The sequence below is a fragment of the Ascidiella aspersa genome, chromosome 8, assembly GCF_963924565.1.
Source record: "Ascidiella aspersa chromosome 8, kaAscAspe10.2, whole genome shotgun sequence".
Classification (NCBI taxonomy): domain Eukaryota; kingdom Metazoa; phylum Chordata; class Ascidiacea; order Phlebobranchia; family Ascidiidae; genus Ascidiella; species Ascidiella aspersa.
In genome coordinates this window covers 11,729,759-11,801,413 of record NC_139454.1, presented here as the reverse complement: position 1 = coordinate 11,801,413, position 71,655 = coordinate 11,729,759, and the positions used below count along the sequence as shown (strand labels likewise).

General features: G+C 35.5%; 5 protein-coding genes across 7 annotated transcripts in view; all 5 read left to right on the top strand.

The window, feature by feature from the left end:
- LOC146136130 (acyl-CoA:lysophosphatidylglycerol acyltransferase 1-like) overlaps nt 1-3,472 on the top strand; it is a 5,670-nt gene extending 2,198 nt beyond the window's left edge. For both annotated transcript variants that reach the window (XM_083395515.1, XM_083395514.1), the window contains exons 6-8: nt 483-607; nt 1,475-1,592; nt 1,988-3,472. In XM_083395515.1, coding sequence (XP_083251641.1) covers nt 483-607; nt 1,475-1,592; nt 1,988-2,243 — 499 coding nt within the window. In that variant the 3' untranslated portion in view covers nt 2,244-3,472. The remainder of the gene's footprint in view (nt 1-482; nt 608-1,474; nt 1,593-1,987) is intronic.
- Nucleotides 3,473-6,928: 3,456 nt separating this feature from the next.
- LOC146136129 (dolichyl-diphosphooligosaccharide--protein glycosyltransferase subunit KCP2-like) lies at nt 6,929-7,833 on the top strand. The gene has a single exon (XM_083395567.1). It carries the CDS (start codon nt 6,966-6,968, stop codon nt 7,368-7,370), a length of 405 nt encoding a protein of 134 aa, XP_083251693.1. The 5' UTR covers nt 6,929-6,965; the 3' UTR covers nt 7,371-7,833.
- Nucleotides 7,834-16,112: 8,279 nt separating this feature from the next.
- Nucleotides 16,113-47,069, top strand: LOC146136128 (protein unc-13 homolog B-like). The gene is made up of 39 exons (XM_083395195.1): nt 16,113-16,247; nt 16,408-16,437; nt 16,904-17,003; nt 17,230-17,347; nt 17,616-17,733; nt 18,168-18,244; nt 18,377-18,428; nt 18,925-18,995; nt 19,241-19,341; nt 20,685-20,758; nt 20,846-20,940; nt 21,161-21,228; nt 21,310-21,394; nt 21,794-21,949; nt 22,601-22,745; nt 23,386-23,506; nt 23,742-23,871; nt 25,116-25,234; nt 26,176-26,345; nt 27,026-27,141; nt 28,285-28,445; nt 30,389-30,557; nt 31,326-31,394; nt 31,749-31,838; nt 32,861-32,998; nt 33,795-33,919; nt 34,547-34,759; nt 35,144-35,240; nt 36,260-36,403; nt 37,765-37,920; nt 38,558-38,701; nt 39,240-39,337; nt 39,788-39,911; nt 40,176-40,256; nt 40,525-40,672; nt 41,573-41,668; nt 43,915-44,074; nt 44,819-44,945; nt 45,594-47,069. Exons 1-39 carry the CDS (start codon nt 16,226-16,228, stop codon nt 45,762-45,764), a joined length of 4,479 nt encoding a protein of 1,492 aa, XP_083251321.1. The 5' UTR covers nt 16,113-16,225; the 3' UTR covers nt 45,765-47,069.
- Nucleotides 47,070-49,044: 1,975 nt separating this feature from the next.
- Nucleotides 49,045-52,764, top strand: LOC146136127 (uncharacterized). The gene is made up of 9 exons (XM_083395865.1): nt 49,045-49,192; nt 49,446-49,623; nt 49,808-49,947; nt 50,018-50,127; nt 50,294-50,432; nt 50,796-50,944; nt 52,153-52,216; nt 52,288-52,354; nt 52,510-52,764. Exons 1-9 carry the CDS (start codon nt 49,081-49,083, stop codon nt 52,658-52,660), a joined length of 1,110 nt encoding a protein of 369 aa, XP_083251991.1. The 5' UTR covers nt 49,045-49,080; the 3' UTR covers nt 52,661-52,764.
- A 3,446-nt stretch (nt 52,765-56,210) lies between these two features.
- Nucleotides 56,211-69,855, top strand: LOC146136126 (E3 ubiquitin-protein ligase SH3RF3-like). 2 transcript variants are annotated; one of them, XM_083395335.1, is made up of 17 exons: nt 56,211-56,641; nt 57,334-57,547; nt 58,188-58,318; nt 58,812-58,867; nt 59,626-59,740; nt 60,871-60,972; nt 61,450-61,545; nt 61,889-62,072; nt 62,425-62,690; nt 62,968-63,062; nt 64,207-64,386; nt 65,064-65,166; nt 65,854-65,976; nt 66,529-66,684; nt 66,937-67,025; nt 67,728-67,823; nt 68,577-69,855. In XM_083395335.1, exons 1-17 carry the CDS (start codon nt 56,570-56,572, stop codon nt 68,752-68,754), a joined length of 2,256 nt encoding a protein of 751 aa, XP_083251461.1. In that variant the 5' UTR covers nt 56,211-56,569; the 3' UTR covers nt 68,755-69,855. The 2 variants fall into 2 exon arrangements, with proteins under 2 accessions (XP_083251461.1, XP_083251462.1); XM_083395336.1 differs by lacking the exon at nt 65,854-65,976.
- The last annotated feature ends 1,800 nt before the right edge of the window (nt 69,856-71,655 follow it).

Sequence of the window (71,655 nt, the reverse complement as noted above, 5' to 3'; positions counted from 1 at the left end):
ACATTGTGTCGAAAATCCAGGTTTTTTATGTGCTATGTTATTTAAAGTTAATGTGAATGAAAATGTTGGCCTTGTCAGTTGTCACTTGGTTTAGGGCGACTTAAAGTAATATTGAAGGCATAATGCTGTTAATTAGCTCAAAGAGTCATAGTAATAGTAATTCAAGTTTTTGTTCATTTTTTTTTCTTTTGACAAAATGTAAGAATATAATTCTATTCCCTATGGATACAACATTTTTTATCAGTGTAAAATAGACCAACTTTTTGAAACAAAATTATAAAACCAAAAATGTGTGCATTACACACTCCTGTTACACTGAAATATTTGACATTGTTGAATAACTTTTATGTCCACTGATCTTCCTAATGTGTATGTACACAACAAAATATCTATATTAAAATATGTTTATATATCAATAGACAATGGAGAATTGTAGACAATTATATATATTTTATGAACAGTTATAATATCAGTATCCTTAGGTATGCTGAAAAACAAAAAATCCGCCGTTTGAATCATATCACATATCCAAGAACTGGAGCAATGGAATGCATCGTAAAAACATTAACGTCCCCTGAGCAATTTAAGTTCGGAAGCCAGCCAGAAGGTCAGTGGGGTGCAAATTAAGGCATCCGAGTCGGCCTCGGGACTCGTTTTGTTTGCTGGAGTTAGACTAGGGACTCGAGTAAGACTACATAAGTAATCCCTAAGTCCCAACTCCGATGTGCATAGTACAAAATTTCGAATTAATAACTTAATAAAGACCTGTACATACTGTCAATTGTTAAGGTGGAATAGAATATGGGGAATTTGCCAACCATGTATTGTGGTTGGATGAATTATATGGCACCCCTAGAGGATTCCTAAATATACACCTTATTTTAATTATGTAAATTGGTACAAGCTGTAGAATTGGAGCCAGATTCGGGAATCAACAAAATTGCACATTGAATCTGAAACTGAAAACTGTCTGCCTGCCCTTTTATTTCGATGAGTTAACATAATTTTCATATATTGCTAGCCCTAATTGTTTATCTTAAGATTGAATAGGACTTTTTATCACGTGCAATCATTTTTTTAAATTTGTGTTTGTAGTTATAATGGGCTTGCAGTCTTTGACGTTTTACATAATTTGTCGCACATGTTTAACAAAATTTGTCGCATCAAGTGAAGTTACCGTTAGCTGTAGGCTCTAAGCAAAGATGTGAAAAATTGTCTAGTTATCATGATTTATTATGTCAACCTATTAAAATAAATCGTGATCCCAAGTATGATTGGATACGCTTCATGCATTATAAGACAAATTTAATTTAATACAACACAAATATTTTAATGTTAGCATATTGTTTGTCTGAAAAAACAGCTTACCTGTCAGAATGCAAGCAAGTTTTATTAGTGTTTTGGGGTTAAACAAATATGTTCACTTTGTTCAGGTTTATCGCATAATCATAATGAGATATATTCTTGTAAACAGACAGCCATCCTCTTCAATGGATATTAGATGTTACAATTGCCTACAAAACACCAATGCAATCTTCTTTGCAATACTTTCTTGGTTTTAGTGGTAAACAGGAAGCAACATTATTTTTTAGGTTAGACTTACAACTATATGTTTTTTAATTTTATTTTTACTAGAAAAAATAATTATTATGATAGTCAAATGCTTCTGCTAGGATGATCGAAAATTAAGTTACATTTGCTGTATTTTTTTTTACATAACTTAAAACTTTATATTACTATTTAAATCAACTGCACAACATAAAACCCATGTGGCCCTGCATTACCGTTTGATGCCACTAGTATTTGGCCCACGATGTAAAGGTAGTCACTAGGCTAATGTTTACTAAACTATATTTCAAGTTTTACTCTTTAAATACAATTGTTCTTGGATTTTTTTTGTTTTTCAGTTTTAAGGAAATGTATTCAGTCCAAAAGTGGTGCATTGATCCTTTTATTTTAACTAATTTTTACACAATTTTGTTTTTAGAATTTTTCCAATCAACTCTGCCTGTGGATCTGCAGGCGATTCGAATGCATTACAAAAGGTTTCTTCAGAATGGTTGTACAAGCGATATCAAGAAAAAGAAGAACTTTTGGAGTATTTCAAAGATCATGGGTCATTTCCAACAAGTTTTATAAGGACTCTTTGTAAACCTGTAAATCATCTACAAGTTTATGGAATTCAGGTGTTTGCTGGTTTGACAATGTATGGGCTGTATTGTTTAACGTTATTAGTTTTGTGAAGTTTTGTTTTTCAAATTAAGGCCATAAACTTTTTTCAAGGTGTTTTTTTTGAAAGAACGACCTGCAATGAATGCCTATTTAATACTGACAAAAAACATAGCTAATTGTTGAAAAAATAAGACAACTAGCTGTTTAAAGTTGCACTGTTAGAAAGAAAAATCTTTTTGTAAAACCAATTTTTTCGTGTGTCTAACAAATTTACGTTAGATATTACATAAAGTGTTTGCTATTAAATCGTTAATAATAATAATAATTTCCATGAAAACAATGCCATACATAATTTTGCTTTAGGCTACTTATTACTACAGCCTGCAATCCATGGCGTTGCTCTAAAATTCAAACAAAAATGGCTCCGGTTCCAGATTAGACTCCACAAAAAATTTAAAATTGTTTTTGGCTTCAAAAAAATTATAAAAATGCCTTCGGCTCTGGCTCCAGAGCACATTCTTGGCTCCCGTTTCCTGGTAACAGTTTTAAAGTTCCACTGTGGGTCTCAATTTAGTGACCATCTATTATTATTATGCAAATTGTACTAGTTGACCAACATTTCTTTTCTTATATTTGTCTGATTACATGTTTTTAAGAACACAATTTTTTAAACTTTAAATTCACATTACAAAATCATACTTCTAAATTTATCTTATCGACCACTACTTGCATTATCTTCATTAGTACACTAACAGCTTGGTACTGAAGTGTTGCCATACTGTTGCCCTTTCCCAAGAATTCTACCCATTCGCTTTGTCGTGTTTTTGTACTATTTTAATATTTTGTTTTAGTTGCCTTACATGAGAGCCATGTGGATAAATGACTAAATATCTCAGTTTCTGTTCTTTGTTGTTAATATTTTTTTAAATTATTGGCCGTTGTAATCCACTGTTGAGCCTGTTGTTTGTCCACTACCTTCATTATAGTTGCCACTGGATTCAGCATCATTTTCCGTATCACTTTTACATGTTGCTATTTGATATGATTGAACTTTATTAATAGTATTTTTTTTAATGTTTTTATCGCCGATCGCTACTCTAGTTGTAGAACTAATTTGTTTTATTACGACAAAACGAAAAATCTTCGACCTAGATTTTCGACAAAATTTAGTTGTTCGTTTGTTTTTAAAGAATCTTGTGTTTGTCCTCTCAAAGAAAACTTCATTTTAAGTCAAATAAAACTTCATTTTAAGTAAATGCATTGAATTTTTAGAGAGATAAAGTATTAAAAGGTATGCTTGCGAGAGATTGTTGTGAGATTTGACTTGCTGCGCTAGTTTTATACAACTGTTTTGCCGCGAGTTTGCTGATATTGTAAAAAAACAAAAAGCACATTTTTAAACGCTATGGATCAGTGTTTCCCATTTTGTTTGTAGAAGCATAATGATTTAGTGTTATCAGTGATTTTCGACTTTTTTTGAGGGTGTGACTGAAGAAGCACAACTCTGATATGCAGGAACAACTGGTGGTAGCTTTTGTTTTTAAACAGAAGCCGACGTCCATTGTGTTAAACCAGTGATTTCGACAGGCGTTTCATTGAACATTAATCAAATAATATACTTCTATAGCAACATATCTGTAAATTTTTTACGGAACTCCGGTTGAAAATCACTGCCATAAGTAACTAGGGTGTTTTTTACCATCAGGCTGGCCCACTAGGGTGTCGCGGTCTAGACTTACTTAGACCCATCAAGCAGGCAACTTGGCAGTCCATAGCCTCTTTATCCTAAAAATGGTTTAGTCTGCAACTAATCAAAGGTTGGACAAGCCGGATGCAGGATTTTATTGAGGGGAGTCATAAAAAATATCTTACATATGACGTCACAACGTAAAATCACAAATCAAATAATGGGGCACTTGCCCCCCCCTGGAATTTCAAAATGCAATTATTAGTATTATTTGTAAGTGTAATATGTATTACTTATGAAGGTTAAAAATAATGCACACCATCCATTGCCCCCAGTGGCGTATCCACCCCCCTTTTTGTAAGTAATATTTTCGGTTTTGTCATGGTTTAGCAAACTGTTCGACGCGGCGTGCTTTTTAAGTAGTTGGGTCACACGTCTTGATATAATGCGAAGCCAAAATCGAGCGCAATACGCCGTTTTCGTCTTTAGTTTGGTCGACCGTAAACGGTGGATAGTTTTTCTCTTTCGTTATTTGTTTAGGTCAGTGGTTCTCAACCTTTCTTCTTTCGTGGCCCATTTACGTTGCAAAAAAATTGTGCTAGTTCCGTTCATGGAACTTAAAAACTGCGCTGCTAATAGTCGAATTATGTATGATTCTACCACAATTGAACACACATATTTTAAGGTCTTGGTTCATTTTTTGCCTAATGTTAACGATTGCACACTGTGGTTTCGCAGTTGGCGCCTGACAGGATTGTCGACGACGCACGTGCTCGCTTTTGCTGGACGTATTTGGCTGTTTCTGAGTTATTTCTATATCTTCTTGCAATCACCATTCTATGACGTCATACTGTCACTGTTTTAATGACGTAATTATTCATTAACGTCAGGCGAAAAATAGGGGAATTCCCTAAGTGGAAAATTCAGGACCCCTTTTTTGATTTTCTGGTTACGCCTCTGATTGCCCCCCCCCTGGAAAATTTTCTGCGGTCGTCTGGACTCTCCGTCTAATTTAGCACGTTCTGTAAGCATTATGGCTATTGTTTAATAACATGTAAAAACTTACTTGCACAGCTCACGAGACCTGTAAATGTTGAATAAAAAGTGCACACTTTTCACTAACATTGAAGTTAACGTAGAATGGTTTTGTAGGCTGTATTTTTCATTGAAACCTTTATGTTATTTTCTGTTTTATCTTGTATATTTATTTGTCTGCCACTTTGTTTTTGGCTACCCTGTTTGTAACTGTTGCGTCAAAATATATAGGCTAGTTATATTTGAGGGATATTATTAAACATTTGACTATAAGGCCTGCATCCGAACAACGCCTGGGCCGCGTGATTTACCAGGTTGATTTTTTTCTTTAAGCATGTATCCCCCAGCGTAGTTAATGATATATTGCTTTCTACGGAAAGCTACGAAAAAATTCGTAAAAAGACATGGTTGACATTTGTTAAAATTTGACATTTTGCAAGTGCCCCCCCTTGCCCCCCCGTGCGGGCGCCCATGCTGCGGTCTATGTTGCCCTTACCAAAAAAGTCGCCCCCCCCCCCCTTGCCCTGAAATCGCTCCGGCGTCCTTGAATATTGCGTTTATTGCAGTAGTTAACAGTAAGCATTTGTTTTTTCAATGAGGATTTTTCTCACGTTTGACGCAGTTTAGCACCGGGATTACGTATTTGCTTAAACATGACGCTATCAAGCAAGTCTAAGCAATTGTTGCTGCATCCTAAAGTTTTACGTTTGGGAGTTATTCTCAATTGACAAACGTCACGGGTTTTCGTTACTTAAAAGATGCATTGCATGCTTAGCCAAGTGTTGTGCGCTATAGTTAACCGACTTCACATCACATGATTTGAAATTTCTATTTAGTGTCACTTAGTTCAAACGTTTAGGCATAAGCAAATTTGTTATGACATTTACAAAAATATGTTTGTATTATTTATGTCATTTACGAAGACATTACGAATAATCGGTTAATATTCTATTTAACCTGGGCAACGCCGGGTATTTCGTTTAGTTAATAATAAACGCTTCAGGTCCCAATACCTCAATTTGTGACGTAACAATCGTATATGCTGTAGCGTAGCGCATCCTTTCATTACAATGGACGAGAAACTATCTTATGCCCACCCGAGTTTGAGCTTTTTTCCCAGCGTTCTAAGGTTAGGATTCGGGTTGGCGTTTGGGTTCAAGTGGGTCAAGTGTTAATAATTATATCTCACATTTTTGTTATCTTTTGTGAATTTTTAGCGAATGTTTTCAATTTATCTACGCTGGGAGTTTACCTAAAGGTCCAAATTAGTGCATTGCCACGATCTCATAGTCTAAAAGTCTTTTCTGCCTTTGGATGCCGAAATTGTCGTAAACCAGAGGCTACAAAGTGCCTGTGTTTTATCGTGTAAATTTCTAAAAACGCCTACTGCGGTAACAAAGAAAATAACGATAGCAGAACACACCACTTCAAATGAAGGCAATAGCCCTTCTAAAGTAAAGCGATTATCAACATCCCGACACCGGCAATTATTTTTTTTAACGCCTCAGGAAACACGCTGGCCACTCGAGTATGACAACCGGCGACGTTTGCTTGTTGGTGATGTGGCAAAGCTAAAAGCTGCAAAATGTCGCCGTCGGCTTTGGTTGTTCATTTATGTTACGTTAGGCCCTACGGTGAGCAAAGAGAATTAGTGTTGTTTAGTTAAAAGTTGTGTTTGACGTTTTTTAACGCCTTATACCTAATAACGTTGAGCAACGCACTTCTGGACTCCATCATTATAAAGTTTTACGTTTTTTTATTTTAGTTTACTCTAGCTGTTCGGATAAACTGCTAGATAAAACTGGATTTATTTTGTCAGTATATTACTATTTTGATGTCAAATACCGTATGGGTTAGGCCGCCACGACTGTCAACAAAACAAACAGTTATCAAGTAAGCTTTAAAAAAAGTAAACAGTGTTTTTTAGGAATAGTAATGCACTTGTGAATCTTAATACAGAAGATTTGTTTTAATTTATAAGAAGATTGTTGTGCTACAATTATTTCTTTAACCTTCTATTTACTTTTCAGCTAATAATTTTATCCTAATTCAAACCTAATATTGCAACAAAATGTCGCTGGGAGTAAAAACGTCTGCGATCGTGTCGCTGACACTTTCCCTAATGCTCTTTTCTGCTATGCAACTTTTCAAAGTTCAACTGGGATCTTCCGAAGGTTTTACTATCCTTGGCGGCTTTCTCGGCTCTGTACTGTTCATGCTTTTGCTGACCGGCATCAACAACTTTGAGTCGGTCTTGTTCGAGGACTATTTCCAGGCCAAGCTCTTCCCGGAGGTGTTTATAAGTGTCTTTCTTTCGTGTCTCGCTTCTGGATTAATCCACAGAGTTTGCGTCACAACCTGTTTTGTGTTTTCAATGGTCTGGCTTTTCTATATAAACAGGATCTCAGCATCAAAGTATCAAGCACCTGTTTCTGCTGCCGTTCAAAAGCCTAAAAACAAGAAGAGGAAGCATTAAGAAACTTTGTTTTATATTTCCCCTAATGAAGCACTTTTAGAAAATGCGAAGAGTAAATTTTTACTGACTTGGGGTTTTGTTTGGTGGTTAAAAATTGCTCCAATGCCAGAATTGTTACCTGGCATATTTTAAACTGACACCTAATTAAATTAAAAAAACTCATTCTTTTATGGAATTCTGTGTTGGCTTATTAAATAGTGTATGCCAACCAATTCTAATTTAATTGTTAATATGTCCTAAATTAATTGCTATGATTATTTTTTCTAAATTAATTGCTATTATGTAACTCTGTTATTTAGTTGTTCATATCAAACTATGTTCAAACATAAATCTCTTTTTTGTTTACAAATTGCTATAACAAATTATTTTTCAACAAAATAATTGCATTGCACCTTCATATTTTTAAAAGTTTAACAAATTTGGTTAATACATTGTTTTGTAAACAAACATTTTCTTAGTTGAATATTTTTTGCTTTTGTGTGTTCTGACCGAAATGTAGAAAGTATAGAGCAGTGTTTCTCAACCTTTTTGTTGTCGCAACATTCGCGACCCCCTTTACAGTTTTCAAAAGACTACAGAACCCCAATTTTAGTGTATTGCAGACAAACTAGTTTGTAATCATATACAATTAGGCAAAATATTCAAATTTTGAGTCCCAATTGTTTTAAAATTTGGCAAGGCTGTCTGGATTTACTTCAAAAGTATGCACAAGTAACTAAAAGTTTGGGCTATTTGCATCGTAAAACTTTTATCACAACTAGATAAGTTATTCAGGTAGGGAGAATGTTGTTTATAGAGCTTAGTGGCAAAAAGTGTCTTTGGTGGAGGGATAGTCACTGTTCCTTTTTGTATTGACTGAAAATATGCTTCGGCTCAGGGTGGCCAGATGGCCAAAATAAAAAAGGCCAAACTTACCTTAAAAAAACAAATTTACTACAAACTCGTTCAAGCCTATGTTTTTCCTAAAATAAAAATAAAAAATGCAATAAATGGCCATGCTGGTACGTTAAATTTCTCTTGTTGCAATTTTTTCGTTTTTTGTAAATTTTTCTTGGCATTTTTTCCCGTTAGCAAAATTGGCAATTTTTCTCTTTTTGTGTTAGTTTAATCCCTTTTTAACATAACACTCACAATTGTTTTGAATAAAACAAGAAAAGACTAAAAAAAGTCCTATTATAATTTTTTGGAAAAAATAAAATCCAAAGAGCTTCAAAAAAGCCTAAATTTTCAAATTTGGCTTTAAAAATTCCTAACTGACAACCCTGCTTCGGCCGTCAATTGAAACAATACAAATGGTGACGTCATAAACACGACTGGCTCAGTATCAGTACTTAAATCCCATCAACGCATTTATTAGTTTGTCGTTGTTCTTGCTCAGTATGCTGCTAGATGTTTTGTTTGTATTGCTTGTTTTTTTGTCAAAAAAGTTGCTTATTGAAAATGCTAGCCGTAGGATCGCAAACTAGTGCATTTGGCGTGACAGACAACGGCCAGCGGGATATAACTAGCATAACGCTTGGCGCTTGCTCATGCACACAAAAGCCATGTAGTAAAACTTTTACGTCGTAACGAATAACTGATACTGGAGTTCGACCTGGAAACAATATAGCTTAAGTATGAACCCGTACACTGTATTCTAGAGATGAGCAGTGGTTCTCAACCTTTTTGGCTTAGGGACCGGTAAAATTTCAAAACAAATTTTGAGGACCTGTGGACCTTCAAAAATCAAAATTAAACCAAAATGAAATTACGACAAAAGTATGCAGCTTAAAAGAATGAAAACTTCAATTTAATGAGCAATTTGATGCTATCTATATGATAACATCTGTGTTATTCGTGGTTATAGTGAAGTTTTTCACATGCCGTACAACTGGTCTTAAAGTTTAAGACTTAAACGGCTTGTTTATGTCGGTTTAACACTATAATTGAGTCTAATGTCGCATTTCAACATCCATTGAACACTTTGTGCCCACCAAACATGTAAAAACTCAAATTTTCGCGCTTCGCCATAACCAAAAAAAATAAGGTCGAGATTACTTGCATATTTGCGCATGAGTTCACTCTCGAAGAGCGGGTGTTTATAAGTTAGGTTGTTTTATGACGTATCTTATGACGTCACCCCTTTAATTTGAGACGTTTTGCCGCCCATCGAAATTTTTAAAGTGACAATGCGGCCCATCCTGCTAAAAGGTTGGACATCCCTGCCCTAGGCCAAGGACGTGGAGCCCGGCAGCTGTAGGAATTTCCAGACAAAGCCTGCTGCCTGACCCTGACAGTAATCAGTATAACAACTTGTTATTAACAAGCATCGAGCCATCGACGATCACAAAACATGATCAGGAATTTCACATTTGGTTTAAAAAGAGAATTTTTTGATTCAGCTATCAATTTTAACAATGGTAGGCGGGAAATAACATAAAGTATTACTCGATTTCAAGGTGATAAAAAAACACTAGATTTGCAATAGAGATTTAAATTGTAATATATTTGGCGGACCGGCGGTTGAGAACCACTGGTCTAGAGTAGACCAATTACACGCTTATATAGTGATGTAACAATTACACTCACATTTAACGCAAAGAAATAAAAACGCAAATCAGGAAACAAAAAGTTTGACAAAATACAGTTGGCAATTCGCCAATATCCACGTAATGTATAAGGAAATGTTGATTGAGCAAAAAATGGGTGAAGTTAATTAGTTGAATAATCGGGATGACGTGACAAAGCCCCCAAAAATCAGGACTGTACTGGATAAAACAAGACATTTAATGCCTATAGTGGGAATGAGAATTTTGTAAGGGTATAGGCCAGGGTATAGTGTTTCCCAACCTGGATCGCAAGGGTTGTTTGGGGGTCGCTGTGAAGTTTATGATTGCGGGGTGACAAACTGATGAATTGTTCTTTAATTGATTCAAATTTAAAATGCTGCAATTTCTTTAACCCGGTCGCGAGAGCGGCCAAAAAACACAAATAACCCGCGTAATTTGACCGGATATGTTTAATGCAGCGAACATATTGCAAAAGTACGTGCGCCTTTTAACAAGACGAAATAACAAACACAATTCGCTTCATTTTTTGCTACGGACTTTTTTTCGGGGTATGATCGCCAAATTCGTAGCATTACTTTAGTTACATTTATACCGTACCGGTTTAGTATGTTTGATGAATATGTTTTTATATTGACAGTGATTGGCATTGCGGTGAACATGCGAATGTTATGCGTATATTTAATCTAGTAAAGCGTTCAATCCGTTCATGGTATTTACGCGCGTGAAATGACTTTTTAAGGTTACGAAACGACGAAAACCTTTGTTTTTCACGCATGTTATCCAAGGCCAGTGGCGTCCAACCTGTGGCTCGCTAAACTTGTTCTATTTGTATACCTATTATATGTTAGTTAGCACAGCAACATATTTCATTATGTTGAAAGTGGAAGATGAACAACAGATGTTTAAACTTTACTTTAACATAGAATAGTCAAAATGGATACAAAATGGAGACTTATTGTCTTATTGGTGATGTTGGTCTTTAAAGCGAAAGGGAGTTTTGTTTTAGGTCTTATTATAAATGTCATAACAAAACAAACTTATGAAATTCGTACATAGACTTCGATTTTGTCAAGCACACAGTAGCAGAAAAGCAATAAACCGTTTATTAGGTGACTGGTAGCCAGTTTTAAAGAAAATATTTCGGTTTATATAGTATTTTCGAAAGCTTTATTACATATTTAAATAACGTAATTCATTTAAAATATTTCCAACCGCCAGAAATTTATGTAAGCCATTATATGAGCTCATAATCTGCATTTTATAAAACCATGAACTCTGGTTGGGTGTAATTGGTGATCCCTATCTAAAACTTTTATTATTACTGTGTTAATTTTGGAACCTATTTTTGCATAGCCGGGACGGTAAAACATAGGCATTGTACCTTTCCATGAATAGACATATAAACTTTTGGCGCTCGTCCCGTGGTCATTATTTGGTTTACGGTGCGAGTTAGCGTTTGGGTTTGGGTGGGTCAAGTATTGTTATAATATTAGTAAACTCCCATATTTTTTCTTTCTGGCAATTTCAATTTTCAACTCATTTCGTTACTTTAAAAAAACAATGTGATATGATTCTAGACCAGTGTCAAAACTTTTTCACCACTTTATACATTAAGCAGCCATACTGCATTTTTTGCATGCTGTTGTTTAATTTACGTATAGCTGTAGTACTTGTCAGTCCATAGCCCACTGTTTATAGCATGGCGATTTTTTTTACATGACCATAATTACCTGCATCCCTAAAAATCGCATAATTATGAACCCTAATTTTCCCACCCGCTGAACTAACACGGTCACAAAATTTTTTTAATGGAAGAGGCTATTTGCCCTTTTGCTCATTTACCGAAAATCATAATTTGCACTACTATAGCTATATCTGCAAAACCACAATACAATTTATTGCTAAAACTGTTTACAATAGTGCAAATTAGAAGTACTATAAACGGATTTAGCAATAAATTGTATTCTAATTTTGCTGATCAAGTTAGAGTAGAGCAAATTTCGAAGTTATGTGAACTGGTGGGGAAACTTCGGCGCATGTTAAATCCTGCCACACTGAACATTGTTTGGGCTAGAGTTTGGGTAGGTTAAGGAATATTATTAAATAATAAATATAATGATACTTGACCCACCTTCACCCAAACACTAACTGACACCCTAATCCAAATATTGTGCAGATGACGGTACTTCTTGATTGCAAACTAATTCTATAGCCATTTAAGAAACTTTAGATTTCGAACTTGGGAAACGGCTCATTATTCCATAATGGAAAAAGAATATTTACCGTACTTTAAATTTCGAAGTTCAATAATAGGTTGCTGGGCAAACAGCCTCTTCCTTTTTTATTTGCCATTAAAATTGGCAAGTTACAATAAAATATAGGTATATATATATATTACAGGATTTTGCCATAGGATTCCTGAAAAAACAAAAAATCTTGTCAAGATCTGCCATAGTTTTCAGACTGGCCAACGACTAGCGGGACATTTTAACTTTTTATCACTTTCATCATTGCGCAGCCATACTGCATTTTTTGTGCAAATCGTTCAATTTTCATGGGACTGAAGTATTTGATGGCGCATAGCTACCACTCTAAAGCTTTTTTGAGCACAGATCTCAGCAAAAACTTATACAGTTTGACTTTTTTATTTGCCAAACATCTTTGTAGTTTGCCAACATTTTAAGTCAAAAGAGGCCACATATCCACCAGTTGTCTTTGAAATAGAGCGGCGACCATGTTTTAAGAGGCCGCTGAATGTAGTATAGTTGGTTTACATTACTGGTGTATCATGTTTAGCATTATTTTAAAAAAAATGGTGGTACTTGTTTGTTTTAAAGTTCATACAGCTTACAAAAAAAATCTGCAAACTGTATTAATAATATACAAGTTTTGTGGGCTTAAGCAGAATTTATGAACACTTGACAAATTGCTAAATGCTTGGCAAAAAGGAAAATACATCGGCAAACTGTATATATACATTTTTAGTTGGCTGTCATATGCTTTGCAGAAGAAGCTCACACATTTAGTTCAGCATTGGGTACTGGATGTTTTAAAGTTCTGTTTCTATCCAAGTTTTCAGTTCCCATCCAATACCAATTGGTGACAAACTTTTAAGCCATGGTTTGTGATTAGACCATCGAAGTTCACATAAAACAAGGTTATCAAAACATTTTCTAAAATCGTAATCAGGGCTCTGAAGTGATAGTTGGATGCGGGCTCGAGTAAGATTGCGTATGGCTACCTGAGACCTGATTCTGACATGTGTATGTGCAGAATCAAATCCTAGAAGGCAAGACACCGAAAATTGTAAAGGTGAAATAACATATAATAGAATACTTTCCTACTACGATATGTGGGTGGATAAGTTTTCTGACACCCTCTTTGAGTGAATTTTTGTATATCCACCCTATTTGAGTTATGTAACGGGGTCGAGAACATGCTTAGTAGCAGGGCTGCGGAGTCGGACTCGGGAGTCGGTTTGTTTTGCTGGTGTCTCTCGGGACTTGAGTAAGACCATTGAAAACATACTAAAATCACGAGTCCGACATGCGCATGTGCAGTACCAAGTTTGAAAACTGATATGGTCGCTAACTGTAAATTGTAAAGGTGGAATAGCATTTGGTAGAATCTTTTCCAAACATGTATTGTGAGTGAATGAATCATACACCACCCCTATAAGTTGATTGCTGAATATCCACATTATTTTAGTTACCTAAATTGGTGGAATACAGGCTGTAGAGTCAGTTTCGCAGCCCTGCTCAGGAGTCAAAGCTAGACTCTGGATTTGACAGATTGGGAAAATTGATCAGAGTCAGACTCTGGGTTGGACTTAAGTTTATTTTTTTAGGTCAGAGTGAAGCTCAAGTTTTTTCGGACTTCGCAGTCCTGATTTTATGTTATATTCAATTATAGTCTTGAAATTTTGTTTAGCATATGACATCATTTGTTGTCTGATCACACTGCTATACTTTTTTGCCAAAATATCGGCTATTAAGGAAAGAATGATGTATACTAAGTTTCAAACATTTCTAGATAAGATGCACTGCCTTGAAAGAAATATGAAAAGATTGTAATTTATGTATGCAAAAGTTGTGGGTGTTTGAAGTTTCTGGTTTTATTGCTCAAAAATATGTGCTAGTAGCAATAAAATAAATCTACAAACTATTGGCTGTGGTAATACTCAAGGGTGTATCCAGAAATTCAAAAAGGGGGGGGTTCCGAATTTTCAAATTAGGAATTGCCTGTTGTTTTTTCGTCTGACGGATATGACGTCATAAAATAGCGATGGTAATGACGCCATAAACAAGAATAAAAATCATCCAAAACAGCCAATTAACGTCCAGCAAAAGCATCATTTAGACGCAAAGCGAACACAATCGTTAACTTCAGGCGAAAAACTAAACCTAGACTGTGAAATATGTGTGATTGATTTTGGTAGATCCATGTACGGGACTAGGCTAAATTACAAGCACGTCTGTCGCCACCTGCAATACTAAACGGAGATCGTTTTTCCCGGGTGTTTTTAGATTAGCGCGACATATAAAACTACTTCGAAGAAACGGTCTAACTTTAATAGTTAGTTAATCTAGTTCAGCGTTTGATAACCGTTTTAAGTTTTGGCTCACCTGGCGAGCGAAGCGCGCGTGATTTTTTTTGGTTTAATGGCATTTCTTTTAAATTTCTTGCAAGTTTTTATTACATTGCCAAAAATAAAAAATGTTATGTTAAACATTTTTAAATGCGTTTTCGGTTTGTCCACGACGCACTTGGAAGCTTTCCACGGCGCAACGGTAAAGAAGCGCTGATCTAGTTCAAAATACAGCATCAAAACGTTAACAAACCGGACGTAGTAAGATCATTCGCGCGAAACGCGAAAATTTTTCGCACTTACGTAGTTAAAATAGTCAAAAAGTATTTGAAATGAACTCGTGTATAGTTTGTCAAAGAGGCGATGGGCTCGATAAATTACAGTAGGTTGTCGACCCCAGTCTTACACCAAGATCTGATATTAACGCAGACAACAAACAGCGAGAAACATCAGCGCTGTTTAACTCAGGGTTTGACAAGCTTTTCTAGTCGTAGGCCAAAACCAACCCCAGAAAGGTCTCTGCGGGCCGCACGAAACGTTAATTAGGAATTGTGTTATTAAAGTGTTAGAACAACTTGAATCTGGCGGGCCTCGGACTTTGTAGCACTTGAAAATGTGGTAATTCCATTCAAGGCTGCAGTAAAGTGTTGGTGGCGCAAAGCACGAAAAAAGCGTTAGCTTGGTTTAAAATTCGAGTTCACACGTTATCATTCATACTATCAATGAAAACTTTAATAGAACTACTTTGAGGAAACGCGAAAACTTTAAAGGTTAATCTTGTTCAGTGTTTGTTAAATATTTGAATTCGGGGCGCACCTGGCGAGCGAATCCAGCGCGTTTTTTTTGTTTTTGGTATACCGTACCGTTATTTCTTTTAAATTTCTTGCTTTCTTATTACAGTTCTTATTACATTGCCCATAATAATAAAATGTTAAAAAAATATATGTGCAATATTTTTTAATACGTTTTCCGTTTGTCTGCGATGCCCTTGTCAGCCTTTCACGCCGCAACGGTAAAGAAACATGCTAAAGTACCGCTTGATTTATATTATTAATTGTCGAACACACACAGGCTGATTAGCCAACCCGAACGAATAACATAAGGCGAAAGAGAAAAACTATCTAGCGTTTACGGTCGACCAAACAAAAGACGACGGCGTTTTGCGTTTGATTTTGGTTTCGCATTAGCTTAAGACGCATGACCCAATTACATTTAAAAACACGCAGCTTCGGACGGTGAGTAAAACTCTGACAAAAACGATCAAAAAACGAACGATAATGTCACTTACGAAAAAAAGGGGGGGGGGGTCGAACCCCCAAACCCCCCCCCTGGATACGCCACTGGTAATACTCAACCATTACCCTAATACTGTAGTTGTTTTATTATATATTGTGAAAATAAAAAACAACATTAAATTAATCTGATTATTTACGCTCTTAACTGTGTTCCAAATATAGTTGAGTTTAAATAAGTTATTGGAAAAACTTTGCCCCTTTAAAATAATATTTATCTTCAAAGTGTTTAACAGTCATTTTGAAATTAATATATAATTATATATCTATGAATGTTGAATATTGCAATAGAAATGTTTTCTTCTTTAGTGTTGTATGCAGCTTTTGTCTAATGTCTTAGTGGTGTAGTAGTACAATTAATTTCAACATGCGCAGTATAACATATTAAATTTTGCATGAAGTTGTGGTTCGTTTGAACTACAAAAGATGTCACTACTTTGTGTCAGAGGTATGTAAAAAAAGTTAATCAAATTAATAGTTTAACTGTTTAAAATTGTATTTAGTTGGAATGCTTATATATTATAAAAGTGTATAATTTGTTACCAAGTTGTGATTTGTTGAATATCTACCGCTCAGTGCAAATTTAAAGTTTGTGTTTCCTTTTTTAGTAAAACAAGCCACAATTTCTGGAATCTTTGGTAAGTTTAACCATGTACCTGTTTATTTAACCAATCTTATAAGTTATCAGTAATTGTTGTAATGTCTGCAAGAAGTTTTTTAAAGCTTAGGTACTTTCGCTTAATTTTTGTGCAATCTTTAAAGGAGCTGAATAATTTATACTAATGCCACCCTATGGTCCTCATGGGACTCTTTTTAGTTTTGTGAAAAACTGTTAAATAAAGAATATTTTGCACACACATATATATATATATTTATATGTTTTCTAATGCTATTTTTTTCTACGATTTATTCAAAACAACTTTTAACCATTTTAGTTTTTTGTGATGTTTTGTTAGATTTGATTTTGTTCTTTTGTTGCATTGACATTATTGCAACATAAATTATTTTATAAGGATATAAAGTTTTTATAAATAAATACCCTTATTTTGTTGTAATATTTGTACAAAGTAAGGTGGTTTAGTAAAATTGTGTTTGTTTTGACAGACAAACTTAACACTTATGCATGCATTAAAGTTCAAAATGTAAAAAGTACCACAGTGTGTGTTAAAGGAAGCCAACCAGTATGGGAGCAAGAATTTATGTTGTAAGTTTCTAATTTACCTTTAATTTTAAATTGTGCCTAATTAGTTACAGGATATAATCCATTCAAAACATTTTAAAACTTTTTAAAGATAATGAACAATTTAAACTGAATGCCTCACATCAAAATATGTAATATAAATATGTCATATATAATTTGTTTCAAAATTCAAACTTGTGTTTTTGTGGCAAATATTTCCAAATAATAATTTTGTTTTTTTCTTTATCAGTGAAATTGACTGCATAGATCTGAAATTGTATGTAGAATTGTGGAATAAAGGTTTAATATGGGATACACTGTTAGGATGCTGCTGCATTCCTGCAAGAGACATTTCACATGGAAGTGAGGTATAAGTGAAATAAAAATCATTAGTGCACCTGTCTCAAAAATGTCAGGGTTCATACATTCGTTTAGCGAACACAGCAATTAACTTAGGAACAAGACCAAAAAACCAAAAAAAATTGAGCAAAAAATGCTTGGCACCAAAAGGCTGACAAGATTCTGCCAGCCTGGCAGACATCTTCAAATTTTTATGCAAGGTGTTAGTTCTACTTATTTAAAACATACAAGTTAATTAAATCTTAAGGTAAGCAAGATATGCTGTTTTATTCTCAGGAAGGGGAAGGTATATGGTTACAGCTCTATGAAAACATGGGTGCTGCTGAAAAAAATAAGTCTCAGGAAATTACGTCTCATATGATCCTGTGCGACATTCACTTTGAACTACCAGCAGGTTGTAAATAGGTTGTTGTTTAAAGTAATTTATGCTTTAAGTAGACAATAATTTATTCTTTAAGTAGACAATATCCTATTTATATATATGATAATTTGTAGATTGTATATTTGAACATTATAAATATAAATAAAATTTTAAATATTACCGTATATATAATATATTTTCTCTTTTTCAAAATATTTGACTAGAATGATTTTTGTTAACTAAATTTTATTAAGAAAATCGCCTTCCAAATAAACTCAACAATTTGATTAACTATTATATAAATCAACCATGTAATATTGATGCAAAATATTGATTGATAATTGTATGGATGTCAATACCGATATCACTCAATCAATTGTAAAATAAATAAATTTATGTATAAATATAATATCTTAGGCACTTAGCCGTCAGAATAAAGAATGGATTAAATCATGATTTTTTTTCAGATCTATCAGAGCAGGAAATTATTGTGTTGCAGCAAAAGTTAGATCGCCTCAACTGCCTTCAGGATGAAAGTTGGATGGTAACTGCCATTACTGTACTAACTATTGAAAAATTTTAATGTAGTGCTTAATGTAGTGTTATATTCTAACCAGCTTTGGTTGATCCTTGCTTAGAAAAAGTATCATGTTTATTTAGAATGTCAATGTTTCAGGTCGATTATCCCATTGAAATGGTTGGTCGCAATGATGCTACAAGCATGTTATGTAAGTTGTTATTAAAATTTTAAAATAATTAATTAAATTATTTAAGCTGTCATCCTGAATTTATTTAAACTCATTTGTTACAGTTTAGTGTTACTTTGATATGCTCGTGTTTTTCAGTTGTGTTTGGCTTTACCATATTTAAAATTACTAAACAAGGCCAAGGAGTACTAGGTTTAATTATTTTGGCCACCCCCAAAATAGCATAAAATCATTTTCAACCTAAAGTTTTGCTAAAATCTTGCACAATACTGTATCAAGCCCAATGAATTTAAAGTAAAGTTGTTTTTTGTTAACTTAATTTTTTTATGTTAATAATTGTATTTGAGTAAACTTGTCCATTAGGTGATATTCTTTGAACTTAATTTGTTATATAAAAAAAAATATTTAATGAAATTAATGCATAAAAATTAAGGAACTTGCACCCCTTGCCAAAGTTGTCCTGGCTAATGTTTAGTTGTTGCTATTTAATAACCAAAATAGGTATTATAAATTGCAGCAATTGACAGTGACTATCGGAGCGATGCAAGTATGGTTTTTGACAATTATTCACAAGCGGAAAGAAGCCATGTGAGAGCCATTATTTTTGTAGCTTTGATTAAAACTATTAACGTCTATTCTTGATAATAAATTTGACAAAAATATGTTGAATCTGTATGAACAAGTATTTATATGTAAAACCAATGCTTTTATAGTATTGTTTGATATTCGTTGTTAAATGTCAATAACTGCCAAATGTATGTGTTAACTACAGGGTGCATTGGCATGAATTAATAATAGGTGTTTTATTTATGACACATAATTTCCTTTTCTAGCCCTATCCCTATAATGGAAACTCGGTTGATTATGAGAGTGAAATGGACTCGTTTCCAGAAAAGGAAATGCATGAAACCATTGTTGGACAAGAGGAGCTATGGTAAGAATAAACAGAAATAAAACATTTTAAATGCATTTTCAAACAATAAAACATGTTCTAAGGCACATTCAGGCATCAAATTATGTTTTACTTTTGTATATATCCGGTACAACCAGGCTCATTGTCCAACACCGTCAAATTTAATCTGTTCCTTAAGTGTTTATGTTCCATTTTTGATGGTACATTTTTATGTAAACTGTCATTGTTTAAACTAAAGCCTAGGGCTATTATGCTGAATAGAAATGACTATTATTTTCATTCATCATTTGCATACAGTTGGCTGAAACAGTTAAAAAAAGTTTCATTATTTAGTATATGAGCACCCAGAAAGGGCAAACAATTACTTCTTAAAATTAGACATGAAACATTAAGTGATAGTTAGTTTCAAAACATTAAGTGAAAACTTAAAAGTTAATGTTAAGATTGATATTTATTTCGCAGTAAAACAGTGCATTTAACATGCATGAACTCATTCTAATTACTTCTTAATGCAGCCAGAATAGTGGATAGCTCTTCTGAATAAAAGTAGGCTGAACCATTAATTTTTCCAAATGTTTGTTTATAACTTGGGCGATTATTTTTTGACTCAAAATTAAAAAAGCAATAGTCAGCTTTGTGAAACTGTCGTTCAGTTGAAATTTTATTAAAACAATTCAGTTTTGAGTTATATTCAATGACGTTTTAACTGTACTATATCTTCATTAGAGCAATATATGGTATACACGAGCTTGCAGGATTAACCAGCCAGGCCTAGTTTATCGCATTATACTTGGCTCGAACTTCGTTTTTGCATTATATAGCTATGCAATATCCTATTCCCTATTTCCATAACTAAGTATTTGTTAATTTTCTGAACTTATTTTTATGTTGTATTTTAACTGTTTACACAACATTTTTCTAAAATAACCTGCGTCTTGTTTGTTTGTCTTTTTTGAATAACAAAAATATCAACCAAGCATTTTCATGAGTTTTGCATGAACCTGAAAAAATAACTGATTTGAGTTCGACCGGTAGTCAGCAAAACATCAAAAACGTGTGGTCGACGTCGCCAAGACACTAATTTAGTACTTCAAACAGCAATGTGTTGTTTAAATCAATGTATTTCGAATGGGTCAAAATTTTGTCAAAATTTTAAATTTTTAGGTCAAAATTTCAAATTGTTTAGGTCAAAACATAATCGCCCTAGTTGTAACAGAAAAAATAATTTCTAATTTTGTTGTGGTTTTCTTTATACTGTATTCAATTTAGTAATGTTTGCTGTTGTGCTGACTGAAGAACATTTTATTAGTTATGTGTGACTGTTGTGGTCTGTTTAAGTCTTTTGATGTGTTGTCATATTCTAGTGATGAGGATTGGTCTGAAAGAATTTCCATGCAGGACGACTTAATTTCTGTTCAACCGGCTATGCTGGATCAAGGTAAAGTTAAACAACATGGATGTAAAAGATTTAAAAAATAAGGTGACTTTTCAATTTTTTTTTTTGAATTTTGATTTCTAATTCAAGGTTTAGAATCTTTTGAAGATTCCAAAAAGACTTTTTCCCCAGCAAAGTTTAGATGGATCAAGGCATTTAATGAAGTTCGGATACATTTGTCTGGAGTAAGTTTTCACTTGTATGTAATAACTGCTAAATTTTGCTTTACTGCCTCTAACAAAAGTTGATTCTACTCTTTGATAACAACAGTATACTTTTATTATCTAAACTCTTTACGCAAAAACTAACCTAATAAATAAATGAATATTTATTAAATTGATTTTATCTGTTATGTTGCCATTGTGTCAAATAATTCAAGCTCAAATAAAATTCTTAATTTTTCAGGATGAAAGGTCTGACCAGATTGGTGATCTGCCTAAAAACTCACGAAAAACATCAGTTTGGAACATAGGGTAGGTTTTTCAAGATTGAATCGACAAAAACTTTTGTGTAAATTATTCGAATACTAACTGATTTGTTGTCTTGTTTTTTAGGTCCAACAGCTCTTTCTATACAAGCATTGACAGTATGCCAGATATTAAGCCACGAAAAAAATCCATTCCTTTAGTTAGTGACCTGGTAAGTATGCCTTACATTTTTATTAACTGTATCATGATATTCCTAAATTTAATTATATATTATATAAAGTAACATTACAAAGATATCTTTAATGAGTTTGCTTTTTTATTTATGCTTTATCACTTTAACATGTTTTGATGTGTTGTTGTTTTGTGCATTCTTGCAAAGGCTTTGGTGAGACTTTTATAAAAACTAAAAGGATTGTTAAATTATGTTAAAACTACATATAAAATCAGATTATAAATCAGTTAAGGCCTAAAGTTGCCTGTTTTGTATACTTTGATAAGCAGATAGTCCTATATTAACATATCAGTAAACTATACTTTTTGTGTGTTTAAATAAACGAAATTCAATATGCAGATTTAGCATGCCTTGTTATAAATGTTGTTGTCTTGCCAGTCTATTGCGGTAATGAAGAGACAACCGGGCATTACGTCAGCATTGGTGACATCACGGGCTTCCTTAACCGACGAAGACCTGAAAGTCCATGTCTACAAGAAAACCCTCCAGTCGCTTATTTACCCAATATCAAGCACAACGCCACACAGATTCTCGGTAAAACAGTGTTTTGGCTTTTTGGCAAACATATTTTAGGCCTAGGGTAGCCGACAACCATACATTTAACTATACTGATTAGTGGTTCTTATTTATTCATTAAATTTGATTTAGTTGTAATACCCTTATTTCCTTGAACAAAAATGAAGAGCACCATCAATGTTAAAATTTTACTGTTATAACTCACATTCAAATTTCTAGTTATAATAACTACTTAGTGTACATAAGCTGTCAACAGTGTCAAGGAATAAAAATACCATTAAACTCCATGAGATAAGTGTGTACCGAGAAAGAACTTATCAATCAGTTAATTTAATAATTATTGTTGCTAAGGCAACGTAAAACTTATAAAAGTGCCCAGTTTGAGAACGACCGTAGGCTCACGCAGAAAATCATACAATTTAAGATTTTGTCAGTTTGAGTTATATAACGGTTCGCAGTATACGGATTACTACAGTATTGACTCGCGGTGACCAAAATGGTGCCTCAGCTGAAGTATTGGGTCGTGGTCACCAAAAGGGTTCGTCAAAGGGTTAAAAAATTGTAAAGTTATGAGGTCGGTGTAGGCTTTTAAGTTAAACGTCTTTCGCCCAACGAGTGCTGTAAAACCTAAATTCGAATGTCCAACCAATAAAAATACGCTGTCCATAGATCTGGTCGGCCACCGCGCCCACCTACTGCTACGAGTGTGAGGGACTGCTGTGGGGAATAGCACGGCAGGGTCTGCGCTGCACCGAGTGCGGAGTGAAGTGCCACGAGAAGTGCAGAGACTTGCTCAACGCCGATTGCCTGCAAAGTAAGTTGAAACACAGATCGAAAAGCGGACTGCGGAACTAATTATGCCGTTTTGGGCGAAACTGAAGTACTCTTATTTTTTATAATAAAGTTGTTTTACACCTTTTTAACTTTTGTGGTTCTTTTGGGATCTTTCTGCAATTTGAAGTGTCGATTTTCACCGCATTGCTCAGGACATGGAAAACGCCAGGTCCTCACAAGCCTTGAATTTTATAGCTAATAAACATGGCAGTGTAAACTTATATCACACCCTTGTCCCTGTGCAAATATTAAGCAATATTTAACGCGATTTCATTACAAGTAGAAAGTTGTTGTTGCTGGTAAAGCAGCAATATTATGCTGTGTTTAATTACCAGGATATGACTAAATAGTGATTTTTCCTATACTATTTTGGCTAACATGATTTTCTATCTTTACTTAAGTGTGACACCTAAGCGATTTAAAGTATATCTGTGGTTCTACATAAGACAATCTTTAAGAACGAACCAACTTTTAAAAGCCCAAGGAAAAAATAAGACGGTTTGGTATAGTTTCTTTAAATCTACGATTACTGTTCTGTCAATGATTCGGCGAAAGGTTATTTTTATTAGAATACTGTTTAAAATAAGCATATTTTAATTTTTTTAAATTTTTACTGTTAGGAGCGGCAGAGAAAAGTTCGAAACACGGCGCTGAAGACAAAACGCAGAACATCATCACTGCCATGAAAGAACTCATGGAAATTCGCGAGAAAAACAATTCCGAACTTTTCACAATGATTCAGTGAGTTTTTGTTGTCTTAACTTCCGGAAAACAATTATTTTTTTAAAAAGAGCAAATTAATTTCCAAAAACGACCCTTTTTATGAATTCTTCAGTTTTTCGTGTACTAAGACTGTCAAAATATATTTAGTTGTACTTTATATACATATTTTATTCTTAAATATTAAAGTATACGTTGTTGTTGACCTCGCTCCATTAACCGAACATTTTACCGAAGCAAACGTTTTTATTTGCAGAGCTGTTTTTAACGTGACTGATATTGAGCATTTCAAGTTAATGACAAGCGCAAAGCAGAGCGTGTTAGATGGAACGTCAAAGTGGTCTGCCAAGTTGTCAATCAAAGTTTTAAGCGCTCAGGGTCTTCAGGTAAAACTCCTGTTGTATACTTAAGGTAAACAAAGCGGATTTCGTTTTTTTTCTTCTTTACATCAGACACGAGTGTTGCACTGAATATGTGAATAATAGAAATCACCTTGACCCTTGCAAGATAAATGTCGACCTTAATTCCTGATCAGTAACAGCAAAATAATCTAGCAAAGCTAGCAATTCAGGTCAGACACATATATCTTAATTGGAATGAATCTTCATTCACATTCATTCGAATTAAGATATATTGACGATGTCTTAGTTGGCGAAATATATATATATATCTTTTAAGATCTGGTTAATGTGTCTGATCTAAATTGCTAGCTTTGTTAGATTATTTTGCTGTCATCAGACACGAGTTAGACAATTCGCACCAAGGCAGTTACAGTATTAACACAATTCCATAAACTGTGTGCTGATGTTGTAAAGACCAAACTAAACTATGTATAATTAGAAAATATATTTAATATTTGTATTGTAGTATGTATAATACGGTAACTTGTTATGCGTTAGCATACAATTTTTCGAAATACGAAAACTAAATGCTAATGCGTTTAACCAATTTCAGTTAACTGCACAGTAAGGTGTGCTTAGTATAGGTTGCTCGGTGGCAAAATACCCCCGGCCTATTTTATAATATTGCAACAGCAACTGTTTAATTTTATAATATTGCAACAACAACTGTTTAATTTTATAATATTGCAACAGCAACAGCAACTATAATGTATAATTAAATATAAACAAAGTCGCAAGAGGGCAATTGAATCAGAATTGCGACAAAAAGTTCCCCCAGTGCAGGGTTTGAAACTTGAAACTCCGATAGATTACTATACAATTACTAACGTTATAACTTGGTGTTACTCTAAAATGATGATCATAAACCTTTTACAACTTAAAACCCTGTCACGCTTAATTGAGTTGTATGCGACATTTTTTTTAAATTAAAAATATTCAACCTATAATCGATTTACCAAACCGACTGTGGCCATGACCCTGCTGTTCGACATATCATATAAAACCAAAAGCTATTCTAGTGACTTTAAACATAAGTAGTTTTTCAATAAATTAAAAGCAAAGTTGAAATTTTGCACTATAGTGAAGTACGTAAAACTGTAGCATATAACACGCTGTAACTGTCAGCGCAGAACTTTGTTTGGGTTGCGAGATAAAGTGTTATCTAGTTGACACAAAAAATAGTTTCGATCCCTGGGCAGACGAGTCAGATGATGCATTTCCCGTTTCAGGCCAAAGACAAGACTGGTTCCAGCGACCCTTACGTCACAGTGCAGGTCGGTAAGACCAGGAAGCGAACCAAAACCATCTACGGCGACCTGAACCCTTCCTGGGGAGAAACCTTCTCTTTGTGAGAACCTATATTCAATATATGTGTTGTCTCACTGTGCAATAATTTTTGTAAACATGAACACTTTTGCTGCGACCAGCACCACGTTAAAGCAGTATAGGCGAACGTTAAAGTTTTAAACCTTAAATCTTATGAAAATTAACGTTTTAATTAAATGTATTTGTAAATAAGTATTTTACAAATATAACTTTATGCATGTTCGACGATGTTTGTGTATGCAATAGGGCAATGTGTCCTAATACTAATGTTAAACATAAAATTTTAAATAGCCCTGTTTTAAGTAAAACTATTTAGGACATACAGCCATATACCAAAACAAAAAATGGATATTTTTTATATCGAAATATCTGTTCAAATTGAGGAAAATGTTATGAAATTAATTTTACTTTTAAAACGACCTTTTAGTTTTTCTAATATACAATTTGATTGTTTTTGTATAAAATATAATCACACGAATAATTCTATCCAACAATTTCGCCCATTTGTTAATTGGATACCGAACTTTAAAAATCGATCTACAGGTAGTTAATATTGTGGTATGTAAAACGTGAGGCAGTCCCAGCCAATCGGGACACCGACATACGTTACAGTTCGAGCTCGCCATTTACTTATCTCGAGCCTGAAAACCATCCTAATATATAGATTGATTACTGCAGGGCTTTTCAAGCTGGCCGTCGCTCAACGAATTTTTATGGTTGCGTGTGAATCTAAATTTCACTCGCGTGTTTCATCCCTGTATTTTTCAATAATGAAAACCGAAACCCATGAGAATATATATATAGCCCGAAAAAAGCTTGCAAACAACGAAAGAAAAATCTGTTCAACACTTTTAAACCTATCGGGTCGCGAATTGTGCTAAAAAAAATAAAAAAAGTTCCCGACTACAATTTTTGGAAGCGCTGGTTTTCTGTCCAGCCAACCAATATTTCATGTTACCCCAGCGAATGCCACAACTCGACCGACCGGATTAAGGTTCGGGTTTGGGACGAGGACGACGACATTAAGTCGGTGTTGAAGCAGCAGTTTAAACGGGAATCGGACGACTTTCTCGGCCAGACCATTATCGAGGTGCGAACCTTGTCGGGAGAAATGGACGTCTGGTACAACCTTGGTAAGAACTGATTCCGCTGTTTTAACTTTTCTAAAATACTCTTTGTCCTAACTAAGTCACAAAGTCCGGTTTAGTCAATAATTTTTTTTGAATTTTAAAACTATACCCACTTAAACCCTTCAAAGTTTTTAATATCAAGCTAAAGTCCTTCGGTATCACGTTTAGCTTTATAAAATATATTTTGCAAATCTAAATAGTTTTTATCTTCTGTTAAATCGGTAGTTGTCCAAGTCTGAGGATTTAAAGTAGTAAGTCACCGGATTCAAATTAGCAAAACACCGACTTTAACGTTAAATTAAACCCAATATTATCTGAATTTTTCACGTTTAAGATAAAATATTTTACAAGTCAAATAAGGCAGCACCAAACTGTTATGAAAAAATCAAGCAAACTGCAAATCCAACTCTGAAAGTAAAAGCGATTGGATTTAGTCAAGTTAGTCCTTCTGGTGGGAACCTTGCCAACGCCAAGTAAAAAAAAGCCAGTTGATGGCTTGTAAGTGATTTAAACCCAAAAGCAGGGTTCAAACCAAACCGGCATTTGGCGTAGAACCTAAGATGATTTAATTTTGATTTAAAACGGTTCTTATGTAAACAAAAGATTGTTAAGGGCTAAAACAAGGCGGGAAGAAGATTTAGTTTTCCATATAATTTATCCCATGTTACGTTGCATTCCCGTAGAGAAGCGAACGGACAAGTCGGCAGTGTCTGGAGCCATTCGACTTCACATTAACATGGAAATCAAGGGCGAGGAAAAGGTTGCGCCCTACCATCTGCAATACACCTGTCTACATGAGGTAGGAATCAATGAAACCCCAAGCATGCCACGCACGTTAGCACAACTGACATTTTTTCAACGATCCTAAAATATCGTGATTTTGCGCCACTTGTGAACACTTCAGTTGAACTGTAAAACAAATCCATTTTATGTAGTCAGCGTTTCAACATAAGTGTTCCCGCTCCTAAATTAAAAAAAAAACACGAAGTTAACGAAGATTAAATTTATGCATCTTAAGTTGTTACGTGAGTTTTCTTTCGGTGCAATGGCTTAGCGCTAGATCTTCAATGCTACCGTATATGGCTTAGTTGGGAAATCGATGAATATGACGTGTATGCGATTATGTTGTGATCTGTGCTTACACAACGTCCAACGTACAGGAGGTAAACATCTAAACGTCACCATCATCAGTACCAATCGAGTACGTCATTTAGCAAATCGATGAATATTCATCAATACTTTTCATATTGAGCTTAAAGATAACCGTCGACCTTTTGTCATCGGGTCATTTGTCCGGTCAAACCCGAAGCGCGGTTTTTAAATTGACATTATATTGCGCCAAATGAATGATTTCGTGAATTTATTTCAGCGAATTTCTAGTTATTGCGCTTCTAACACTATTTAGGCGTTGTTCTAATAGTAGGCACCATTCATCGAATCCAATTAGTTCCAGGTCAATGTACCCTAAGAATCGAATAAGTTTGCGATGAAGAAACTCACAGCGAAACGTAATCAATAAATTTAAAGTTTTCTAAATAAATTGCTTTCACACAAAATAATATTCACTCACCAGACCTCACTTTTGAAGTACGAACACTGTGTTACTGTTATCTATGCCTGGCATAATTCCGAAGGTGTGTGCATTGTCGAGTCACGATTTCGATAAATTTACCCACAATGGTGTACAGGGGAACACATAATAAGACCCCAAAAGCAACAATACCCAAAGCAGACAAATCTATAAAACCATAGTATTAAGACCAACGACATAATACCGCCAAATACGCGTGTAATATCCAGTACAGAATAAGATCAAAATGGTCTGAATAAGGCCTAAATTCATTAGAATAAGGCCTAAATTCACCAGAATAAGGCCTAAATTTATCAGAATTAGTCCTAAATACATCGGAATAACCAAACCATGACGTCACCAATATTTTAGAACCTGTTCCACTACATCTGCCAAGAGAACAACGACTCAGTGAAGATCCCGGAATCGGTTGGCGAGGAATCGTGGAAGCGTTACTTCGACGGAAACGCACAGGAAATTGTCAAGGAGTTCGCCATGAGATACGGCGTGGAATCCATCTACCAAGCTATGACGTAAGATTCGCTCTTTTTTCAAAGTCGTTTTTGTTTGTTTAAGTCACGTTATCGCCTTTTCGCAAGCTAGGTTGTTGATCTGGTGTATTATAAAAGGATTGGGCCCATGTCATTAGTTTACACACCCAATATTGGTATTTCAAAAGAGCCAGGTAACATAATGAGCTCGGACGAAATGCACATGTTGTTTGGAGCCTTAGAGGCAATGTCCTTATATCTTAACTAATACTATATTGCTTGCTCTAATGTTTGTCAACCTTTGTGGCATGTCTATACCTTTGGTGTATTTGTTGAAAAACAGTACACCCAAAGAGCAATGTTTTTCAAACTTATCAACAATTGTCAATATGAGTACATACTATAGTATATCTTTAAATGGTGGTGCAATCCAAGTTTATTCACACCCTATTGGCCACCACTGGCTAACTGGCTAATACAGTGTTTGAATTACCAAAATTTGATGTAATGTATAACACTAAACAGCTCTTAAGGTTTTATCATTTTCGAGAGAAACAAAACAACATTAAGTTAACCATGGATCTGTTTCACCTATGTCCAAAGATAGATTTATTCTTATCGATATTTGTTTGCTACAATTATCTTCAAGGAAACCTAATTCACAATTTTTAATTTAATTTAATTTTTTTTCCTGTCGTTTTGTAAACGATAATGACGACCTTCCACCAAAGCGAGTTGCCACTAGGAAGTCCCATAATAACGAATCCCGGCCGATGTCCAATGTTAGATAGTGATTTGGTACTCAACCCAATTAAAATAGGGGTTTTAACAATGATTTAGGTCAGGGATGGCGAACCACTGACCCGCGGGTCACAAAGTGACCAACCACAGATTTTTAATGACCCAATTGCCTTTCGTGAAATATCGAAATGTTGTCAATCATTGTCAGGAAAGGATAAATGTAAAAAAAATTGTTAAAAAGCATTATACTGTTTAAATCAGGGCTGCCCAATCTGTGGGTCGCGCAAAATTATTTAAGGGTGACCAGTAGGCCTAGTAGATTAACTACACTTTAACAAATGCGTGCAGAAGAGCAGAAAACTAAAAGCATTTCGTTTATCGCTGTAAAGCGTAGGTGGCGATAATTTTAGGGAATTTAAGAAATCGCAGACTAAAAATTCTGAAAACCCTGGTTAAACCATACTGAAAATCTTTGTGCCGAACTTCTGTAATCCTATAAAAATGCTTCAGCATTTGTTATCTATTTAGTTTCTTAATTTTCGTGGGAATCCGAATTTGGAAATCGCCCAAAAACCTTCTATTAACAACCCAAGGCAATACCACTTCCCACTTGTGTATTTTGCAAGGATTGAGATTGCGTTTGTGACCGGCGCGACGAAAAGGTTCCCCATCCCTGATTTAGGATCCAAAGCAGCGATTTACGCCGAATAAAGAAGTGTTAAAAATAAAAATTGATTAACAACTGTGGAAGCAACTAAACTTCTTAACGCTATAGCTAAAATTCGGCCTAATAACTTGCGTAAAATAACATTTGGACGGTAAAATTTATCTATTTTGTCTATTTAAACATAATAATAACGTCATTTGATATCGGATCAAGATACTTTCTGTCCAAAATATCGGGTATCGGTATCGGATCAATCGCCTAGTACAGTGTTTCTTAATCAGGTGAATGGTTCACCCCAGGGTGAATACAATTTTTGCGGGGGTGAATCTGTCAGAAATGGATAGCTTGCGAAACAACCCAAGTCATTTGTGCTGTTATATATAGTCGAGATAGTTTTGTTATATCATGAGACAAGGGTGAATATAATCTGGAGATAGATAATAGGGTTAAACAAAACTAAAAAAGTTTGAGAAGCACTGGCCTAGTATATGACAGTTACCACAAAGTAACATTGTTTAACTTCGCACCCCGATTGGTCTTCGATCCACGCTACCAGTGACGTAATCTATTGTTGCAGCCACTTCTCGTGCTTGTCGTCCAAGTACAAAAGCCCCAAGGCGCCGGCAGCGATGAGCGCTCTGCTGGCCAACATCAACGCCTACTACTCGCACACTTCTCCAACGACTCACACCTCACCCAACACGCACGCCACCGCCAGCAACCGCTTCGCAGCTTCAAATTTCGGCGTAGGTTCATCGTTATTAGTTTTTATTTTGACCGATTTGTTTTGGGCTTTCGATATGTCCAGACCTTTTTAGGAAGGGTTTAAAATAAACTCGAAGGCAATGACTTGAGTAATAACAGCTGTGTAACGCTGTCAAAACGTGACCGGAAAACTATGTTGGTTTAGGTCTGCTTGTTGACTGCTTGTTTACATGATTGCAATCTCCTATCCGCTTTGTTGAAGCAAGTTTTCGTGCACGATAGTTAGAAAAACGAACAAGTATTACATTTATTATTAAAAATGTTTATTGTTAAATCTGGCAGTTTGCACGACCTATTGACTTAAATACGGTCGATTTAATGTTTACCCAATAAATCGAATTTCGACATAGCTGAAAAAGTGTCGCGGTAACAACGAACTATTTTTCACGATTCTTTAAATTAATTTGACTCAAATTTATGTCTTATAAAACAAAATTGATCTGTAAAGATATTGGGCATAAACGTCATACACGACATACTCTATTTTTACAGTAGGATATACTTGGGGTTTGTCATGTATACGAAAGAACTTCTTTGAACAAATTATACATAACCTATATATGTTAAATTAGAAAACATGCCATGAGAACACATTTAACAATAAATATGTGTAAAGCAAGAAAGTTACGTAATTACTTGCCTAAGTTTTGCGACAAGGTCACTAGTTTAGTTAATTTGAGGCCAACGGCTGTTTGACCAACCACGCCCTTTCTAAATTAATTATTTATGTGCCTTTGATTGTGATTCAGACGGAAAGATTTGTGAAGTTATTGGACCAACTGCACAACTCGATTCGAATCGATCTTTCAATGTATAGGGTAAGTAACCAAGAATATTTCTGTCTTTATGTGACATCGCCTTGTAACTCACAATGAAAGTTTATTTTGTGAGTTGAACCACACTCTTATCAGTAACAATAATTTATAAAAGTGATCGTTTATTTAATTAAAATGTGTTTCATCTATTCTACAGCCTTTTGTTTAAAAGTTAAAAAAATTAAATGTATAATTTAATGATAATAAAAAAGTAAAACACACAACAATCACGCAAAGGAAAGACGATTATTGAGAGAAGGTTTTACTAAAAACCACGCATCTAAAAAAAACTTTGAAGTAGTCATCGGTTAACGTGGTGTTTAGTTTATGTTTTTTTATTACTTCCGGTTACCACAGAAACACTTTCCCGCGTCCAATTCGGACAAGCTTTGCGATCTAAAGTCGACGGTCGATCTCCTCACGAGCATCACCTTCTTCAGAATGAAGGTAATTCCCCACGTCAAACCACCGGATTTAGTTTTGTAAATAACCGAACATGACGTCAGAAGGATCAGCGCTGTCTTTATCGTGGAAGCCGTAGAACAAAATTTACCGCGGGGATTTTATAAGTCTCTAGCGTATAGTAGCTCGTACTTTGTGACGTCAGTGGCACGTTCTTTGTGCCGTCAGTAACTCATACTTTGTGACGCTTGTTATTAACAACCTCGGATCGAAGCCACGTGTGTTTTCCGCATCAGCGAAAGTCATGATCGTAACAAGCTGGGACGTAAAATATTTAACGGGGCACGTCGAAGCTGTGATTAAGCATGATGCCCTTTCCATTCGCAATTCGAACCAGCCTTTTCAAAATGGTTTCATAAATTTTTTCAAAATGCTTTTCATAAAAATTCTTGTTGTACTAAAAAAGGACAATCTCTTTCTGATTGTTGTTAAAATTAACTCATTGCAAACGACGTTAGTCGCTTTTTATACTGGGATTTTATTGAATCCCCAAACTAACAATTTATACATGTAGCACAATAAAATGTTCTGATATCTATTACAATTCAATCAATATGGTCCAGTTGAGTAACTTAGGGTAATAAAGCATAAGTGTTTAAAAAAAATTGATATACATACGTTGACAGCTAATCTACATATGTTTGGTAATTGGAAAGTAGGCTATTGCTGATAGCACCTATAATTACTAAACCACTTTAAACCACGACTAAAAGCTTTTTTCATTGACCATAAGCTTCGATTATTTTATAACAAAACAACACAAGAAATGCGTGATAATTTTGTTAATTTTAGATAATTTACATATAACTGTCCGTTCAAATTTTTTAAATAGTTAATATTTTTTTTTGCCGTCAAGTTCTTAAGACAGTATCTAATATAATTATCAAAACTGCCCGCTAAAACGTAGGTTAACTCAATAGGTGCAACTATAACCAACAATTTTAAAAAGCACTGCTCTACTCGCGTGCAATTATAAAAAAAAATCCCAACCGTGTTGTACAACCAAGGTTCAAGAGCTGCAGAACCCGCCGCGAGCCAGTCAAGTGGTGAAGGATTGCTGTCGCGCCTGCATCCGTTCCACCTACATGTACATCTTCAACAATTGCTCGGAGATCTTCCATCGGGAATACCACTCCGAGAAGCAGGTTTCCACTTTAATTTGGTTTGATCGATTCGACGCTTTTGACGCGTGTCCGCCTGGCAGCTAATGCAGACACGCTTTCTGTGACATAAACGAGCGACGTTCCTTTACTGCTGTGACATTATTACGCTTTTACAGCACAGGCTTTTAAAACGACGCCTTTTAAATTAGGAGAGGAGAATTTATCCCAAGGCTTAGTCTGCCGGGCAGTTCGTTATGCTGAATAAAAAACACAGACTGAAATGTTAGATTGGTTTGTTGTCGATTAGCCACACTGGTTTAAAACAGGCGCATTTTAATTGAAATCAAAGGCAAAATAACCAAATGCATTGACACTCAACTCTAGAATGACTTTTATGCTGAATTAACCAAGAACATGCGGCATATAGTTACAAATGGGCCCTTAAAATTAAAAGCGAAGTTGATGATGTTTTTCGAACAAAGCCTTTGTTTGGTCAAGGTCAATTTGTTTAAGACCACGCTGCCAAAATGTTTTGTACTGCTTTTTTGTCATAATACCGAAGTAAGTGTTAAGTGGCATTACCTTGCCATTCGCACCCAAAGCGCAACAACAGTTAACTCAAACTAAAAGCCACATCTAAAAAGAGACACTTCGTTGAATTGATTCACAAAATCACACCCGGATATACAAGATACAATAAAACACAATGTTTGTTACGATAGTTTAGTTCTGCTAAACCAGTGAAACAACACAGCATATGGCTTGTTTCCAAGTTTGCTTGAAAAGGTGGATGAAAGCGAATATATTTTTCGCATATCATCCGTAACGTTTTTTTTAGAACGAAACTGCGGAGGAAGGAGGAGGCCCCAAGATCGATAACCTGGAGTTCTGGCCGAAGCTGATAACTCTCATGGTGTCTGTGATCGAGGAAGACAAGAACGTCTACGCCAACTTTCTCAACCAGTCAGTGAATAGAAACTTTAAACAGCAATCAGTTTGGCGTTATATTTGTTGAAGAGTTACACAGAATAAGTTTACAAGAAATGTAGATACCCAAATCGCAGCTGTTAACCTCATTACCGGCATTTTATTCTTATCATTTACTTTTCATTTGTTGGCGAGCGTCAGAGATTTACTCCCAAATCACCATATCATTACAACTCTGTAAACGGTGAACTATCCTGGGCTAAAGTCGGAGCAGTGATTCCGAAAAACATAGTACAGGCAAATCACGGTTTAAATAACTCGTCTCGCTAATTTGCACCTTACAAATCATATAAATATTTCGTTTGCCATAAACATTTTTTTTACTGTGCTTCCAACAAAAGTTTTTTTTTTCTGTTTTAACTTTTTAAATTATATTTATTTGTCTCAATTTCAGGAAAATATGTATTTGTCACTCCGCTCTTGACTTTAAAAAAGGATTTTTCTAATATGTATTCCGCTCTCGACTTTAAAAAAGGATTTTCGGTTTGCCTGTCTTAATAAAATAATTAAAAAAAACCTTTGCTGCTAACCCAGCCGTATAAACTCGCCTCGCAAGACCCGTGCAAATGGCAAATCCTAAAACTGCGCCGAATTCCATCGAAGGTTCCCGAACGAGCTGAACGTGGGCCAGGTGAGCGCACACGAAATGTGGCACCTCTTCTCGGAGGACCTCCGCTCGGCGCTTATCGAGCACGCCCAGCACCGCCTCTGCAAGAGCACCGACTACATGAACCTGCAGTTCAAGGTTAAGTGGCTCTACAAGGAGTACGTCGCCTCACTCGGCTCCAACCTCACCGTGGTACCCGAGTACTCGTCGTAAGTCGACACAAATAACATTGCCTTTTTTGGAAGATTGATCAGTTCATTTTTTCTCAACAATTTTGCCAACGTTATGTGTCTGCTTCCTTTTGTTGCAAAATTAACTACAAAATTGAACGTAAATAAAAAAGAGCAAGATTTGCATCTATTTTTTGTCGGTTTGTTTTTATATTATATTGGTTATCTGCTTTCCGTGATAATTTAAACTTGCAGCCAAACTAAATTTCTATTTTCCAAAATATTCGACCTTAAGTTTTGACCCAACTGGACATTCACAAAAATACAATAAAGTGACAAGGTGGTGTCCAAAGTTATCTGAGTTATCTTTGTAAAAAAATGTTATTAACTGTTTTTTGTTTTTATATTGATGTCCTTTTTAAGGTGGTTCGAGCCTTTCACGTTGGATTGGTTGGACGAGAATGAAAAGTTGTCCCTTGATTTTCTCAAGGGAGCTTATGAAAGAGACAAGAGGGATGAGGTTTGACACAGTGTTCATAGAAAGTTGTGATAATAAAATTTAGAAAGAAATCGCAACATTTCGTGTTTCTGGTATATCGCTGCTGAACCAAAAATTTCTTTCTGTACCACAGGCTATTAGCGATGTGTTTAACAAAACTTAAAGTCCAATATCCTAATTCTAACTTTCTTTTAAACAACAATTTTTTTTAATCAATTGCTTTTCGAAATGTCAAAACGGCTTTTTTAAACAAGGATTGAAATGAAATAAGCTATTGCTGCCAGGCATAATGTATAACAGAGTGTTGCTCTTCCAGCAGAATATATAATAGATCTACGTTTCGACGTGCTATACAGAACGTCTTCATCAGGATACTGACGTTACATGTAAAACAGATTCCTTATAAATCAACAAGTAACAATTTGTGCGATTAAAAAGGATTGAAATATTTGGGTACACTATGCACGGATCTGTAATGTAGCTTGATAATAAATTGCAAAGCCAAAAAGGTCGAAGACTGCAGCCCCGAACTAAACGTCGACACCTTATCAACACCGCTGTACTTGTTCAACGCCTGAAGGTGCTAAATAATGGCCCAACTTTTGAAACTCAGACTGATAACAATTGCGACCCATCTCTTATAAGTGATACTTGAATCGGTTTTCAGTCACATTAACTGAAGATGATACAAGCTCGTATCGAAACGTCTTAATCAAGATGCTGTCGATTTACTCGACCTTTTTGGCTTTGCAATTTATTGAAATATTTCTTTCAAACAACAATTGTTCAAAATTATTACTTTTGTGACAACAGTCTCTAATAATTCGTATAACAATATTAATATTTAACAGCTTTACAAAAGTGGCCGACTCTTAATAGTTTGACACCATGTAAGCAGGAAAAACAACATTTCTGAAGTATAAATGTTTTAACAGAAACCTCTTTATTGTAATGTAAATCCACCTATTGAGTTGACAGGTTGTCTTTTTTGTTTGTACACCTCGTCAAAAAATTATCCGGTGCAATATTTACTTTTATAGTTCCAACAAAGTTCCGAGCACGCTCTCTTCTCTTGTTCCGTGGTCGACGTCTTCACTCAACTCAACCAAAGTTTCGACATTATCAAGAAACTTGAGTCTCCTGAGCCACCTGTGCTAGCAAAGTACATGCGCAAGTTTTCCAAGGTCAGTTGGTCCGTTTCAACCCTTGACAGATTTCTATTGTTTTTTTTTTAACTTTCGTTTGAAACACCCAACATTTGTTTCACCATGTTTGTGTTTTTTGTGATTACGACATTTTTTAAACTACGCAAAACGTGTAACAACGCTACAGTTTCGAAATCATAGCAGAATTCGTCTGTCACATTATAGGTAAAGGAATTACCAGTTAGTTTGTATGCAATTATATCTTACGTGCATACAAGACGTTGGTACTGTGGTGTTTTCTTTGTTAGAGGAATATTGCTTCCCCGCATGACAATAAAAGCCTCTAGCCTCAATTTAAAGTTCATTCAATTGATCTTGGATGGTCTTGGGTAGTAGACTCGATACCAAAGTCAGACCCTCATTAAAAGTTTATTAATTATTCATGGTTCCGATGCAACTATAACCTGTAAAACTTCTTCCTCGAACATTTTGAACGTAGATGGCTTTCTAAGCGAATTTTGGGAAAGCGCATTCCAGTTTGTCAAATCGCAAATATAGTTTTGAATGAAATATTCTTAGTTCCTAAAACGATTTGAGAATACATTTCTTTTAATGTTCAGGTATCATTAATTGACTCAAAACTGAATATTTTACGACTACATTAAACTTGTTTATGACCATTCATTACGAAGTTTGACAAAAATGTGCGACTGCAATAGATAAAATCTTTACAACTTTGCAAACGAATAAGTGACCTAACTTACCATTTTAAAAGTGTCTATGGCCGCAGCTATTAATGCTTCGTGAAAACTTTTTCGACATGCCACTCTGGGGCTCAAAGCAAGTTTTTTTTCCTTTTGACTAAAAGGTTTGCCGTACAGCAGTGGTTCTCAAACTTTTTTTAGCGATAAACTTTCAACATAAATTTTCTGGACCGGTGGACCCTTAAAAACCAAAACAGCCCAAAATGTAATTACGACAAAATTATGCAACTTAAAATAAAAGAATGGAAACTTTGTTTTAATGAGCAATTTACTGCTGTATTTTTGATATATATTGAAGTTGTTCACGTACAACTCGTGTTATAGTTTAAGACTTAAATGAGCTGTACCCTATGCAGGTGAGTAAAACGGCGTACATAATGTCCAAAGTAGACCATTAACTTATTTTACGTCACAATGCTGAAAATTAAGGAACTGGGGAAGTTGTAATTTGATGAACAAGCCTTCCACATCTTGCATTTTGCAATTGAGATATAAAATTGTAATATATGGCGGACAGGCAGAAAAGTTGACGTGGACCGGCGGTTGAGAATCACTTCCGTAGAGGATGTGTCCTGTTCACAAAATCCGAAGTATCACACAATTCATTTCAAACCACTTTTTTGCTTTTCTGATTAGACAATTGAGCGTGTGCTGAACGAGTACATGGCCATAGTCTCCAGGGACTTCCCCCGTCTTTGCCGCAAGGAGAAGGTTGGATGCATCCTGATGAACAACATCCAACAGCTCCGGGTGCAGCTGGAGAAGATGTTCCAAGCCATGGGAGGAGAGCAGGTGATAATATCATCGCTGTCTAAAGCGCTTCCTACTTCTCTAAAAACCGATGCTCTTGTTTATTACCATTGTCCGTTTCGCACTCTTAAAGTATTTTTTCAGTGATCCATTTTGATATCTTTCACCCGTTTTTGATAAACAATTTAATTTTTTGTTTTGTACTTTTATTTTCTGTAATTAGTTTTCTACCCACCAAAGTGATAAAACACTTTTAAACGTCTACTGTTGCATGATAATTTCCTGTAGGACGTCAACTTTTTCTGCCAATTTCGCCCGCTTGTTTAACGTTTGTATTTTTTTCGAAATTTTTATTTTGATATTACTGGACATTCTTAATAACTAAGTCACAATTTGATATTTTATTTTATTTTACAACAAAGTAATCTAGTTTTGTCAACCCTCTAATGTAGTTTTTTTGTTTTTGCTATATACCACTTTCATGGCCAACATTCATAATTTTTCAGTCGAATTTTTCATAGGTGTTTTGATATAACATACCCTAAGGACATTACCATACTTAACACTATCAATCTAATCCTCAATTACCACCCTTTAAGGACAGAACTTTTTAAACCTCTTATTGACGCACATTTTGGTTTCACGCGCATAACCAAGTGATTTGTCATTTGTACTCCAGTTGGATCCCACCTCCAGTGACGTGTTGAAAGAGATCCAAAAGAAGTTGAACCTCCACCTGGATCAGCTCGGATCTGTTTTCGGACTTAGCTTTGAGGAGCGGATTAAGAGGAGCGCTCACGCCATGAGTGACCTTCTCCTCAAGGTCAGTACGCAGTTTCTTGACTCAGCGAAACGATTTATGATTAAAGTGCAAAATAAACAAACCTTACAGTGTGTTCAAAGCAAGGTTATGGAGTTGTATGTTTAATCTGTGATGAACAAATTGATAGTTTTTTCTGACGGTATGACAGGAAAACCAAGCATGTAACTAATTTGCAGTTTTTATTGATCTCTGCATAGCATTTTGAAAACTTGTAAAGCGTAAAGCCTTTTTAAGTCGATTTCAAATAATGTTTCGTGTGCAGTACACTATACCGCAAATTTCCAAATGTTAAAAGGCCCCCGTAATATTTGTGAAAATATATACACTTAACGTATGTTTATTACAAAAAATATGTTTTATATTCAAAAACTACTACTCCAAAAAACGCTGTTATCTATTGGTAAGAAACTATACTGTGTTACCACGACATGTAGAGGCATGAGTTATACGATTGGGTTTAAAGTCTATGCTTGATAATTTTCCTTGTTCGTTTAAAATGGAAAAGTGTCGTCATTACTATAACACGTTGCCGTTCCAGGTCACCAAATCGAACCCGAAGTCTCGTAACGCCAACACGGCCTTGTCCAACCAAGTGGACGAAGTGCTAAGACCGCTCATGGACCTGCTAAATGAAAGGTGGGTGTAATATATCTAACGCCTGGTGAACAAAAACTGTAGTTGGTTAAGAATTTGATGAAATAGCTGCCTTAGTATGGTTAGTACGTTTGCCTAAAAGTTAACATAGTAATGGTTTCGTACGTTTGCCTAAAAGTTGAATAATTTTTGTGAGCGTTACCGTGGCTTAAAATTTCTTTTCTAATTGGACATTTTCCACAGCGCAAATGTTGACGTTGTCACAGTGAACACATAATATTACCTATTTTCATATTTTGTAGCCCTTTCTCTGTGCGACGCCAGGTACAAACCTAATGTTGATAGAAAGTGGTTTCGAACAAAGTATATTTTCTGAAATTGCAACAGAATTTGCCATTAAGGCATCATTACCTATACCTTGGTACGACTTTGATCAAAATGCCTTCGCATAGCATTTATTCTTTTGACAATTTCCTTCTACCTCGCTTGTAGCCTCGAGATGTTCGCAAAGACCTGTGAGAAATCGATCCTGAAGCGCGTTCTTAAAGAACTCTGGAAGATTATCGTCAGATCGCTCGAGAAGGAAGTCGTTTTGCCGCCACAGACCGAGTTCATGGTAAGAAGCTAAATTTTCTGCAAATTTGTGTTTTCTTTTATCCACGCTTTTTACGTCCTAACGAGTATAAGAACTGAGTTTTTCGTTCGCCTAATATAATAGTTACTCAAAATGAAATGAAGCTGAGGCTGTGTGTTTTTAAGTTATTTTATTAACATACGACTGGGCAAAACCCTACGTGTAAAAAAAGTCATTGGAGCTATCCTTTTTTAATAGAAAGTGAATTTATTGTTTACATTACATTCTCATTTTTGTTTCCTCCAGGACTTGAGTCGCGACGATGTTAACAAAAACTTGACTCCCCAGCAATGTACAATACTCGGTGCTGTCTTGGATTCCATTAAGGTAAAATATAATTAGAACAGGGTGGTTACTTGCCTATTTTATTATTTTCAAAAACTAGTTTGGTCTGCAGCTCGATTGTTACATTAACACCAAGATACGTAACGTTTTTCAAAGGCTTTCTAACATATGCTATTTTGCCTACATCTCTCTTCTTTCCTAACTATTCACAGGGCAATAAAGATATCGCATGGCGTCTCTTATTCCTCATTAGCACACGTTATTTGGAGCGTATATTTTTATGACCATTCGCTTACATTTTTCCTCGCAGCTTTACTTCCACGCCGGCGGCGACGGACTTAAGAAAAACTACCTAGAAAAGAACGAGGAACTGCAGTCGTTGAAGTACGCCTTGTCACTCTACACACAAGCCACTGATTCCCTCATCAAGACCTTTGTATCGGGCCAAACTGAACAGGGTAAGGGTTTAGTTCTAATAACATTTACATTTTTATTATTATACATTATGTTAAAGGTTCAGGGCTTTAGCCCATCCTGCCTAGCAGATCTGGACAACTAGATAATTCTATTCTAGTTTTCTAATTCAATGAATTAGAGCAAAATGCGTCTAATTCTAATTCTAATCTAATCTGTGAATTGCCTGTGCGCTCTACTTCTAGTTCTAATCTATTTCGGATTTTACCAAAAATGCTGCTTTGTCCAACGGCTTTTTTAGTCTCAAAACAAAGAATTTGAATTTACCCTCTTTGGTTGGAACGTAATTTTCACAGTCTGAAAAGCATATGCTATATAAATAAGCGTTAAAGTTAGCACGCTTATAATTACAGTTAACATCCTTATTAGAATACTTCTTGATTTAAAAGAAATCGATTGTGAATAATCAAATGTAATTTTAGTTTAAATTCCAATTTTAATTCTTATCTAATTTTAAACAGCTGAAATAAATCTAGTTGCCCAAGTGTGCTGCCTAGATGTAGTTTTGTGTTTTAACATGTCCAAAAATAGTCAGATTCGAACCATTTAAACTACACTCGCCTGAAAAACTACATTCTCACTACTGTATCATCCTACCTACTGTGGTATGGTCTTCAATATAATGTGCGTTACTCTCGTATTGCAGGGTCTGGCCATAGTGGTAGTATTTGAGAAATTTAAAAACGTGATAGAGATTTGTCTTGAAGTATATGTAGTCAGGTAAGGTAAGCTTTTGCTTAAACTCAAGGGTGATTGTACCATTAAAATACCTAAAAAAACAGTAAATTGGAATTTTGAATAACGAATGCCAAGCGTTATTATAACAAAGCACTCTTCTAAAAATTTGCTTGGGAACAACATTAAGCTTCGGTGTTTTCCATTAGATAAAGATCACGCGAGCACACCGTTTGGAGAACTTTCACTGCAGGTCGACATACACACGCACCCAGGAACAGGAGAACATAAAGTGACAGTTAAAGGTGTGTGACTCGGTGTTCGTATTGCGGTTTGCTGTTTCGAACGTTTTGCTTTCTGCGAGGTGTTTTACTGCCACCATCAATCATGCGCGCACCAAATGGTACGAAACCACTTGGTATAATATGCAAATTATTTAGAGTGTCATCTTACCACGATAAAAGTAAGCACAACATATATCGTATTCCTATATTCTAAACTAAGGTGCGGCGTATTCGACGGAGGTACTGTGTACAATAGGGTTGTTCAAAAAAACACTTTTTTCTCGAATTTCAGTCGGGACCCCCTAGAATTGTTACAACATTTGTTAGGTTGTTTTATACGAAAAATGGATTTTTTAGCATGCTTTCATGAACTTTAGATAAGTAATTGATATAATTGTGTGAATACTAAAGCACTTGATTTGATGTCATGTGTACTGAATCTACATCATTTTAAAACTAAAAATATCTTTTCATGAGTTGACAGAATTTGTTGCCAATATACTCCTTCGCTATAGTCTAGAAACCACTGTTGGTTGATCATAAGGCTTAATTACGCAGCTGATTGGCAATTTGGTAAACAGCCAGAACACCACGTCAAGGTCTTGCGCATATATTTTTGTTATACTCATATAAGAAAACCTTGATCTTATAGTAAAGAACTGAGTATTGATGTGGTGCATATTACATCTAAATTAAAAGAGAACCAGATTTGTCCTGCTGTCAGTGTTGATTTCCTGAAATCTGGTAGCAATCTCCGTGCGGTTTCCACATACTTGATAATTACATTCCGTTGCTCTTGTTGTGTGATTAGTATATTCTTGTAATCTTCCATAATTTGAACTCCGTGTTCAGCAACATCGTTGACATTTTTTTTACCACTTTGTGAAGACGTTGGTAACTGGAAAAGTTCAACCATTTTTCTTTTTGAAAATATGCAAAGTTCTATTAATACAGATGGGCCACCACTTCAAGAAATTGCTGGAACTGCCACTGTAGCCATGAAACACCACTTATGGTATCTGACTGAAGTGCTTATTCCTTTTGCTTTATGTTTCAATTAAATTTTAGAAGTGGAAAAGAAAGAATTTCATATAAATTGTTGAGCACGTATCAACGCATCAGAGAAAAAATCCTTATTTCCTAAAACCAGTGTTTTCTCAGCTTTGAGAAAGTACTGAAATTTTTAATTTAGTTGGAGATAGATCTGTTCTCTTCCAAAGATTAAATTTTACTATGGAAGTCATCCAGATTTTAAAATATTCCAGTGGAAAAATGGCTGACCTTTCCCAGTGACCAACGTCTTTACAGTGTGATGAAAAGCAAGGTCAACGATAATGCCGAACGTGGAGTAACAATTATTGAAGGTTACAAGCAAATACTAACCAGTAACTAAAGGCCCAGAGGAACAAAATCTAATTCTCCAGTGTGTAGAAACCGCACGACGATTGCTACCAGATTTCAGGAAATCCACGCTGACAGCAGGGCAATTTTTAATTGATATCTAAATTTACAACATCAATATTCAGTTCTTTACTATAAGATCAGGGTTTTCTTATATGAGTAAAACAAAACGGGAAACCTGAACTATGGGCAACACCTTGGTCCTTGATGTGGTGTTCAGGCTTTCTACCAAGATTGCCCATCATTTGCATAATTAAGTCTGATGATAAAAAATGTTCAAGGGTGAGGATCAATTTTTTTTTTTCAAAAATGTTAACCGAAATCTGAATTTTCAAATTGACGTAGCACGGTCAATACTGAGCCAAACGTGCTCAGATTTAGTTTGTGGGGTTTTTAAACACAACCTAACATAATAACATTTCCAGGGGGTCCCATTGGAATTCGAGAAAAAAAGTGTTTTTTTGAACAACCCTAGTGTACAAATATGGATTGACTGCGTCCCGAAAAAGTACCAACCAACTTAAACAGGCTTTCGGAGTGTTTTATGCTTACTTGCGTGTATAAAGTGAGTGATCTTGTCATTTCAATTATAATGTTTTCGCTTTAAGCTTACTGAAATGCGACGCTTCCGTGCTAAGCGTAGTGAAAACACGTACATTTAAATTGCTTTGCCGATCGTAGGGAGCGACACAACAAAACATACATGTCATCTTTTTTAATTTATAAATACAAAAGTTTAAATATGTCGCTGTGCTAATATATTTTAATTTTAAACATTTGAGGAAAAATCAAACAGTCTGTGTGAAATTTTTATTTCGAAACCACGATAAAGACAAACTACTATACGAATGAATATACACTTTCAGTGATCGCCGCTAATAACCTGGTGTGGCGGACCACCGGCATGTTTCGACCGTTTGTTGAAGTGAACGTAGCCGGTCCCAACCTGACCAACAGGAAGCGCAAGTTCTCCACCAAGAGTAAGAACAACGCCTGGTCGCCCAAGTACAACGAATCCTTTCAATTGTAAGTTCGATGGCTTGTGTTTTTAGTATACTCTGTGTTAAGATTAACAGTGAGTTGGCTAAAGCGCATTTTGATGTAAGTGTTTTGCTAAACCGCATTTTGATGTACCTATTGATTTGTGTAAACATTATATTACTTGCGGTCAATGATCACTGAACACATGGTGCCTTGGCATTACAGTTGTCCTTACGGAGTTGATGTTACTACCTTGTCTAGGTAGCAGCTCATATTGTGAATTACTTTGTTTGGCGATAATGTTCAACTTACACTGATACGGTTTCTGTTTCAATAACATTGTGTTATATTCTATTTGAATACGATATGAGTCCACTAAGCCTGTGTGTTACTAATAAATCCCTGTATACTGATAACAACTTCAGTATCGGATCAAAACCAATAGTTTTCACTCTGTGTAAGGGAGTGAGTTCTTTTTAATATTCAGTTTTTAAGGATATTGTTGTTCTGTTTTTGCGTGGTCAGGATTAATCTATTTATAATAATCGAAGTAACATTGTGCGCTAGCTTTCGTCTGTGCAATATTAAAAAAAATACGAAAACTACGGAAAATAAGTTTACATTTGTTTGCCTTAATATGCGGTATTATTGTAGGAAGTTGGTATGATCTGCCGAAATGATATTTTTAGGTTGCATTTTGATCAGTATTCTGGTAATTATTCTTTACTGATGTAGAAATGATCAACGTTAGCACAAAATGCGAAAAAACAATTTACCCTTTTTGACTAGTAATCTTGGCAACGAGGAAGGAATATCGTCGTACGAGATCAACTTCTGTGTTAAGGACTACTGCTTCGCCAGGGATGATCACGTGATTGGCATGGCGGTCTTGCAGCTCAAGCAAATTGCGCAACAGGTCAGTGTTTTCCCCTTTTTTGGTTTGTTATGGAAACGCTTTGTGACTGCATTTCCGGATGAAAAGGCAAGCCTCTGGAATAGTGGCCTTGTGGAATATTTTGTGTAATACCTTGACCACAGAATAAATTGAACTCAAAAAATATATTTTTCTGTTAAAATGAATACAGAAAAAGGTTACATATGAATCAGCGGTCGCCAGTCAAACGGCTTACTACGTTCCAAGTAAAATAAAAATCAACAATAGCTTTAAAAAACTGCAAACTGTTGACTTCACCAACTTCGGTTTAATGTTGAAAATTGCTTTTAATTAGTTATGTAAAATAATTTAATTCTAATCTAATTTGTGAAATACTTTTGTGCTCTAATATTAGTTCTTATTTACTTGGTTTTAGCAAAAAACAAACAATTGTTAACTTCTGGAAAAGCTAAATAATTCAACTTGAATAATTTCATCAGAAATTTTAAGTTTACGTCCAACAAAGTTTTCGTTTAAGAAGTGCTAATGGTATTTTAAAATCTTTACGGAATTATGCCACAGGCCGAAAATAATTGAAACGGTTGGCCAGATCTAGCCCACGGCCGTAGTTCAACGACTCCTAACCTTCACCAACTCTGACAATTAGTTTTTATTCTTTTTTGTACCTAGGGATCGTGCGCATGTTGGTACTCGCTGGGCAAGGGGCTGAACATCGACCGAACCGGCTGGGTAATACTTCGAATTCTCTCGCAACGTCATGGTGATGACGTAGCCAAAGACTTCGTTCAGTTAAAATCGCGAACAAGGTCGCTTGAGGAAAGTTCGTCAAACAAGTCTTGAGATTATTTCAATTAGTAATACTCCTAAATTTATTGGTTTAGGTATTTTTTTATTTTCTGTCTACAAACAACGTTGCTTTTTATTTTTGTTTTACTAATGAACTGCAGGTTATATTGTTTTGTGATCCCTGATAAGTTTTTTTTTTTTTAGTTAAAAAATTATTTTGTGTTAACGTTCTAATAGTTATTTGCTGCATCTTCATGTTTTTATTTAGTATGACACAGTTTTAAGTCGATTTGCAACATTTTTTGCACAACTTTTTATAAATGTAAAGTATTTTCGTATAATTCCTTTCCGTTTTTTCATTCTAAGATGTTTTTTGCACGTCATTAGCCGTTCCATCAAAGGTGTTCATTTTAAACATTTAATATAGACTTCCTAATTTGTAAAACTTCCGAGGTAGCTAGTTGTTCTGTATTACATTTTTGGTTGAAACTGTATTTTGTAACAAGTGCTACAGCCCGGTAGACTTTAAAGCAGTGTTTTACGTCCTAGCATGACTTCTGGATATTTTTTGTGTGAGGTCGCGAAAGATATGCTTTTTTTAAAAAAAAACGCACGTTTTTGATGTTTTTGTTATTGCGTGTTGCCTAATATTGCATAGGGGGCCTTCCGAAAAGCCTATTGGTAGTTTCCAACAGACTAGCTTTTAAAACTTCCCAACAGGTTAGCTTTTTAGTCGCCTTTTGTTAACTACGAAATATACGCATTTTAGGCATTTCCGTGGGCCCCTTGTGTACTGTAGGTGAGTGTGCTAGTGTTGTTGTTATCAATTAAAGGTGAGACAACATCGTGATAGCTTGGTGAGATAAATTATTATTTATGGCGCAAATTATTTTAGATTTTGTCTGTTATTTTTACTTTCAATCGTCGTACCTATTAAGTTTAGTTTCATTGATGATTCGCTCTACAAAGTTGCCTGATATTGTAAGATTGCAATGTGTTTTACGTATTGGTTGCAGTGTGAAAATACTTTGTTGTTTTGTATAAAAAAGTGAAATTAGGAATTATTCAAAGAGTACTGTAAATTCTTTATCAATATTATTCGTGTTGTTTCTTATGTTGCGGGTGTTGTTGCAGGACAGTTACATGTGTAAATTTTAATGTAGTTGTAGCTGAATTACTGTATCACAAATCTATATATTTGCAGTACTTCTTCCGAATATCGTCAGTTGTGCAATGTCAGTTTTATAATTTACGTTTGCAATGAAACTACTTCTGTAATACTTGTCTTCGCATGTACATTATGTTTGCTTTTTAAGTTGAACGTGTTTTTTTCTTTTCGGTAAAAAGATTAACATCTCGGCAAAATGTTGTTTTTGAGAACCAACAGTACAGATGTGATTAAAAGTAGATTGAGCTGAAGTATAGATATCTTTTTTCACCTAAATTGGTGATTTGTCTTATATAAAAAAAATTAGACATAATTTAAACATTTAGTTTGGGGCGACTGTTTACTGTTCACCGATAACGTTGCGCAAATTAACAAAACCAATTAAGCCTATTTGTTTTTTTTAAAGTTGCCGTTGGTTGTGAACAGCATTTTATATTATTATACCCGTAAACGGCTGGTTACAGCGATTGTTCACTGCCTTGCGCATAATGTAACAGAAAGTCACTAGCTGTATACTTAAACATTGGTTTGATTTTATCGCCCAACCCTGTGTTGAAATCACATTTAAGTTGATCGTCGATTTACAAAAACTTGTGCATAACTCACGCTCTATTGTTGTACCCTTAGATTTGACGTAGCCAGGGTGTATTATATGCCCGTGTATTTAAACTTGGGCTCGTGAAGCTTTTTGGTTAATGTACTACAATATTGTTGTATTTGTTTAAACCTATAAAACCATTGTAGCTAAAACAGCGGTGGTCAACCAGTCACAAACCAGGAGTATTTTCACTCAAGCTCCATGTGTTAACACCGCTTCTTACTTCCTCCGACACGTAACCTAGTTTTTTTGCAACTTACACTTACATACCAACCATTATTCATAAAATTTTGCACACATGCAAACTGCTATTACCAATGAGTTATTACCGTCAACCTATTAAATGTATATTAAATGGTAAATTGATTCTTCAGGAATTTATTGTATCTTGAGTCGTAACCTGAAAAAGTGATGATTTAAGCTTAAATAATCTTTTTTGTATATACTCTGCATCCTAAAAAACAATACTAAGAACCCTATGCTTCGTCCGGCCTGGGATGACTTTATTACAAAGTTCTCGACATTTAATCGAAAAATTTATGTGTAATGGATGCAATAGGTCTCGGCGCCTATTTCAGATATAATAAGAACACGGATCCTCTTTGAATCTTGACTTCGCCATGAAAAGCAAGTTGCAATGAGCCCGGATTTTCATGGAATGATTTCTTGCCCAAAAAAGCTTATATGAAAACTGCAGATATGTCGCACTTTAGCGCGTGTGAGTATCTTTGCAGTCAAAAAATGTCCGACTCTGTCACAATTCAGGACCAGAAAATAAAAGTTGTGAATCATCCGGTGCCACTGGTTTCGCCCATTAGGCAAATATTTTTTTATTAAATACGTGGTCTGTCATGTTTGAAAGTGAAACCCACTGGCGACTGTATACAAGTTTTAACTTTTTAAGATACTGCATGACCGACTCCTTCACAATTATTTCACGGATAGTCGAGAATAGGTAAACCATATTTTGGCTCTGTATTCATTGCACTTTCCGATTAAAATCACATTCGCGCGAGCGCCCTTGTGAAAATCGCAAAAATCATAAAGAGCGTTGTGGAATTTCTCGCCGATTGCGGTCGCGATATTTCGTTCGACAATATTTCATTCGTGTGAAGTCTGAATACGTCGGGGGGACGAAAGAAAGCGCTTTAAATGACAGAACCTTGTCGCCAATGTTGACACCCAAAATATGCTAAACACGACTGAAAGAAGGTTGTCATTGTTTGACGCGCTAAGGCATCTCTCGCGTCATAGAGGGTATATCTCGCAGCGATGGGTCGAACTTTAATTTGTAGGATGTAGTGCGAAATCTTTATTTAAACGCTTGCAAAATTTCAACGTTAATATAAAGAATTGACTCATAAATGCTCTGTCTATGTATTTAGACTTGTTTTCAAGACAGTTTAGTGCAGTTTTATATGCATCAGCCGAAGAGAAATTAATGGAGTAAAATCACAACAAAGCTCTGCATGTCAAAGAAAATGGTTAGGCAGGTCTATACCAGTGGTGTTGAAACAGATTCTAATATGGTTTAACTTGCGACTTTTCGTGTTTTTGCAGTTCTTTAAGTGGCGAAAAAAAAAATAATCAGTTTCTTTCATGTGATGTATTCGTCGCTAAAGAAACGGGTTTCGTCGACCAAAAGTGGCACTTACAAAAATAATAACTGGTGTCTGGACTTTCAACGACTACCCTGGACACTATGGATGGACACAGGTCAGTACGATAGATACAATATCAACTTGTGCACGCAGATCAACTAGATTTTTAACAATCATATTGGGCTCTGCCTGTGAATTTAGCCGCTATAAACGAAAGTTACCAGTGCTTTATCACAGAGCTTCACTGAACATTCATTCTGGTTTTCATTTGGCACAATTTAGCAGCACGCCATTTCTTGATATTTAGCAAGCAGGTTAATATTGCAGTTAAGTCAGAATAAACAGCTTAAACAATAATACGTATTTAGCTCCGCTCACTAGAGCAGAACGCTTGTCGTTGAAGAGTCTCTACCCGATTTTGCTGCAAGAGATCCACACCAAAAAGCCGTCCAAGCTGCTCCATTTCTTGTGTGGCAGAGGTGTTCTCTTTTGGCAAGACGTGGTGGTCATTCAGCATGGAAGACAGACCGACATGGAACGCAACAGGTTTTATTTTCTATTTTGCTCCGGCTGTAGATAGAACCAAGTATAGGATAATAAATATTACTGCTAGTAAAATAGGAATGGCCTTAGAACAGGGGCATATATCTTGAATAATTATACCAACACAAAAACATAAGTTTGAAAGCACAATTTTAATTTATCTTTAAAATCTTTCCCTCTTATTCAGTCCACTTCTGGAGATTCTTTTAACCCGTGGACAAGATGGCCTAAAGGCGTTGTTGGACGGCCTGAGGTCTAGATACGGAGGTTGGCAAGGGTATCTGGCAGATCTAATAGAGATGAAATGCGACGTACGAACTGTTAAACGTAAATACGATGGGTTTGTTGCTTTTGGTCGAAATTATTTTTACACATATTTGTAAATGTTTAATGTCAGATTTGCTGGACATCTTCAAAATCGTTTGCCATGACTTGGTCAAAGCTAATCCACTTGGATGGGCGGCGTTGCCCCGAAAACTTGGGGTCAAGTGTCATGATATTGAACAGGTGACTTTCAATTGGTGATCTGCTGTGAAAACCGCGTTTTTTTATTTTTATTTTTTTACAATTATTTTTTTATATATTTTTTTGATTGTGTAAGGTATTTAAACGTCAAAAATATATATCATTTAGGCTCCGACTGTATATTTATCTTACATATTTTGACGGACAGTGCCGGCGGCAAAACAAGCTGGTGTGCAACCAATTGCTGCACACCCTCTTCATATGGATGGGACAGAAGAGCGACGAGGTCGGTTTGCTGGGAGACCTGGTCGTTGCGCTGCACAAGGTTGGCAGGTCCGATATCGCAGGTGATAAACGGGCAAGTGGCTATATATAAACTAATTCATAGGCTAGTTATATAGGTCTCGTATGAGGTGTATTTAGAAGAACTAGTTACATGACTCAGCCTTATATGACGACTACCTCGGAGAGAGACATCTGGCATCAGTAGTGCGAGAAACAACTAAATACAAATATTTTTTACTACTTTCAGGCTTATTTACTGACACGCACCATTTAAAACTATAAGATATGGAAGCCAATAATATTAATTAAACTTAGCAATGTGTCACCTAACGAAAGTTTTGTAAAACCTAAATTTTATAACGATCTTCCATTCTGTCGCAATGCATACTAGTGTTCGCCGTTCATTTTTGTGGAAACTATTGCAGACGGACTATCGGTCTTGATCCGTAGCATCAGCGTTCGAAGCCTCTCTCGTCAATCGACCACAAATAGTTCACCGACACAGGACAGGTTCGGAGGGGATACGCCGTTTTCACAGCAACAAGATGACATCAACAGTGAAACGCAGAGTCAGGTGTGAGGTCTAACCATTATTATTACGACACAGATTAGAAAACATTGTTTTGTTTCAAATGAGAAAGATTGCTTATAAACTAAAATATTCTGACCGACAAGACAGGCAACCTGGTGTGCCGAGTCGATTAAAACCCCCCAAATGTGCGATTTCGTCAAGTCCCGAGTCCGGCTGCGACTCTATAGCCTGTATTTCACCAATTTACGTAACTAAATTAAGGTGGATTTTCACCAATTCACTCATAGTGGTGTCATATAACTCAACCACTCACAACCAGGGATGCGGAGTCGGTTAAAAGCAACCCGAGTCCGACTCCCGAGTCCCGAGTCCAGCTTCGACTCTACAGCCTGTATTTTACCCATTTACGCAACTAAATTAAGGTGGATATCTGTAATCCACTCATATTGGTGTCATAATTGATCCACCCGCATTACATGGTTAAAATATTTCACATTTGCTATTACACTTTTACAACTTACATTTTGCCGCCTTAACAGTTTTAAAATTGGATACTGCGCATGCGCACGTCGGACTCGGGACTCGGGTAGTTTTACGCGGTCTTACTCGAGTCCCGAGTCCCGAGTCCGACTCCGGCAAAACAAACCGACTCCGTCGGTCCCGAGTCCCGAGTCCGACTCCGACTCCGCAGCCCTGCTCACAACACATGGTTGGAAAATATCCACTTTATACTATTCCGCCTTTTCAATTTACAGTTGGTGACCTTTAAAAAATTTGGTACTGCCCATGCGCACGCCGGACTCGGGACTCTGGTAGTTTAACTTTACTATATTGCACCTTTTCGAGTCGGATATTTTCTTTATTTGAAGTATACGGATAATATCATAAAGCAGTAAGTCCAAAAAAATTAAACGAAGTTGATCAGAAACATTCATAGGTGTCCACATGTAAGCTGCCTCTATCTAAGATTATGTAATTAGAAGTCACTTTGTTCAATATCCTAAAATAAAGAGCAATGTCTTTTGAAATCAGGTAAATCGCATTCAATATTTTTTAAACAATTCTACTAATTAGCATGTTCTCATCGCCTCCAGTAAGGTTACATCATTCGCATAACTTAAATTGTGTTCCACGACCCTAATTAACGTGTCGCTCAATAGTACAACGTTTCGATTACGTCGCTCAAAAGTATTTACTGGCTTGTAATACTCCCGTGGTCTCAAATTTCAATGTTTAAGGTTTATTTACAGGCCGACGATGAAAGGGAGTCTGAACCTGTAGAAAACGGAAGTCCTCGAAGCCCTCGTGTTTTAGGTTTGACATCAATTTTTGAGAAATTTATTTTTTAGTTCTTATGCTAATAACTGTGCGATTACGTTTTGCAGAAGCTCCCAAACCGAAGAGACGTCCAAAACGCGCACGCACTTCGCCACAGAGAAGATACATTAAAAAGTTTGTTATTCTTTTTTGTGTTGCATTTTGGCCGCTGATAAACACCATAAATCAAAACAGACGAGTCTCGATTTGCAATGAGTTAAAATTTTACCTAAATGTTGTTTTGGTAGCTCATTCAACAGTGCAGACAGCGTATACGCGTTTTTATTTAGAGTTGAAGTTGGAAACGTGTATGAATACGCCTTCAGTGGTCAGGGCAGCGCCACTCACCCTGGAAACAGAAGTCCTTCTATTCTGCAACTTGACTACATGACCCAGCGCGCCTTCGACAACATGTTCATCGACTATCTAACACACAACTAAACCTTACATTTATATTACGCCTGGCAAGTTAGAATTTCGCCAAATTTTAAGTAGTTTTAATTAGTCCTGAGATATGGTATTCCTTGTCTGCGTTGTTTTCTGTTTTGTTTAATAAACCTTCAAATGTGCTACAATGACGATCAAAACATAGTGATCGAGTGACGAAGAATGGAATCACTAGTCTTTCCAGGTAATTACAAGGAAGTATTTTGGCCATTCGCGATGTTCTTTAGCGGAATCGCTTGTTGCGTGGTAGGCTACACAGATTCAAACGAAATACAAACAGATTTACCTTGCCTAGACCAGGGATGGCGACCACTGTCCCTCGCAAATTAAAAAAAACAGTTCTTCGTTAGATAACACTACTGTTTCAAATTTAGGGCTGGCAAATCTGTGGGTCGTGCAAAATGCGTTTAAGGGCAATAATAAGGGGTGACAAGTAGGGCTACATTAACTGCACTTTAACAAGTCGGTGCAGAATGGTAAACAACTAAAAGGTAGATCCTTCAAGGGAAACTATGAGTTTGCGGACTAAAAGTTTTAAAAACCCTGGTTAAACCAATAAGCCATGCTGAAAAGCTTTCTGCTGAACTCCTGTAATTCCATAAAAAATGCTGCAGCATTTGTTAATTTGTGGGAATCTGAATTTGGAAATCATCCAAAACCTTGAATTACCAATCCAATTAGCAAATAATTAAAAGTATGACCCACTTGTGCATTTTGTAAGGATTAAAGTCGTGTTTGTGACCCGCGCGATGAAAAGGTTCGACATCCCTGGCCTAGACCTTTAATGACTCTTTAAACTGACGATTCAAGTGTAAATTGAATTTATGAAACCTTGGCGGTTCCGACAGAATTTGGAATTATGGTCTAATAAGTTCTCCTTTACTGTGTAACAATTTAAACCAACAGAACAGGTTATTTTTAAACCAGCATAATACGTTACACACAGACAGCGAGCCAAGCAACAGGTGATAGAAATGTGGCAATGGTACACCTACCGGCAGGGCTGCGGAGTCGATTAAAAACAACCCGAGTCCGACTCCCGAATCCGACTCCGGCCAAAAAAATACACCTGGAGGGGGGTGTCTGTTTAATGAGTCTTCATTTATATAATTGCCAAGATGAATCGACCACACTCCTTCAAGATTTGAGATGGCCTGTCTTCGTGAGGCCAGATAGGTCCAATTCTTTCCTTTAGTTCAGATACATGAACAGTCAATTTTGCTGTCTTCAGTCACAAAAGCACTCGAGTTTGCTGTCTGAGTAAAAGCTGTAAAAGCCTCTTTTATATTGATTGAACACGCTATTTATAGACGAGAATCAGTTAAGAAAATTTCTGCGAATAAAGAAAGATTTACGTCATTAATTCTTATAATACTTAACAAAATATCACGTGATAAAAAGGGCGTAACTCAAGCCTTTTTCACACTTATTTCTGACGCGAAACATACAATATTTACGTCAAGATGCGATTGCGAAACAGCTTCTGACTTCAGTTAAATGTCAACAGTTTGAAATCACACGACCGGGGAAACCGATTAATGTTCAGACCGCGGTGTTTTGAAAACATATGCTAAAACGGATATAAATGCCTTGACGCATAAAAATTGGTGTCAGCAATTTGAATTTTTGCAAATTCGCTGCAAGGATATCGCAAACATTAGAATGTGGTTGCAAGAAATCTACGTAACGGAATTTTACCGAAAACTTTCCGTTTATCGTTTGCACATTGGCTGCAAGAAGTAACACAAACATTGAAAGGGTTGCAAAGAATTTAGGCCATAGATTTTTACTGAAAATTTTCCGTTACGACACATCGATTAAAAACAAAAATTCTCTTGTGTAAACACAATATGACGAAGTGGCTGCTATACACCCTAGTCCGACTCCCGAGTCCGACTCCGGCCAAATGTAAGGTTTTATCAAGTCCCGAGTCCAGCTCTGACTCTATAGCCTGTATTTTGCCTATTTTCGCAACTAAATTAATTTTGTCTTAATTGATCCACCCGTATTACATGGTTTAAAAATATTTCACATTTGCTATTACACTTTTACAACTTACATTTTGCCGCCTTAACAGTTTTAAAATTTGATACTGCACATGCGCACGTCGGACTCGAGTAGTTTTACGAGGTCTTACTCGAGTCCCGAGTCCCGAGTCCGACTCCGACTCTGTAGCCCTGCCTACCGGCACATTAAAAAAGAATAGCGCATTTATAATGACAAATTAGAACTTTGGGCAATGTTTCACAATTTTCTGTAAATCTGCTAACCGTTTTGTCACGTCAGTTTACGACACGTGATTTAGTTTCTTAGACCGAAAGCCACCGTTGTAGCATACCACATTGAACCATTTGGATATACGGTTTTGCGTGTTTGATTGACTTTTACTAACATATTTCACTGTGATTTTCCATAAAATGTGTGGCTACGGACACGGCTGAGAATGCAACTGTGCCGGCCGAATATTCCAACCTGGCCTTAGAACTGACACATTATTTTTTTACAAATTGTCCATTTCAGTACACTCTTAAATTAAAGGTTTACGGGTCCAAAACGGATGGCAACTTTTTGCTGTTTGGTTTGGTCGAAACATAACGTTTTTGCCTTGCTATTGTTTATGTTTATGTTTAAACACAAGTTTTTCGAACTTTAACTTTATTTTAATAGCTACGTTTTTATTGTAGTATATTTCTCACTGATATCTATTAGTGATATTGACCATTGTAATTTTGACGAAATAATTTTTGGTAATTTTTTCTATTTTTTTTAATACATTTACCACATTTGTTTTTTAAATCATATTTTGGAGCTAAAGTAAGGCAAAATAAAACAACTTTCCTAGCAGTGGAATTTTCTTAAATTTCAACACAACAGAGCTGAAACATGTCTTAAGATCAATCCACTTTCATTTTTAATCCGAGCTTCACGTATTTTAGCAAAATTGGTTCACTTGGAACACTCGTTTAACTGTAATATACAGTTTTTTGTGATTTTGGCAAACGTAAATTGGCGCTAAAGTAAGGCAAAACTAGATACTTGAAGTCTCTACGAATTATGATTTTACTGTAAAACTGTGGACAAAAAACGGTCTGAAACAAACCAAAAAAAAAACATGAAAGAATTCGGGCAAAAACAAGATATGTCCTAAAAATAAATTTTCGGCCCATATAATACAGCAACTTTCCGAACCGAGAAATTTTTCTAAGTTTTAGCACAGCAGAGCTGACAGCTGAAACATGTCTTAAAATCAATCTACTTTCACAAACAGTATAAGAAAACATGAGACTTTCTTACTGTAAATATGATGTACAACACTTATATGGTAAACTAATAAAATAAACATAAAAAATATCAACTTTTGAGATGTAGTAAAATAGAATACTAATAATTCTCCTTTGACAACATTTTGTTTTTTCATAACAAGCATTTTAAAGTTCAGTACTAGGCGACTAGGCGATTTCATTAAAATTAACGGTATACTTTTATAACTTGCAACCTTTCTAACTTTCTAACTTTCCAAACTACCTTAACATTAAATAACAAATTTGGGCGCTTGTTCTGGAATCCTACCACAGTTAATAAATCAACCCACATATTTGGGTTAAGGTTATAGAGTTAGCATTTATGTGTGGGTGAGCTCAAGTATTATTATATTCATTTTTCAATAATATTACATAACCAACCCAAACGCTATAACCCATACCTTAACCCAAATAATGTGCATTATGGTATAGGATTGTAGTCTACACCAGCGCCCAAATTTGTCATGTGTTTCTGTCAAATAAAATAAGTCTTGTTGTCATATTTTTACCAACAACCGCGAGTTTTACAAATTTAAAATGTTTACAGTTGACCTACCCAGGGGTTGAAATTTATTTGGTGGTCATTTTCAGTTTTTTAAGAATGAATTCACATTTGTTGAACGATATCCTGGAATGTTCAGTTTGTTTCAAACCTCTGGATGAGCACAATAAGGTAAGTGTATAGTTTTACATTCTACAGGACATCCAACACTAATATATATGAGTAAAAAACTGGGCGCTTGCCTAGAATCCTACCACAGCTTTAAAAACAATTATTAAATCAATGCACAATATTTTGGTTAGGGTATCGGTTAGTGTTTGGGGGTAACACTAATTTACAGAATGATGAATGGTCGGAATGGTCGGACGCTCACTGTATCACTGTTAAATATAATAACACTTGACCAACCTTCACCCAAATGCTAACCCCCACCCTAACCCAAATATTGTGTGTTGGTTTAATAATTGTTTTAACGGGGTAACACTTAAATTAGTGAGCGTTCCGACCATTCCGACCATTCATTAGTCCGTAAATTAGTATTACCCGTGTTTGGGCGGGGGGTGGTTCAAGTAATATTAAATTTATTATTTCATAATATTCCATGAAATCCAAACGTTCACACCCTAACCTAAATAATGTTTGTGGTGGCAGGATTCTAGACCAGTGCCAAATACTGTAATGAGAAATAAATTTATTTTATTCAAATTGTCATTTTTTGGTATTTTTAAAGTAATCCCTTTGAACTTGGTTTATATAATTTAGAACATTTATTACAATGAAGCCGATAACCCCTAGACAATAATCTAGTAAACTTATTCATTTTTTTCTGTTACATTAAGTGTTAACTTTTGTCTCTTGAAAAGGTTTTACCCTGCCAGCACACTTTCTGCAAAACCTGCTTGACAGCGATTGTTCGCACACAAAAGGAGCTACGCTGTCCCGAATGCCGCGTTGTTGTTAAACAAAAGGTGGAGGACTTGCCATCAAATATTTTGCTCATCCGACTATTAGACGGAATAAAGTTCCAACCAACCCAATTTAAGCAGCATTCAGATAAGCATGCACGCAGACATTCAGGTACTATAAAAAGTATAAATGGAGATTGGCCTTCATTTTTTAGACTGAAACCGATAACTGATTTGTTATGTTTTTCATAACGGATACACATACTAATAACAGATTTTTTATGTATATACCTAGGATACTATAATACCTATAATTGGTGTAACATATAGTGAAAATTACATTCAGGTAATCTCCCTGTTTATTTGTATAAGTCTAGTTTTGCATATTGACTTTGCATGATGCTAAACACAGTAAATCGAATACTACAATACATTACTTAAATCTGAAAATAAAAGCAGATAATAAATATGATTGAAAACAACTTCAAAAATATTGTGTTTTTTTTAATTTCGATCAAATCTATATTGCAATGTACAGTTATTAAATAAAAAAAAAGAATTTGGACACAATAGAACTTTTTTAAAGAATCGCAGTTCCACAACAATATAACCTAATTTTTTATTGAAGAACTAAACATGGCACAACTTATGAATCTGTTTGTGAAAACTTATGCGGCAAAGGATTCACAAACAGATGCAAATAGTTATTTGGGTTTTTTTACATTTGTTGTCCCCTCTGTTTATTATCATTTTTGCCCAATATGTAAAACTAACTTGGTTGTAAAGTGCCTAATTGTTCCGATTCATTTCAGTTGAGGGAATATTATCTGAGCCAACTCCTGCCAGTGGTGGAGCCAAGGATGGTGGTGTCGTTAAGCACGCCAGAGCTGCTTCTGCATTAGCTGATTCTCAAAATTCAGCCCGAACGCAATGTGAGCCTCAGGTGAGTTATTTTATCAAACCCGCATCAAGTACTTCATATTAAGTACTCAAAGGGTTATTGGCTATTGCACAATACTAGTTACCTTGCCATATAGCTTTTAACACAGCGGTTCCCAAACTGGGGTCCGTATAGCAGTTTTAGAGGGTCGGGAATGAGAATTAGTCCATGTTTTTAACTAAGACTATGTTTTAAACATTATCTTAAATCATTATTAGTCTTTAGTTATGCTCTATTATTTGATAATATAGGGTGTTTTATGATCTCTCTTGTGACTATGTTGTAATAATAAAAGGGTCCACCAGACAATTTTTGTAGGAAAGTTTGATAACCGCTGTTTTAAGCCTTAAAACAAATGCTACACCTAATGAAACTAAAATAAAGTCTTTTAACACAATTTTTTTATTTTAATGTTTAAAGCCTATATTAATTTTATGGTTTAGGTATTTAAGGTTTTGTAAGAAATATAATATTAAAGTCAACAACTTTTTTTTAGGTTACTAAAAGACCATATGCACAAGCTCAGTATACTTACCAATCTGACCAAACAAGGTATGAGCGTTACAAATGTTTTTTCTCATCTTTTTTTTCAAGTAAGCCAATCTTGCTGGTGTTATGATATGTGAAAGTTCCTTCCTACTCTGAAATAGATTAAAAACACAAGTTTTAAACTGAAGGAAACAGAACTTACTTTGTTTTATATTTAAAATGTAGAATTATTTAGTAGTGTTTTGGGGGGACAAAAAATTCTATAAATTAAAAAAAAACATTTTAAGCATACGCTGCAACCTTATCTATATATTTTGACAGCATACATAAAAGGGTAGTTTGACTTTAAATTGATTGCAAAGCCTTGCTATCAGAGATCTGTTTTATGTGTATTAGTTGTATTTCAAAATAAACAAAACGCTTTCGGTGTGATGAATATAAGTTTTTCAAATTCATATTAAGATACTGAAAATATTTCAGATCTATGCACATGATGTTGTTTTCAGAAATCCTTTTTAGAGATCGACTGATATCACTTTTTTGAACTGATACCGATACCCTATTTTTTTTACAAGTTTGTCAACCGATATCGATACCGATTTTTTTATATACCTTGGAAATGTTTAAAACTTGAATCAGTTTATATACCTTTATTAAACTATTAAACTATTATTTTGTATATTAACTTGGTGTTATGCTAAAACCCAATTTATGTCGTAAATTCCCAAGATTCCTCTGTAACTGCTGACACAGCGCCTTCTTTGATATTTGACCCTGTTTTAACCCTTATTGTAGCTGACCTGATTGTTTTGTGCTTGTAGCGACCTGTCGTTTGTAAAGGGAGACAAGGTTTTTCTGCTGAAAAAGATCGATGACAATTGGATGAGTGGAGAATGTCACGGAAGGACCGGGGTGTTCCCTGTCAATTATGTCAAAGTATGCTGACCCTATATTGGTGTTTTTAGAAAATTAGTAGTTAACCTGGTAACAATTTGTTTTGGGTGTATCAAGCAAGTGTTTTCATAATAAGAAACTAAAATCTGTTATAAACACATCGTTTTTTGTTTATGTTACTTTCCCTATAGTTCTGATTGATAAACCAATGTTCGTAGAGACTTAACTAGGGGAGGGGTGACTTACCTTAAGACTATGTCAACTCAATGTTCATATTCAGTAGTTATATACCACACAATCATCAACATTCAAATTGTTAAATGTGCACTTCAATAAAGTAGAACTTTATAATAGTGCTTCAAATTGTATATGCCAGTGATTTTCAACCGGTGTTTCATGAAACGTGTTCTGTTTATGATGTCAGGTGAAAAATTGAATAATTTGATATCAAACAGATTCCGAAAATCATGGTTTAACTTTAGTACAATGGACACAATAGTTGATATTTTATAAAAGTATTAATCCACAACCAACAGTTTAAATGTTTCATTGTGATTTGCTTTTATTGTTGAGTAATAATAATATGCACTCAGTGTATTATAATAGGATTGTAATTACACAGGCCTGTTGCTGCTTAATTACTAAGTATATTACAGCCCGAATATAAAATACATACGTTCTTATCCATACAGGTCCATATATTGCACTAAGAAATAATATTAATAATTGTTCTTTTGTTTATTTTAAAGCATATTATTTCATTGAGTAAAGTTTTGTGTGGTCAAAAGGTTGAAAAATACTGCTGCTATTTGAATTTACCTTAACTGTATATGATATGCTTCAATTTAAACCAATCATTTATTCATCACATTTAAGCAAATTTATTTGCGTGTTTATCACTTTCCATAAACTTCTGTTAACTGCCTGACCCATGTTGTTTGATGTTGAACTTTCATTTTTAACTGTTGGATAGCAAACAAACACTATGGTCTATCACTTGTCTATGTAAATTTACTGCCAAAAAACCTGGAAACTTTTATTTTTTCAAGCTTTTTATGTTTGTCTTGAATTATTTGTATAACTGTGTTAGATAAAACTAATTAATGTCTTATAGGAAACATTTACTTTAAACAAAGATCTATATTATTATTAGAACAATGTGTTTTGAACAGGTTGTCCAGCCTCTTCGGACAGAGCGGCCAATTTGCATCGCCCAGTTTGATTTTGAATCCAGCAGAGAGAATGGAGACCGCGACTGCCTGACATTTTCAAAGGTGAGCAAGCCATTGTTCAAATGATTGTAAGCCATAGTGGTGCGTTTGTTCTTGGTAAACAAAGTGGGTGGGGAAAAACTCTCACATGACTGTAAAACATGGTTGAATAGTGGTAACATTTGTTGTTTCCTTGAGAAATGTAAGCTTTATTATTATGAATATCCATATCTCCAGTTGTAAAAAGAAAAAATCTTAAACTATGTTCTCTTCCTTAAAAGTAAAGTGAAAAATATTTTTTCAACCAACTGGTAGAATAATCTCACCAGATAGGCACACAAAATATAAAATTAAACTTGCAAAATTTATCTTTTCAAAAACTAGAAAAATTGCTTGTTACAAAAATACTTCAAAAGAATATCTAGGCAAAATAAGCCAAACGATAACTGTGGGAAACAGTTTATTTCAGAAATTCATTGCCATAGCAGGTTGCACATCTGGGTATAGAAATAAAAAACTTATATATTAACGCATTTTCAGGGCGAAAAAATTCTGGCAATTCGCAGAGTTGATGAGAACTGGGCTGAGGGAATGTTCAAAGATAAGATTGGAATATTTCCACTTTCTTTTGTCAAGGTACGGTTAGCTTTACTATTTTTATAAGGCTTAAGCTCTGAACTTCATAATATATGCCCGAGAGAAGATACTTATCAAATTCAAAGTTATATTAGATTGAAAACTTCATTTGCTTTTTACATTTTGCTTAGCTCACAACAAACGCGAAACGGAGATTTTATCACCCTTGAAAACATTTAGAAACACTTACTTTGTTTTTTACCTTTATTTAAATAACCTACTATTCATTTTTTGTAACTATAATTTAATAAAGATGTGTAAACTGTAAATGTAACCTTTCAGATTACTTTCAAGCTGTGTTTTGTTACCAGTAAAAATAAATATTATTTTGTACAACTTTCAGCCAAATGATGAAGCTCGTAAATTACTTGATATGATGGCCCCTCTTGCCCAAGATGAATCTTCTAGCACTAATCCAGTTCAACACAAGGCAACAGCAGCTGGCCCATCAGCCCGTCGAATTATCAACAATAAACAAGGACCAAAGTATGCAAAGAAACGCCATTCATTCCCAACTTTTCATGCAGGTTTGTTGAAACCAATCAAACTTAACATTTTTATTAAAAAACAAAATTGACAATAAGGTTGTAAGGAGAATTACTCGAATCGTTTACAGGAGTTTTGAAACTGTATTTTAAGGATACCCAATATCCATGCTAGCGCCAAGGCAGAAAACTAGTGGGATTTAAACCGCAAATCATAACAACATAGATATGAAATCACAACAACATCCGGATGTGTCTAATTGACACAACCATATCTGTGTCCCTTTAAACTCGGTATGCCACCCCTTTAAGGGAAGTGACCCCTAGTTTAGGATACCCTGTCCTAATGTATGACAAAGGTAAACCTAAAATATTGTAAAACTTTTTTTTCCAGCAAAATCCAAAGACAGTGAACCCACAACATCTCACCGTCACTCAATGGAGATTTTGGATTCGGACAGCAGCAATCAAAGGGGAGAATCTACCTCAAATCCACCTGCACCCCCAACCCCTGGGTATCCCTCCCAAGTGCACCGAAATCGCCCAGTAGAGATTCTCGTTCCTCCAAGTGCGGGCAGTCTGCAAATCCCACTAATTTCTTCACGCAACACTTCGCCTACGGTTTTGAGCTCATCTAATCGAAGGGATGTGCCTCAAACTGTGAGTTTTACTTTATTTTGACCAATTTCGAGATAACCTAGTGGAACTCTAATAAAACTACATTTGGTTGTGTTTTATATATATAAGCCTCCAGGTTTAAAATCGGAAAAAATTAAAATGTTGTTGGCTAAACTTCCAGTTTCTCGTTGTTCAACCAAACATTTTGGTGGCCGCGAACAGCCGATCATCAATAGTTGTAAAGTAATCTTTATTCATTAGTAAACTATTGATTGGAAGCAAAATTATTTATGTCTTAATTGAAGTGTTTCCTTTATAGTTGAGTCATGTTGTGGAACGTCCAAAAGCTGCAGACATTGCCACTACTCGGACAGCAACGTCTTCTACACCACACCGCTTAGCGGCTTTTACAATGCGAGTGTTTTACCTATATTTATTATTTATATTTAAATCTTTTCACTATCCTTTACGTGCTATAGAAACAAATTTAAACATTTCCATAAGTTGTGGTTGTTTATTAATTTTAATCTATTCAATTCAGTTTTTAAATAAAGGGGTGTTAAATTATAAACATATTTCTGTACTTTTTATAGCTTATGCTAGGTATAATTTAAATAGCTCTCAAGGGAATCTGGCATAGACAACATCCTTGCCTGAGCAATCTCGGACATATGTTGTTTTCATGAAACATATGTCATGTTTACTTTGATGCACTGAATAATTCATGTTAAGACTATCTTAAATTTTATTATGATCCCTTGATAATTGAAACCTCACATACACTGGATGTTTATTTCTAAATGCATTTAGTCATAATATATTGTTTAGTTTTAGCTATTGATAATAACAATTACAAATACATTACTGGGATTCGTTAAACGTTATTTAACGAGCTTGTAGGTGTTTTCATTTTATTAACTTGGTGCTAAAAAGCCTGTTTAAATCTTGCCAATATCCATCACATATAAAAAAAAGGGCTAAATAATTGCCAAAACTAGCGTTTATATACAATTTTGTGTCATATTTTGTATACTTGAATACCTATTATTATGTAAAAATTATATCCAAAATTTGTTTATATTTCCCTCTAATTATAATTAGATACTTATAAATATTTGTGTTTTGCCTTCTTTAAGGCAATATACTGCATGTCAGAAGACTTTAGTGTGGTAACTATAGTTTGGTGACTGCTAAACTTATTGTAATGGATCATTAAAAAAATAATATATCCACTATCTGTTATTGTTTTGATCATGGTAGTTTTATGTGTGTTATTTGCAATTATATACAAAGAACTTCATGTGATGTAATTTTAGATCTTAAAATCCTATAAATTTTATATTTTTTTTAAAGAAATCTACAAATGAAACAAATCTGTGTCTACCCTGCACATTTAAATTTTAAATGTCCTTCAATGTTCCTTGTTTGTGATTATAGTAAACCTGGTTTTGTTGTCAATTTTACTTGGGAGTCTTCATTCTAGATTCAACACATCTTAATTTGCTAAATTTGTTCAAAAACCTCCCACTAGTAAATGAATGTTTTTCTTTATTAACAGTGTGAAAGCAACTTACTCATACCAAGCCCTAAAGCCAGATGAGCTAGAGTTGGTGAAGGGCGACACCTACCAGATTACAGAGTGTTGCAATGATGGCTGGTGCCGGGGCCGACATCTTAAGTCTGGTCGGGTTGGTGTTTTCCCTGGAAATTATGTAGCACTTGCAGCTGCTGCCACACGGTTGGTGTTTGCTGGTTAAGGCCATATCTGATTTAAATGTTTTATTAATCTTTTAATTGTAAAATTGGCATTATTTTTAAGCTGAGTTCTAAAATTGGTAAACAATAAAAATAAGTGTTTACTAGAATTTTGTCAAGTTTCCAAACAATATTTCTTACAACAAAGAAAATGTTTGTTCAAACTTAAAATGCCTAAAATTGCTTTTTAGATTTCTATTACAGTAGCTTTAAAGCGGTGCATCCCAACCAGTGGGTAGAGATCCCACTGGTGGGTCGCAGAGCTATTTCAAATTGGTCGCAAATCATTTTAAATGTTGTACAGTTTTCTAGTAGATCGGGAAATTATTGCAGTAGCATTTATGCAAGAATGGCACAAATGCCTATCATTTAGATGTGTTGGGTCGCATTAACTATTTGAGTAGGTAAGCTAGTAGTAAAGAAGCAGGTTTTATGTAACTTATTTGTTAGGTTATATCCCATTGTGGGCCGCACAATAAAACTTGTATTAAAAGTGGGTCGTGAACTGAAAAAGGTTGGGGAGCACTGCTTTAAAGCATCTACTTTGAGAACGAAAGCATCTCTTTAAAAACAAAAGTCTTGCAAATTAAGTACTAGTGTCTTAATAGCTGTCTTGTCCGTTTACTTACTTCTATAAACCACATTATTTCCTGTTAATAGCAGTTCTCCGTTGACTCCAAGGGACACAAGTTCATCTTCGATCAGTTCCACTTCATCATCTTCTACATCATCATCTCCATCCCAGCCACCAAGATCGACGGTTGTAAGTTTTGCAGACTGTCACCTACATGTGCTGCTTGTAATACTGTAGTGGTAATGCTTGACTGTTGTTACATCTAGCTGCTGTTGTAATGCGATAGACTTTTGGTGATTTGGAGTATAATATGCATAGAAACAACACAAAACCTTTTTTTTAATTTAATGTATTTTTAGTTTAGGATAAAAAAAGCTTTTCAATAGAAATTGTTTTGACTGTTTGAAATGGTAACATTATAAAAAAAAACTTTTCAATAGAAAATGATTGACTGTTTAACATGGGAACATTAGCCCTGTGAAGTAGTTAGGCTGTACTTTAGATCAATAAATCTTTGCATCATAATGTATTGTGGTTTGTCGCTTATTAAATTTAACAGGTTAGCTCAATTAACATGGGTGGTAAGCTTTAACAGCTTGGAAATACTTATACTAATATCAATACTGCAGATTGCATTAAACGGAATGTGTTAGTTTGTCATTAAAAGCTATTGGTAGATTTAAGAAATTACCCATATTTCTGTTTTATTCCCAAAGTCCTAATTTGTTGAAACATACCAAATTTCCCGAAGCTTGCATACTACACCCATAATGTTATACATTTACCTCAGATGGTGGATTATTACATTTTAACTCCTAAAATATGTGGAATGATTAGTATAAGTGTATCCCAAGCAAAGTTAATGTTAATATGCAGAAAGCAGCAGAACGTTTCAAACCTGCCTCGATCTCTCAAGCCCCTACAAACCCCCAGCGCTTGCCCCACGTTTCGTCATCTTCCCGTACACCCCCACCCCGACCTGTTGCCCCCCAAAGAAAGGTCAGGAATTCCTATATTTGTCTTCAATGACATTTTTGAAGAACTCGCAATTATCTCAGTTAATTTTAAACTGGTGGTATTTTTATGCATGTTAAATATAAGTGCTTTGCTTTTTATATTGCCATACAGACACATGTTATCCGACATCCAGCCATCCAAACTAAAGTGCCAACTACAATAGCTTGCTTAAGCTTTCATGTACATGCTTGCTTTAATGCGTATTTTTACACGTTGTATATTTGTAGTACGCAGCTAGTGAAGATTTTTTTTCTCATTTAGAAATAACTTATTACAGTATTACTTTCCTAATTTCAACGTCAAGCCAAAAACCTTACTAAACAGAAAGTAATTATTGAAAAATGAATGATCTGGTACAAGTTGTACTGTAAACAAATAACTTTATCCAATGGTATTGAAATCTTTATCGATTTTTTTCATTTCACATATGTCTCAGCTTTTTTGATTTCTAAGAAAACTGGTTTAAACTGTTACTAATTAAAATTATGTTTGTAGCAAAACATGGAAAGTTAACATGCTAATTGACCACTCTAGGTGGCTCCTCATTCCTCTAGAAGCAGCTCATCTTCCGGAGTAAGAACCTCCTCCTCCAGCAGGCCGCAAAACGAGGGTAATCCCCTTACAGCTAAACTGCATATTCCCGGAAGTAAGTCCGGAGGAATTAGCAGCCGAACAAAATCATCGGAAAAGGTAAAAAAAAGATTTGCAGCGGATTAAATTATTTCTATCAAAAAACACCTATAAGTAATTGTTTGAAATGACGATTTTTTAATGAAATTAATCAACAAAGCAACAATTGCTGGTTAATAATTCCGTATTTGCTGGTATGACATGTGCTGATTTTAGATTGTATAAGTTTATGTTCTTTTCCAGTAAACATCTAAAATGTTGTTTCAATTTGATGCTGTGCTTAATGTAACGTTAATTGTGCCACATGTTTAGGACAAGAGAAAGGACAGGGGTCAACTTCTGTTGAAAATGATCTCCGGCGCCGCGGGAAAGAAATCCAAGTCGCCTCCAACACCCACAAGGTAAAACAGTTAGTTGACGAAACAAGCATAAATTCGACTTCTTCCCAATCAGTTAGGACTTATATTTATATATACTTTATCTCAAGGCCTGATTGTATTTTACAATGAAAAACGAAATCGCGTATTGAATTTTTGCCTTCTTTTACTTACCTCTAGGGGTGTCCGATACATTTTATGCCGATAGCCGATATTTTGGGCAAAAAGTATTGCGATCCGAACCGATAGCAAATGACGTCATTACTTTTCTTAAACAAGCAAAATGCATAAATAGAAACGTTTTAGATCAATTTTTATTCAGCAACTTAACTTCTTAATTCTAAAATCTGCCTTAGCGTTACGAAGTCAAGTTACCTGAATTTGTTGACCTACTTTGATTTAATACATTTGTATTTTAAAGTAGAAATCGCTTCGATGGATCGAAAAACATGGCTGACATTCCTATATTTATTTGGTATCACATAAACCACGATACCACAGTGGTATCAGACGAGTCCCTATACTACATCATGGTATCGCGTATCGGCTCCGATTCAATACTATTGCACATTCCCATTTTCCTGTAACTGTTTGAACATATGGCCCAACATTATTATTGCATACAATTGCGTGTAAACTTTAAACGATAATAAGGTTTTATGTGTGTCCTACAACATTCCTATTGTTTCGTAAAGAACTCCGAAATACTTTTTGTTGTTGTTGCAGTCCAACAGTTCGATCGGCCAACGAGAATCCTCTCAACCATAACACGCCGTCGACGTCACAATCGAATCCTGCCATAAAGCCACTCGTTCGAGACAAGTACGTTGGCTGCAAATCGTCACATGTATATTTCAGTTATACTTATACACAACACTTAAGAAGTCTGATGCTTGATATTATTCTAAATACCCCATATTCTATATAAAACAAAACGCGATCGCCAAAATTACGTGCTCAATCAAGCAAAACAGATTATTTTGAAATGTTCAAATCTAATTTTCATTTGGTTATTACGCCGACATCCGCTCAAGCGTTGAGACATTTAGTACCTGTTAACCTATACTAGTGTTTAATAAATTCACCTTTCTGCGTCGGTTTGCAACTCCTGGCTGAAATTCCTACAAAAATTGTTATCGGATAACCACCGATATCTCCATTCTCCATTATATGTCTCGAGTACCGATACTACCACTTGCCATGCGGCTTCCTCTCCGATATAAAACTTTATCATCCTTTCAAATAGAATACCGCTATTTATATGGCATTTGAGATAGCGTTATAATATGTCAGCATTTTAATTAAAATACAATAACATTTATTTTTCCCTTTTGTATCTGCTTTTTTAAATAGTGCGTTTTTTTGAGGCCCAAACCAAGTCGCATGGGTAATTTTAAAGACCCATCTGTTAGTATTGCACTGCGTGAATTTTCGGAATAAATATTAAACAGTTTTATTTCATTGTGAACGTCCACACACGATGTCATCAACATCCACAATGCGCGTGCTATGTTCTAAATTGATCCTACGTCTTTGCCGTCGTCTTTTTTCCTCAATTTTCACATTGACTTGCAGCTATCGCGCCACGATGAACTTTCCCGCCAACGAAGCAGACGAGCTCGAGCTAAAACACGGCGACGTCGTCGTGGTCCACCATCGCCGGCCCGACGGCTGGTTCCGCGGGACGCACATGAAAAACGGGAAGAGCGGCCATTTTCCCAGCACTTTTGTAGAGCGCATACAAGGAGACTGAAGACCAAAAGCCGTCTAGTGGTTTCAAACAGTGCATGGTTTGATATAGACCGGGTTGCCACCACTAACCTTTGGTTTAGACTGCAGACGTTCTGGCGAATTCGGCAGCTGCAAAGAGTAATTTTTTCTTTTGCCTCATACGATCCAATCATACTTAACTAATTACGTCATGGAAACCAAACGCTTTTATTTTACTACGAGCAAATTAGGTTGAATAAACTGTCAAACACACCTTAAATATATTTATTTTCATATATATAATACATTTTTGTACGGTTCATCTATTCATATTAATTTTTTATACGACTACGAAATTGATAACCTTTTTCGCTTTATTTTTATGCTTTAAATCTTTGTTTTCTACCTTCTATGTCACTTCAATCGTTTATCTTCGTTTGATCATTTTTTAGGACAAATGTGTGGAGGATGCTTTACTTTATATTTGTGTTTATGCTACTAAATCTTCATTTTTTACGCTTCGTTGTCTACGTTACATTAGATGTATTTTCCTTTAATTTTAGAAATGTTTAATTTTGTTGTGTTTCAGTGATACCGCATCACTTCGTTACAAATATTGTGAAAATTGTACGTGTATTGTGATGTCACCTTGTTTTTGTAACAAAACTGCTCTTTGGTTCTAAAAAAATATTCCATAAAATTCCATTCTCTAATTCCACGCTCAAAAAAATAAATCTGTAGCACATCATTTGAGTTTTGCACCGTTGATTAAAAAGCGTGTGTGTTGTCCAAATTTTGCCTGTTTCCAATGTTATTAGTGTTTTCTCTTTGCATTTCTTACAGCATTTACTTCATTTTATGGTATTATCTCCATATCAGCTAATTATTTTGCACATTTTGTCGAATCGTGATTTTTGAATACCAGTGAAAACGGTTCTCGCGGAAGGACATTCAAGTATCGGCAATTAAAATTTACTAAAATTTACTTCGTAAGAAAATCCAAAATTGGTGCTATGTTGTTTGTAAGCCAATATGTGCTTAACTGTGAGGAGACTTGGTCTTTGCGATTTTCCTCTCTCTGTTTTTTTACCAATTTTCGCTGATGTAGTTTTCTATCCATTGAATTGTTTTTAAGATCATTAAACTCCCGTTGATGCATGCGTCTTGTTGTTTTTTTCTGGTTTAAACGACAGCACGGGACTAATCCTACCAGAATGAAAACTTATTTGCCGAAACAACATTCAACCAATTGGGATAAGAAATACGACAATCTTGTGCCATTTATTTGTTTATGTTTAATGTTTGAGCAATAACTATTGAATTTAAAATAGGTTTCTCTGGCATATATTTCTTCAACCAACGTTTCGGCTTACTATCCGGCAAGCCTTCGTCAGGAACTACACACAAAGCCAACAGGGCGCAAAGTAAAATCACACAAAGAAAAAACCAACGTTCAAAATATAAAGCGATAAGACAACGCACAATTTAGTGGTTTTTAGTGGCAAAGTGTTTTCTCTGCGACACCCGTGATTAAAAAACAGGTGCACTTTATGTCTGACAATGGTGTGCCTTAGTTCGGCGTATTTCCGCATAAGTGAAACAACGTCGGGTCTATATGGATCTTTGTAATCAATAAATATGCTGTTGCTATCAGGCATAGTATATTTAAAATAGGTTCCTCTGGCATATATTTCTTCAACCAACGGAGTTTCTACAGGCGTTGCTGAAAGAACAGCCCGTAGCCGACACTGAGGTGTTAATTTCATATGATGACGAGGAACGGGCTTTCGCTCCTTTCTTGATCCTTCCAGATTTTGGAAACGCTATGTGAACGACACTTTCGCCATCGTCAAAACGCATCTGGTGGACGCGTTCCTTGCCCATTTAAACAGCTTAGAGCCCAGCATAAGCTTCACTATGGAGGAGCAGGTTATTGGAAAACTTCCATTTTTAGATGTACAGGTGATGAGAACCGGCAATGGCCACCTACAATCTCGTGTTTACCATAAACCAACAAGCACACGGAGGTACTTGAACTTCGCGTTTCACCATCCTGTATACCAGAAGCGGGGAGTGGTAACGGCCCGTTCGATCAGGCCAGGCCGTTGACCTCGGACCTGGTTAGAGGAGGAGCTTCGACGGGTTTGCGAGTCCCTGCGTCTCAATGGGTATCCACCGTCCTTATTGAGACAACACCGTACGACCTCAACGACAAACTCACCTACTGATACCAAATGGGAAGGGTACGTTACCTTATCTTATATTCCAGGCCTGGCGGACGTTCTGCGGCGCGTGTTACGGGAGTTCGAGATCGCAGTTGGTGTAAAACCTATTACGACGTTACGCCACTTGCTGTCGCATCCTGAAGACCCAATAGATGTCAACAACACGAAGGGCGTCAATTATACAATTCCATGCGACGATTGTCCGATGGTTACATTGGCGAAACAGGAGATCGTTCAACACACGCCGGAATAAACATATTCGCGACGTGAACAACAACGACGCCAAGAAGTCAGCCTCGGCGCAACACGCAGGCCGTCGTCAACACGGTATTAATTTTGATGGGGGCACTGTTGTTGCAAGAGAGAGCGACTACCGAAAGCGTCTGTTTCGGGAATTATATACACCAAACGCCGGATACGATGAACACCAAAACGGATGTTTTGTTTTCAGCGCCGTACTGACAGGTGCTAAAAGATAACCACTAAATTGAGCGTTGTCTTATCGCTTTATATTTTGAACGTTGTTTTATCGCTGTGTGTTTTGAACGCGTCTCGCACATTTTTATCTCCTTTTTTATTTGTGTGATTTTACTTTGTGCCCTTTTGGCTTTGTGTGTTAGTCCCTGAAGGCTTGCCGGATAGTAAGCCGAAACGTTGGTTAAAGAAATAAATGCCAGAGGAACCTATTTCTAAAGTACTATGTCTGGTAGCAACAGCAT

Excerpts from the sequence above, each read along its gene's own strand:
- LOC146136128 (XM_083395195.1), top strand. The coding sequence starts at position 16,226 with ATGTCACTACTTTGTGTCAGAG. Across the intron at positions 16,438-16,903 it reads CACAATTTCTGGAATCTTTG|ACAAACTTAACACTTATGCA; the intron begins GTAAGTTTAACC and ends TTGTTTTGACAG. Across the intron at positions 23,507-23,741 it reads GAACTTTTCACAATGATTCA|AGCTGTTTTTAACGTGACTG; the intron begins GTGAGTTTTTGT and ends TTTTATTTGCAG.
- LOC146136129 (XM_083395567.1), top strand. The coding sequence starts at position 6,966 with ATGTCGCTGGGAGTAAAAACGTCTGCGATCGTGTCGCTGACACTTTCC.
- LOC146136127 (XM_083395865.1), top strand. The coding sequence starts at position 49,081 with ATGTATTCGTCGCTAAAGAAACGGGTTTCGTCGACCAAAAGTGGCACT. Across the intron at positions 49,193-49,445 it reads GACACTATGGATGGACACAG|CTCCGCTCACTAGAGCAGAA; the intron begins GTCAGTACGATA and ends ATACGTATTTAG. Across the intron at positions 50,433-50,795 it reads TGGCAGGTCCGATATCGCAG|ACGGACTATCGGTCTTGATC; the intron begins GTGATAAACGGG and ends AAACTATTGCAG.
- LOC146136126 (XM_083395335.1), top strand. The coding sequence starts at position 56,570 with ATGAATTCACATTTGTTGAACGATATCCTGGAATGTTCAGTTTGTTTC. Across the intron at positions 56,642-57,333 it reads CTCTGGATGAGCACAATAAG|GTTTTACCCTGCCAGCACAC; the intron begins GTAAGTGTATAG and ends TCTCTTGAAAAG. Across the intron at positions 57,548-58,187 it reads GCATGCACGCAGACATTCAG|TTGAGGGAATATTATCTGAG; the intron begins GTACTATAAAAA and ends GATTCATTTCAG.